Source organism: Salvelinus fontinalis, chromosome 6 (assembly GCF_029448725.1).
Source record: "Salvelinus fontinalis isolate EN_2023a chromosome 6, ASM2944872v1, whole genome shotgun sequence".
In the NCBI taxonomy this organism is placed as follows: Eukaryota; Metazoa; Chordata; class Actinopteri; order Salmoniformes; family Salmonidae; genus Salvelinus; species Salvelinus fontinalis.
This window is the reverse complement of record NC_074670.1, coordinates 52,792,448-52,864,536: the sequence shown is the minus strand read 5'-3', so window position 1 is coordinate 52,864,536 and position 72,089 is coordinate 52,792,448. Positions and strand designations below refer to the sequence as shown.

At 45.2% G+C, this 72,089-nt stretch overlaps 2 protein-coding genes across 2 annotated transcripts; both read left to right on the top strand.

The window, feature by feature from the left end:
- The first annotated feature begins 335 nt into the window (after positions 1-335).
- LOC129858092 (E3 ubiquitin-protein ligase RNF38-like) lies at positions 336-8,500 on the top strand. Its single transcript, XM_055927042.1, has 12 exons — positions 336-685; positions 1,351-1,933; positions 4,608-4,657; positions 4,787-4,998; positions 5,135-5,516; positions 5,654-5,794; positions 5,977-6,165; positions 6,337-6,498; positions 6,659-6,762; positions 6,982-7,185; positions 7,304-7,403; positions 7,590-8,500. Exons 2-12 carry the CDS (start codon positions 1,666-1,668, stop codon positions 7,650-7,652), a joined length of 1,875 nt encoding a protein of 624 aa, XP_055783017.1. The 5' UTR covers positions 336-685; positions 1,351-1,665; the 3' UTR covers positions 7,653-8,500.
- A 21,354-nt stretch (positions 8,501-29,854) lies between these two features.
- Positions 29,855-63,614, top strand: LOC129858091 (neuronal acetylcholine receptor subunit beta-2-like). The gene is made up of 5 exons (XM_055927041.1): positions 29,855-30,846; positions 56,119-56,264; positions 56,434-56,588; positions 59,997-61,011; positions 61,224-63,614. The coding sequence occupies exons 1-5, from the start codon at positions 30,795-30,797 to the stop codon at positions 61,377-61,379; spliced, it is 1,524 nt and encodes a 507-aa protein (XP_055783016.1). The 5' UTR covers positions 29,855-30,794; the 3' UTR covers positions 61,380-63,614.
- The last annotated feature ends 8,475 nt before the right edge of the window (positions 63,615-72,089 follow it).

The window sequence follows — 72,089 nt, the reverse complement described above, 5'->3', positions numbered from 1 at the left end:
TCTGGGAACTCCTACAAGACTGTTGAAAATAATTCCAGGTGAAGCTGGTTGAGAGAATGCGAAGAGTGTGCAAAGCTTGCCATAATATGGTCTTTTGCCACTACATTGTCACAACACAACTGATTGGCTCAAACGCATTAAGAAGGAAAGAAATTCCACAAATTATTGCCTATTTGGCATTTGCCAGAATTGTCAGATGGCCAATCCGCCGCTGATACCAAACCAAATTCCTTAGTACTGAAACAAGACTACTGAATTATTAATTAGGTTGATTCTTCCCCGTCGTTTACCAGACAAAGCGAATCAATGCAGTGATCTTTTGTTAAAGGGGTAATCAACAATATGGCCTGAAAAAGACACCACTGGTTTTAAATAAAACATATGCACTAATAAATATATTCTAGTTGTGGTATGTCTTTGAGGATTTTTGCACAATGTAACAAATGTGTCGTCAGAGATTTATGTACTCGATTAGATCGGTCTGACCAGAGATCTGAAAATCCCAATGATTGATCTCTATTTACGCTCCCCACTGACATCTACAGAGAAAACACCACTAGCTTCAGCCGTGAATGTACATTTCGTGGTGGGGATTTAAATCGTATGAAGACCAGCATTATTTGAAGATCAGGCAAGGCATTCGACCGCGCCTATCTCGGATCAACCAACAACATCGTCTAAAAAGGTTAGCAGCATGCATGCCAATGAGCAGACATTCTTGCTAGCGCTCTGTAAGGCTTGGTAATGTCGGCAGGGAAATGGTTTTCCTCCTGCTAGCTAAGATAGCTTTCATGTTAGCAATAAACTCGTTAACAACGACGGGTTGAGTTAAAATGTTAGTAGTAACAAAGCGTAGTTATTAATGTAGAATCAGTGGTGGGTTACCAAGTGTATAATGTGAGAAATATTACAGGAAGGTTTTATGTAGGAACTTAGCACTTCTGAACCGTGGTTTTGTTAGCTTACGTAAGCTAGTCCGCGACCCAGCTAGCTATAATATGCTAAACAGCAGCAAGCTAAGTTAGTTGGCTAGCTAGCGACAGTTAATATTATTACACAGCCAGCTGTGTGTTAACATGATCAAACTAGCAAATACTCTAACTAGCTAACTGAATGTGAACTCTGGCTAGTTTGCGTGCCATTTCACCAGGAAAAGTAGAAAGCCAGTAACGTTAGTCGCCAAGCTTCATAGCTGATGAGACAATAGAAAGAAACCCGAAGGGGTACAGCCCAGATACATTCACTAAAGCTTTTTGTTATAATGTACCTATCTGTATTGTTTGTTTTGTTTCGATTGCATACGGTGTATTGCAATGACAGAACAAACTAACATACCAAATCGACCTCTAGGGATACAAATAAAGCTGTTTTTGGAGTGTTGACTGACAGTGACGCGCAACACAGGCAGAGGGGAGAGCTGACAGGAAATAACCATCGCTGCTGATGGTGTACGAACGACAGTAGAGAGAGGACTACTCGTACACCCGCCGCTTTCCGTTTTACCTACGCCCCAAACCAAGCTGTTCATGCGAAGGAAGATCCTCTCTAGAACAGGCCGATTACGAACATAGCAAGGAGTGGCGGCCAGGCGAGAGGGAGGCTACGGCAAACCATCTCTCCCAGATATACCTCCATTACGCCCACCTACCACCGCCTCCTTCAGCCATGGATCCGCCGAGGACTCGGTCACGTTCAGGCTTCTTTCATTATGGCATGAACGGTGGTGGAAACGGCAATAACACAATCAACAATGGGAACATGATGAATGCCAGCGGAGGGATCGGGGTGAATTACCCTCAACAGAACAACCCCGGCTGGGTTCCGCACGGAGCGCGCGGTAGCTATTCGGAGAACCAGCACACCCAGGGGAACTACCTGTCCGGTGGGGCGCAACGCCACCCTTCCCACGGAGCACACAGACACCCCGGCACCGGTAAGCTTCAAGGCTCCCTTTCCATACGAGTCTAGATGCATCACACCCCGTGCATAGATTAGTATACCTACATGATTTAGCATGTGCCAGGCTTGACATGTAAACAGTGCAGTCTTCCTCGTCAGTGTTAAGTTCTAGCTGTTTGTCTAAAAAGATAAGATGCCAACAACCAGATTTGAACCTCCAGTGTTGTCTGTAGTCAGGTGGCTATGCAAGGAATGGGCTTTGACTCAGTTAGTAGTTTCCTCACTGCTTATGTGAATGGCCCGTCCATCCAGTCTGCCTGACCTATAAATTGCTTAGATTTCCAAACAACATGAACACATTTCAGTTATTGAAAGATTGCTCATGCCACCTTCTCAGAGCATTTAAGGGATCTTTGAACAAATGGGGAGTGAGTGAGGGAGCTGAACAGGACAGTTGTGGACAGGGTAAATTAGCATATGGAGGTGTGCAGAATATATGTTATGACTTGATAACCTAAATTGTTTTCCGGAAAAGAAAATACTCATGTTTTGTGCTACATAATTTCTATGTTGTAGTAATATACATCTGAGGCAGTAGGCTTGGGCGATATACTGTATACCAGGGTATTTCATAATACAGCTTTGCGTTTATATTTTTGTTCAATGTAAAGTGTTGGTCCCATGTTTTACCCCCAGTGGGTGGGCCTGGCTGCCAAGTGGGTGGGCCTATGTCCTCCCAGGCCCACTCATGGCTGCTCCCCTGCCCAGTCATGTGAAATCCATAGATTAGGGCCTAATGAATATATTTCAATTGACTGATTTCCTTATGAACTCTTAACTCAGCAAAATCTTTGAAATTGTTGCTTGTTGCGTTTTTATATTTTCAGTATAATTATATAAGAAATCTAAGATGTCAAATGATATCCAGCTCAGGGTTCCAGCTATGCATTTAGTTTGCTAGCGAAGTGGCTAGATGTCAAGAGCAAGCTTCTTGGTTACAGCAGAGACATTCAACCACCTCCTGGATCAACATCCCTGTTGCCTAAATTCTTTTGTGCCTGCATTTGCATTTCATTTTTATTCTTAAATGGCTCCCCTTGTGTGCACATTCGGTAATACTGTATACACTGGTGTGGTACAGAAATGGTATGACTGCATGAACATCTGGATATCGCCAACCACTGAGGCGGTAGACGTCAATGAGCTATGAGAATACTGCCCCCTATGGTGGGATGGAACACACACGGAAGAGTTTCCCATGTGAGCCATAATGGCATGTTCAAACAGTGATGGTTACTCTGTCAGTCATGCTTTCAACAGTGACGTCAGTCTGTGTTTACCCAGTAGTCTTTCGTGGCTTCCACTAACCTCTGAAGAAACGGGTTACCATTATAAGAGTGGATTCCCTAGAGGCAGAAAGGCCTATGAATGCAAGCTTTTAATGGAGAGCTTTTGTAATAGCACGTTTGCCATCCAGACCTAAAATAACACTTGCACACTTTTGAACATGCTTGTGCGGCACACACACTCCCTGCTCTAAGCAGCTGCAGATGCCTCTACTTGAATACCCTGTGTGTGATTTACGGTCTGTGTGCTCTGTGAGCAGAGCTCTCAGCATGTCACGCCTCTGAACATCACTTTCAGGGGAATGTGTTAGGACTGGATTTGGAGGTGTTGAAAATATGTCTGTGCATTTTGCCACGGTTTCTCTCCTTCTCTGAGCTCAAACAGATAAACTGTGTGTTTTGGGCTCGTGGAAGAGCAGCTTAGACTAGTGGCTCAATCCTGGAACCAGGGTTGTATGCAGCTGCTGGCTCAAATAGATGCCTTTTCTGTACTGAGGCCCAGATACTAGGACTACGCCTTATAACCTGGCAATCCGCACCCAGCCCAATGTCTGGATCTCTGTCCCTCCCTGTCGGAGCTGAGCGCCAGTCGCCTGGCTGCTCTGTTCTGTTCTGCTGGCGGGGCGTCTTTGAGCTGTCACTCTCCCCTGACTTCACAGAGCAGCAGAGAGGAGCGATGGGATTGCTCTCAGATCTGTTGTTTCTGAAGCGACTGAGGGAGGGAGGGAGGGGGCTAGTTTGGAGATGGGAGGCTGGGGAGGGAGGTGTTTTCAGAGGACTGTTTTAAAGCAAACTCCATCCGCACAGTTCAAGGGCATCTCTGCCTGTTGGAGATTGGAGGTGCTTGTGTCTGTGTAAGGTTGAGGCAGCAGAGGGGGTCGTTTTTATATTTGAGATCAGAGAACAGCGAGATTATTGTTACATCTTAGAGTGGTTCTCCCTCTTGTCAGTGGCAGACACTGTCTGACTGAACCCGGCAATTCAAAGCCCTACACCAGTTTCCCATACTCATCCTCGGGTCCCCGAGGGGTGCACTTTTTGGTTTTTGCCCTATCACTACGCAGCTGATTCAAATGATCAAAACATGTAGATTTGAAGCACCTGTGTAGTGCCAGGGAAAAAACATGAGTTTGGAGAAACCCTGCCCTAGACTGAGCAGACTTTATCCAGCTATAATACGTGCATATTTGTAGACACAATTTGGGCCGCTACTTTCTCTACAGATGGTAATTGTAGACAGGGTTTAAAGGAGCATGAGTACTGGTGTGTACCTGTTAGCCAGGCCCGCCCAAGTCTGAGCTTTGAGGTTTTGTGTGGCCTATAGCCTGGTTTGACCCTCCTGTTATTCTCTGTGGCCTGTAGGTGTCCTGCACTTCCACCCTGATAACATCTGCAGTGATGAGCGGGACAAGGTGAGTATATTAACCTCTCCCTATTGTCCCACACAGCAGTAGGAATGCTATAGCCTTATTTAACACCATGCTGTCTTTCTACTCCCTTATCTCTTTCTGTGGCTGTCTCTCTCTCTGTCTCATCTATAGATGGAGGACAGTCCTAGCCCCAAGCGACAGCGTCTTTCCCAGCAGTCTATGTTAGATCTGAGCTCTGCCCCTCCCTCCACCCCATCCTCTCCCATTCGTCCCTGGGAGCTACCCCACACCCCCACTACCTGGGCCACAACCCCACCCAGTCGCAGGCCACACCCCCACTACCTGCCAGAGCGATGCCACACTCCTGTTCGCAACCGCCGCAGGTATGCGTGTGTCAATGTTACAATGAGTCCACATCAGTGTGTAGTCATTTTTCCTTGGGGCATTATCTGTTGTGATAGGATGAGGACGTTTGGTATAAATGATGATGTAATAATCTCAAGCGTCCTCTTTCCCCAGTCCTCCAATGAGACGCCAGCGTGGCCGCCGTGACCGTCTCACCTCCCACCCTCATCACAACTCTCACCCCCAACATCATCATCACCACTACCACCACCATCACCACAACCCGCACCCGCACCATCATCATTCTCACCCTCACCACGGCCTCTCAGCAGGGCCTCAGGATGAGAACTACCGCCACCCCGTCCCTCCTCAGAGTTACCCCTACAACCAGCAACCTCCCCGGGGGCCAGAGGAGCGCCCCTACCACCCCCCCAACCTATCCCCACGCCCCCTCCACCACCCTCCTAACCTGTCCCCCAGGCTGATGCACCCTGCCGCCCACCCCCAGCACCCCCCTCAGCAGCAGAGCAGTGTGGTGCTGGACCTTCATGACCAGGTCAGTGGGGAAACAAGAAGCCATTTTGTTTGTATAGTTGTCAATCAAACATTTGATTCGAGGCATCTTTATCCTTCTATGTGGGCGTTCGGGTAACGTGGTGGTTTGAATTCTGACCTTTTGACTTCTGCTCCCAGGGTTCTTCTCAGGTGTCGTACCCGCTCTCTCCCCCTGGCGCACCCCCTGGCCTGTCACCCCGCTCTGCCCCCCCGCAGCTCCCAGCATGCTCGGTGGTCTTCAGTGGACAACACTACCCTGTCTGCAGTGTTCCTCCATCGGTGAGTTCAACTACCCTGTCTGTTTGTCTGATATAGTACGCACGGTATGCCTACTTCATATGGGTCTAATTCCCTCCCTGTTTTCCATCAGCATGTATGTTCATGTGTACATAACGCTACATTATCTCTCATCTATATTGTAATAGAATAATGTATTTTAAATGGCTCCCTCTTGGTCTCAGGTTCTGCAGACATGCTCTGTGCAGCACCTGCCCATGCCCTACCCATTCCCCTCCCTGCTGTCCAGTGACCCCACCTTTCTCCTGCCCCCTCCCCACCTGTCCCACCACCCCCCTCACCTCCCCCACCATCCCCCTCACCTCCCCCAGCCTGGACAGTTTGGACCCTACCCCACACAGCAGGCCAGATCGGTGAGTGGCATTAGCAATTTGAACCTCCTTTAGCGACTTAAAGCAGTATTTCAGTTAGTAATTGAAGTTGCAGGTAATCATTTAACTATTTGGGTAGCTCCACTTGCTCTCATGTAATCAACCCACCCCCCCCTATCTCTCTCTTTCTCTCTCTCTCTCTCTCCCTCCTAGCCGTTACAGAGGATAGAGAATGACGTGGAGCTGTTGGGGGAACACCTGTCCTTAGGGGCGGGTCTCCACTACCCCCCCGCAGCCCACCCCGGCCTGCCCCCCCACTCCACACAGCTCCACTTCCTTTCCCATGATCCACTGCCACAGGAGTTCTTTGGAGTGGTGAGTGTCTCTCTCTGCCATTCTCCTCAAACCACCTTTATCACACATCAGGGTGATGGTTGCATCGTTGTCTTTTAAGCCATTTTAAAAGCCTGTGTCGGCTTTATTTTAAAATCTGGTATTGCCAGGGACGTTGATGATGCCACATCTCTTCTCTCAGTCGTATCCCAGCTTCATACCACGACGTATCCCAGGACGACGCTACCGCTCCCAGCAGCCACTGCCACCCTCGCCTTACCACCCCAGTTTCCTGCCTTACTTCCTGTAAGTCCACCATCCGCTTCTAGCTCGACATCATGGGAGTTGTAGTTTAGAGAATCTGGAGAAGCGGCCATATTGTGTGGAAGAAACCTACTCTTGTGGCACAGCATATTTGTGTAAATACTGCTGAGCTTTCATGTACAGCATGTATCTGCCACTCTCAGTTCTAACGCGCTGTGCACACAGTGTCTGTAGGTAAGTGTGTTTCTCTCCCTCTGTCAGCTCCATGCTGCCAGTCCAGCCAACAGGCCCTGCCATCAGCCTGGAGCTAGATGTAGATGACGGAGAGGTGGAGAACTATGAGGCCCTTCTCAACCTGGCTGAGCGTCTGGGAGAGGCCAAACTCAGAGGACTGACCAAGGGAGACATTGAACAGCTGCCTTCCTATAGGTTCAACCCCAACAACCACCAATCAGAACAGACGCTGTGAGTACTTCCCCTATCAGAACTGAATATGAGGATATTAACCTTCGCATTTATCAATCGGATCATACAGTTGGTGTTGGCGTTTCTGTTGTAATAACATTGTACTGTTGATTTGCAGGTGTGTGGTGTGTATGAGTGACTTTGAGTCTCGTCAGCTGCTGCGGGTTCTACCCTGCAGTCATGAGTTCCATGGAAAGTGTGTGGACAAGTGGCTCAGGGTGAGTTTCTCTCGCTCCAGTATTTCACAATTCAGGATCGACTAGTTGGCAAACGTACTGTCCTAGATGCCGTGAAACGTCTTAATTCTTAGTTCCCTCATATCTGGAGTTGTTTCCCTGTAATGATCAAGTCATCCCTGCAGGTTAACTGACATTGTCACTCTCCCTCCCTCTGGTTGTCTCCAGGCTAACAGGACGTGTCCCATCTGTAGGGCTGATGCCTCCGAGGTCCAGCGAGACTCGGAGTGACCAGCAGGGGGGACAACCACGCTGACAGCTGTAGCACTGCCCTCCATCTCTCCTTTAGCGCTCTTGCCCTTCTGTCCTCTCTTTATACTCTAACTCCATTCCCACTGGTCCAGCACACACCCATTTGCATCTCTCTAGCTCTGAATGTCCTTCAGCTGGTGTGTGTGCGCAGGAACGTGTCTCTGTATGATTCCTGGCTTTGAGTGTGTGTGTGTGTGCGCAGGAACGTGTCTATCTGTATGATTCCTGGCTTTGAGTGTGTGTGTGCGCAGGAACGTGTCTATCTGTATGATTCCTGGCGTTGGTATGTACAAGCTTTGAGTGTGTGTGTGTGTATGATACTGTATTTTAGTGTCTCTGATCGTGTGTGTGCTTCGACTTGGGTGTCCACACGGCCCTCTCCATGTAGTTGACACGTGAAGGTCCATGCCACTGCGCTGCCTCTCTGTAGAACTAGTTTCTGTTTGTTTTTGTTTAGTTTCTCTGCCTGGCTGTTTACCTCGTCATTCCTGTTGCTCATTGTTACCACGACAACGCTCTTCACCGTATTCCTCTGAAGTTTCTCTTCTATTTCTCTTTATTTTTGTTCCTTATTAAATATGATCAGTTTGTCTGACTGCAGTGGCACATATATATATATATATATATACTGTATAAATATATGAATATCTGTATACCAAATAAAAGGCTTGATATTAACTTTTTAAAAATCACATTTTGTACAGGTAATTTTTTTTTTTGTATTATGAGCTGTGGTGCAGTTAGGTTTGATTGTGCTCAATTGATTTGTGTTCTGGATGTGTTAGACTTTAGGTGGTGGTTCGTTAATAAAAGACATTATACACTGATCTGTCTGCTGTCTGTTTCATGTCGAGGAAACACACCAGAGTATAGGACGCCCGACCTCAGGCAATCCTATCACCTCTCCACAGAACATGATCCATCAATTTCCTGTCGCTTCTACATGTGTTTGTTAACACCCAGCAGGTGATCGCCAGCACACTGCAGCCACCTGCTGCTTTCAGCCGTTAGTCTTTCCGGTGTGTTTCGTCTCAATTGGTGGCTAGCTTTGTTTATTTGCACCTTAAACTGTAATAACTGCAAACTGCCATGGGGTGGTGTCACAGTTCTTTCTAAGGCATGGTGATTTATTTTAGAGAGGGAGGAATGGGTCTCAGTGTTTCAAAGAGGCTTCCTCTCCTTTATATCCTCATAAGGTTTAGTCCTGGGTACAGATGGAAGCCAGACGGATGCGTTTTACACATAGAGACCAATTCTGATCTTTTGCCCAATTATTGGTCTTTTGACCAACCCGATGTGTTCTTTTGCCATTTGGGAAAAAATATTACAATTGGGCTCCCTGTGTAAACGCAGGCTATAATAATCAGATGACACAACCATCCAGTTCTATCAGATTGTTTAAGGGTAGAGATTAGGGTTTGGTTAAGGACTAGGCACTAGATCAAAATAATAAAAAAATTTACATTTACATTTTAAGTCATTTAGCAGACACTCTTATCCAGAGCGACTTACAAATTGGAAAGTTCATACATATTCATCCTGGTCCCCCCGTGGGGAATGAACCCACAACCCTGGCGTTGCAAGCGCCATGCTCTACCAACTGAGCCACACGAGGACTAAATGAGTCCCAAAAGACAAGAATGAACAGGTTCTACAAGGCAGGATATGTGTTTAACACTTTAACCAACACATTTTTCCACAGTCTGGCCTATGAGATATGCAATGATCAACACATTAACTTGTGTTTACCCTGGCCGGTGACCCACTTACGCTAGTCTGCTCTGTGACCCCATATGGAGCATCGACATAGCCGTACGTCTGGCCTGTTAGTTGCCTAGTGCACGGCTGTTAACTACATCACATGGAGGGAGTTGTCTGTTCATGGTGAGCCTTTCACCAGGCTGTCTCCAGGCAATGTGCCCTCTGACCTGTGTAATGTAACCATACAGGATTACTCACACATTTGACTTCGTATACTCTTTCATTTTATTCTCTTCCACTCTCTCTATTCTCCCTCTTTCGGTCATTCGGTCATTTCCCTTACTCTACCCTTGTTTCCTCTCATTTTGTTTTACTATCCTTTCTTTGATGATTCATGATCACTCACCAGCTAAAGAGAGAGGTTATTATTCCAAGCTGAATGCCCTGGCTCTAAGTAGTCTGATGCATGGAGAGTGAATGAGATCCGTTTGGCATATTGTCCCTTCACGCCACACTGGTGCGTTGGGCCTGTTGTGGAACAGAAGCCTTCCTCTGAGACACCCTGACACTGATCCACACCTCTGTCTGTCACAGACACTGTCAGGAGTCATCTGGTACGCCAGATGCAGACGGATCTGAACACATACACACTGGACACAGGAGACAGTTGCATTTGACTTGTGTGTGTCGTGGGATGTGCAGAAAGAGAGAGGGAGGGAGTGGTAGGTAAAAGAGGGGTAGAGGATGGAGAGAAAAATAGTCAATCGTAACTGCAGGTTTATTTCTAAAAAACGGAGAAATGCAACTCAGCTCTGAGCAGGAGCAGGTCTAAAGATTAATTAGCATTTTAGCAACTATCTTTCATTAACTTTCACCAATTATACAAGGGTATAAGAAACAGTTTTTTACAAAACAGCAAAGGGAGAGAGAGTGTGTGTGACAGCAAGAGAGGCAAAAGGAGAGCGAATCTGAGTTCATGTTTAATTGAATCGGAGGCCTTTTGGCCCCACTTTGATGACTCAGAACAATAAGCAGAGGAGAGGAAACTCTTCCCATGTCCTTCACCCTAAATACCCTTCCATTCCCTCCTTCCTCCGCTGTGACCACTGCCCATCCCTACATCCTCCCGTCCAAACCATCCTCCACCCCTCGCAGAGTAATGAAATGGAAGAGATTTGGGATTTCTGCCTAAGCTGTCTCTCCAGTTAAAGCTGAATGAATTCACTGAGCACTGTTTCACATTCTCTGTGTGTCACTCTCCGCGCTTAGATCTCTGTGTCTCTCAATTCATTTTGAATTTAAGGCAGCTTTATAGGCATGGGAAACATATGTTTACATTGCCAAAGCAAGTGAAATAGATAAACAAAAGTGAAATAAACAATAAAAATTGAACAGTAAACATTACACTCACAAAAGTTCCAAAAGAATAAAGACATTTCAAATGTCATGTTATGTCTATATACAGTGTTGCAATTATGTGCAGAATGTTAAAGTACAAAAGGGAAAATAAATGTAAATATGGGTTGTATTTACGATGGTGTTTGTTCTTCACTGGTTGCCCTTTTCTTGTGGCAACAGATCACAAATCTTGCTGCTGTGATGGCACACTGTGGTATTTCACCCAAATACATATGGGAGTTTATCAAAATTGGATTTGTTTTAATATTCTTTGTGGGTCTGTGTAATCTGAGGGAAATAGGTGTCTCTAATATGGTCATACATTTGGCAGGAGGTTAGAAGTTCAGCTTAGTTTCCACCCCCTTTTGTGGGCAGTGTGCACATAGCCTGTCTTCTCTTGAGAGCCAGTTCTGTCTATGGCGGCCTTTCTCAATCGCAAGGCTATGCTCACTGAGTCTGTACATAGTCAAAGCGTTCCTTAATTTTGGGTCAGTCACAGTGGTCAGGTATTCTGCCCCTGTGTACTCTCTGTTTAGGGTCAATAGCATTCTAGTTTTCTTTGTTTTTTAAAATTCTTTCCAATGTGTCAAGTAATTATCTAATTTTCTTCTGTATGCATTATTTGGTGTTTTACATTGTAAAGGGAGGATATTTTTAGCAGAATTATGCATGCAGAGTCTCAATTTGGTGTTTGTCCCGTTTTGTGAACTCTTGGTTGGTGAGCGGACCCCAGACCTCACATAACCATAAAGGACAATGGGTTCTAGAACTGATTGAAATATTTTTAGCCAGATCCTAATTGGTATGTTGAATTTTATGTTCCTTTTGATGGCATAGAAAGCCCTTCTTGCCTTGTCTCTCCGATCGTTCACAGCTTTGTGGAAGTTATCTGTGGCGCTGATGTTTAGGCCGAGGTATGTACAGTTTTTTGTGTGCTCTAGGGCAACGGTGTCTGGATGGAATTTGTATTTGTGGTCCTGGCAGCTGGACGTTTTTTTGGAACACCATTATTCTTGCCTTACTGAGATTTACTGTCAGGGCCCAGGTCTGACAGAATCTATGCAGAAGATCTAGGTGCTGCTGTAGGCCCTCCTTGGTTGGGGACAGAAGCACTCTCTCTCTGTTACTCAGACGCAGATAAACACATTGACAGACACAGACATGAATAACTGTGCAAAAAGACCAGACCTTCAAACTTTGTCACTTTGTCCTTCAAACTACTGCCCTGTCGCAGCATTATCACAGATACATTATCTCTGTGTTACACATAGAGAAATCAACACTAACATGCAACATGCAGCTTCCAATTACCGATCCTACTCATAAGATTTTGGTTGGTTGGCTCTCCTCAAGCTGTTCACTGATTTGCTGTATGTCCTCTAGCTGTTTCCTGATTGGTGGCATACCATCATTGGCTGTAGGGGGGGAAGGGAGCAGCAGAGTTGTGCTTATCTGAAGACACATGAACGGAACGACCTCGGATTCCTCGGTTAGTCCCTCACACAAACACTTTTCCTGTCGTTCTGTCTATGTCATGTTCTAGATTTGGTTGTGGGTGTAAATATAGGAGTGAATGAGTGTGTGTGTGTGCATCAGTGGAGGCTGCTGAGGGGAGGACAGCTAATAATAATGACCGGAATGGAGAATCAAATACATTTTTTGGGGTTTTCATGTGCTTGATCCCATTCCATTTACTCCATTCCAGCCAATACACTCCATTTTAGCCATTATTATGAGCCGTCCTCCCCTCTGCAGCCTCCACTGGTGTGCATGCGTATGTGTTAATGCGTATGTGTTCATGCGTATGTGTTCATGCGTATGTGTGCATGCGTATGTGTTAATGCGTATGTGTGCATGCGTATGTGTTCATGCGTATGTGTTCATGCATATGTGTTCATGCGCATGTGTGCATGCGTATGTGTGCATGCGTATGTGTTCATGCGTATGTGTTCATGCGTATGTGTTCATGCGTATGTGTGCATGCGTATGTGTGCATGCGTATGTGTTCATGCGTATGTGTTCATGCGTATGTGTTCATGTGTATGTGTGCATGCGTATGTGTTCATGCGTATGTGTGCATGCGTATGTGTTCATGCGTATGTGTTCATGCGTATGTGTTCATGTGTATGTGTGCATGCGTATGTGTTCATGCGTATGTGTGCATGCGTATGTGTTCATGCGTATGTGTGCATGCGTATGTGTTCATGCGTATGTGTTCATGCGTATGTGTTCATGCGTATGTGTGCATGCGTATGTGTTCATGCGTATGTGTTCATGCGTATGTGTTCATGCGTATGTGTGCATGCGTATGTGTTCATGCGTATGTGTGCATGCGTATGTGTTCATGCGTATGTGTTCATGCGTATGTGTTCATGCGTATGTGTTCATGCGTATGTGTTCATGCGTATGTGTTCATGCGTATGTGTTCATGCGTATGTGTTCATGCGTATGTGTTCATGCGTATGTGTTCATGCTTGTGCGCGTGTGCCGCCGTCTTTCCCAAAGAATCTAAATGTTGATTAAAAGTAAATACTGTCACTGATGATGTCATGCTAGATTTATGGGCGTGATGCACGTGGTATGATGTCATAGTATCCTTTAGGGCAGACCCTCTGGCACTGTTAGAGGGGCACTGAGGATGGCATGTCACTGAGTGGGACTATGACTCATGGTTCATGTCACGCTAGACAAACGGATGTGTTCCTCCTCTCTCTCTCTATCCCTCTTACCTCTCTCCATTCAACTCTCTCCATTCAACTCTCTCCATTTAACTCTCTCCATTCAACTCTCTCCATCCTTCTCATTCCGTCTCCCTTCTTCGGTTTTATTCTTCTCCTTTATGCATCCTACTGCCTTCGTGTGTGTGTGTGTGTGTGTGTGTGTGTGTGTGTGTGTGTGTGTGTGTGTGTGTGTGTGTGTGTGTGTGTGTGTGTGTGTGTGTGTGTGTGTGTGTGTGTGTGTGTGTGTGAGTGAGAGCCTTCACAGGAAGGCCAAAAAAATCAACAAGGACGGACAACAACCACCCGAGCCACTGCCTGTTCACCCCGCTATCATCCAGAAGGCGAGGTCAGTAAAGCTGCATCATAACTGGGACCAAAAGACTGAAAAACAGCTTCTATCTCAAGGCCATCAGACTGTTAAATAGCCATCACTAGCACAGAGAGGCTGCTGCCTAGACACAGACTTGAAATCATTGGCCACTTTAATAAATGGAACACTAGTCACTTTAATAATGTCACTTTAATAATGTTTACATATCTTGCATTACTCTTCTCATATGTATATACTGTATTCTATACTATCTATTGCATCTTAGCCTATGTCGCTCTGAAATTGCTCATCCATATATTTACATATTCTTATTCCATTTCTTTACTTAGATGTGTGTGTATTAGGGACTTGTTATGGAATTGTTAGATATTACTTGTTAGATACTGCTGCACTGTCGGAACTAGAAGCACAAGCATTTCGCTACACTCACAATAACATCTGCTAAACATGTGTATGTGACCAATAACATTTTATGTGTTTGCGTGCACGCATGCTTGTAAGTAAATCGGGCAGAGCTTGGCGTTTCCTCTACTTTCTAAAGAGGCAGGATGGAGATTCCCTGTACCCTATCAACCTGGGGCACTGCAGACAGAGGCAGAAAAACACACTCAAGCAAACAAACAAACAAACAAACAAACAAACAAACAAACAAACAAACAAGCACGCACGCACGCACGCACGCACGCACGCACGCACGCACGCACGCACGCACACACACACACACACACACACACACACACACACACACACACACACACACACACACACACACACACACACACACACACACACACACACACACACACACACACACACACACACACACCAGTTTCAGAGTTAACAGTACATCCGTCAGTGGGGCAGGTCTATGGTGCTTCATGGTCTATGGTGCTTCATTCCCTGCCTGTCTTAGCTGTGTGTTCATCTCCCAGAGTGAGGAGTGTAGGACGAGTGTGTGAGTTAGTGTCACAGTGAGTGTGTGTGTATCTCACTGTGTGTTTGGGTGTATGTGCAATATTTCTTTCAGGGGGATTTCCCCCACTGGATGCTCTGTGACTGCTGTCCATGTTCTGAGCTGTCACAAGCCATCACTGTTACCCCCAGGACACGAGGTGAGTATGTGTGTGTGTGTGTTTGTAGAGGGAGCAAGCAGGGAGCAAGAAAGGAGAAGCACAGGGGCTTACGGGAGAAGGAAAGTTGGGAGAAGTCTGCAGCAGAAGAGAGCAAGGTAAAAGAAATATATATAGCACATCACATGGTGCCTGTAGGGGACTGTGGTGGCCTGCGGGGGCCTGTAGGGGACTGTGTTGGCCTGCGGGGGCCTGTAGGGGACTGTGGGGGCCTGTGGGGGGCTGTAGGGGACTGTGGGGGACTGCGGGGGCCTGTAGGGGACTGTGGGGGTTGTAAGGGACTGTGGGGGCCTGCAGGGGACTGTAGGGGACTGTGGGGGCCTGCAGGGGCCTGTAGGGGACTGTAGGGGACTGTGGGGGCCTGCAGGGGACTGTAGGGGACTGTGGGGGCCTGTAGGGGACTGTGGGGGCCTGTAGGCGACTATAGGGGACTGTGGGGGACTGTAGGGGACTATAGGGGACTGTGGGGGCCTGCAGGGGACTGTGTTTTTTAGGTTGTATCCACATAACATTATTATGAAAATTTTACCACAGGATAAGATGTCTCCATTCTCAGGCATGGTATGAATCCTGAACAAACCCAAAGTGGCTGGGTGAGATATTTGTGCTACCTCCACCTCCCCAGAATGAGAAAGAATACAGAGGTATGATGCACCAGCTTCCCCCTGGGATCCACAATGGGCCCAGCTAGGCTTTTGTTTGTTCCTGTTTTGTTTTACTGCTTTGTCTCACCCTTGTTTCAACACTTTAGTCTGTTACTTCTGTGCAAAACAGCAGTAAAATCCCTCTGATGACTGGATGAATCTGTATTTCTAGAGAATGATAACGGTCCTGGGATGGTTTTGTTTCTCTCTCACTCTCTCTCATAATCCTATTCTGCTTTTGTATCGGTGTGCATTTCATGTTTTTGTGAGTGTGGGTGCGTGCGGTTTGTGATTTGTATTTTTTGTTATTCACCATATGCGTTTTTGTGAGGATTCTGCATTGTGTGTGTGTTATTTGTGGCATCTTATCTGTACTCATTGCACACTGTGTTTAAGACTGTATAGAAGTGTATGTTATTATTTCACAGTGTGTTTGTGTTGTCTGTGCCCTTTGCTTCGTGACACTTCCTCTGACAGTGACTGATATGATTGGTCAGCTGGCATACAGGCAATGTCTCGCCTCCGGTGTTTTCTGAGGGAGGGTATTGAAGCCGCGTTCTTAGCTCATCCCACCCTTTTATGATCCCCTCTGCTTCCGTCTTGCCCCCCCCCCCCTGCACCCCTCTGTCCTCCTCTACACCCCCTCCCTCCACAGAGGGTAGAGACAGTTGGGCGACAGCTATTCATCACAACTTTTCATCACTGTATTTCATGTGACACAGTTGGCGAAAATGTGAATTGTATTTGTGTACGTGTGTGTGATAGGGCATTTTGCTAGCTTCGATCATAAGCTGTTATTCCTTTCCTCTGTAGCTGTAGGCTTACCTAAAAGATTTGAGGACAATAAAAAAATGAGGAAATAATTGTATTTATTGATATTATATTTGGAGGCTCCAGAGTATCTGTGATAGGAAATATGTTTAGGTCCAGCTAAGGAGGCTGTTTGTCTTTCTGTAATACAATTGTAGTTGTATTAATATAGTCATCAATACAATGCTAAGAGTTTGCTCCACTTACTGTCAGGGTACACAAGTTCAAGAGGCTATGCATTGGGGACAGGACAATACTTGAGTACCGTGTGTTTTCCCGTTCCCTGTTCACTGTAGTACACATAACACACATACACACACACACATGTACATATGTTGATAGTCACATGCTACAGTGAGGACACCATGAACCATGTCCAACCCTCCCAGCTATTTGGTCGATATTTGGCAGAATGTGTTTGTCCTGGAATAATATCAAACAAGGGCACGCACGCACGCACGCACGCACGCACGCACGCACGCACGCACGCACGCACGCACGCACGCACGCACGCACGCACGCACGCACGCACACACGCACACACACACACACACACACACACACACACACACACACACACACACACACACACACACACACACACACACACACACACACACACACACACACACACACACACACACACACACACAGGAGAGCAGGTGCAGCAGAAGCCAAAAGCATGAGGCCCATCGTCACGTTACACCTCATCTCTGCATGGTCATATGGGGCATGTTTGTGTGTGTGTGTGTGTTTGTGCACTTAGTCATGCTGAATCTCTGCTCAGCCAGAGGGTTTTCATGGTTCAGGCGGTGAAACTGTAAACTGATCAAAGTGACAGAAGGCCATACAGCCCTGCAATCTGCCCCTGACAAACACACACATTTCTCTTCTCTCTATACCAGGTGAACTTCTCAGTCTCTGTCTGTCTGTTTGCTATTCAAATGAAGTGATTTAATGCATCTGCAGTGAACTCATTAACAAGATGTAGTGTCCCATGACTGGAAATGGATTGTCTGAGAACTAATGTGTGTGTGTGAGCCGGTCTGTCTGTCTGTGTGTGGCATGCACATGTGTGAGTGGTGAACTATCTGTCTTTGAATGATTCGCTTTCTGTTTTTCAGTTGACCCCAGGGCATAAGTCTGACGAGGAATTAAAAAACCTCAGTTTTCTTTCTTTCTTTCTTCCTCCCTTTCTCTCCTTCTCTGCTAATGAAGTGCCTATCCAGCTAGCAACAAACGTTCCCAATACTTTAGAAAAAATTGCCTTAAGTCTCATTAGGTCATTACCTAACGTTTTCATGGGAATGTTCCTGTGATGTACAAGGACTGTTTCCAAGAGATGTCAAACAGAACGCCCCCAGCCCCCAGAGTATGATTGCCATGTGCTCATTTAAGATGATAATGTTCTAGACATGTTTCATTGGGAACGTTGCAAGAACGTTGCATTCCATTGTCCAATGATGTTTAAAACAGAGGACATTCTGTTATGGTCCCCTGGTGTTTTTTGTCTAGTTCTCAGCTTGTTCCAGGGACGTCCTTAAAGATGTTTTTAGGACCTTGCCAGACTTTTTAGTTGTTGTTGATATTTTTGTTTTACACACCAACCCGTATTACTGTTACTGAGCCCATAGAAGCCCTGATGAGTGAACCACTGATCCATTCATAGCTCTTTGTCTGTTGGCAATGCCAGGGACTCCCACACACACTAACAGTGCTTTTAACATACAATATTTTCAACTTACATATTTGACACACTTAGACATACGTGATTACATTGTTCATGTTAATGTATACAGTAAATGCTACTCAACATGTCTTCACCTGGGATTTAAACTCACGGCATTCTGATCTTGCTGCTACGCCACCATGTCTGTGTCAGTGATCGGTCAATTTCACTATTTTCAAAACGGATTGGATTTACTTACACTGTATATACAAAAGCATGTGGACACCCATTCAAATTAGTGGATTTGGCTATTTCAGCCACACACATTGCTGACAGGTGTTTAAAATCGAGCACACAGCCATGCAATCTCCATAGACAAACATTGGCAGTAGAATGGCCTTACTGAAGAGCTCTGTGACTTTCAACGTCATAGGATGCCACCTTCAACAAGTCAGTTCGTCAAAATGTCTGCCCTGCTAGATCTACCTCAGTCAACTGTAAGTGCTGTAATTGTGAACTAGAAAGGTTTAGTAGCAACAATGGCTCAGCCGCGAAGTGGTAGGCCTCACAAGCTCACAGAACGGGACTGCTGAGTGTTGAAGCGTGTAACTCGTAAATATCATCAGTCCTCGGTTGCAACGCTCACTACCGAGTTCCGAACTGCCTCTGGAAGCAACGTTTGTCGGGAGCTTAATGAAAAGGATTTGCATGGCCGAGTAGCTCACACAAGCCTAAGATCACCATGCGCAATGCCAAGCGTCGGCTGGAGGGGTGTAAAGTTTGCCGCCATTGGACTCTGGAGCAGTGGAAACGCGTTCTCTGGTGTGATTAATCACGCTTCACCATCTGGCAGTCAGACGAACGAATCTGGGTTTGGCGGATGCCAGGAGAACGCTACCTGCCCCAATGCATAGTGCCAACTGTAAAGTTTGGTGGAGGAGGAATAATTGTCTGGTACTGTTTTTCATGGTTTATGTTAGGCCCCTTAGTTCCAGTTTAAGGAAATCTTAACGCTACAGCATATAATGACATTTTAGACAATTCTGTGCTTCCAACTTTGTGGCAACAGTTTGGGCCCTTTCCTGTTTCAGCATGACAATGCCCCCATGCACAAAGCAAGGTCCATGTGGAAATGGTTTGTCGAGATCGGTTTGGAAGAACTTGACTTGCCTGCACAGAGCCCTGACCTCAACCCTATCGAATACCTTTGGGATGAATTGGAACGCCGACTACGAGTCAGGCCTAATCGCCCAACATCAGTGCCCGACCTCTCTAATGCTCTTGTGGCTGAATAGAAGCAAGTCCCCGCAGCAATGTTCCAACATATTGTGGAAAGCCTTCCCAGAAGAGAAGAGATTGTTATAGCAGCAAAGGGCACACCAACTCGATATTAATGCCCATGATTCTGGAATGAGATGTTCGACGAGCAGGTGTCCACATACTTTTGGTCATGCAGTGTATTTCAGCTATTTTAGGGTTTTCTGTATAGTTGTCTAATGTTGGTGGGGAATATTTATCTGTTTTAATGTCACTCCTTAATCACTGTGATAAATAAAATTGTTTTTCTTGAGGGTAATTTTAACAGACATGACATTTACTTCAAAGTGCAAAGTGTAGCAATACAGGTGAATTCAGTCATTGACACAGACACGGTTGCACAGCAGGAAGATCGTAATGCCGTGATATAAGAGGTTGTGAGTTCAAATCAAATTGTATTTGTCACATTCACAAAATACAACGGGTGTAGACTTTACCGAGAAATGCTTGCTCACGAGCCCTTCCCAACGATGCAGAGTTAAAAAGAATAAATGATGAAAAATACAACACAAGTAACACAAGAGGAATAAAATACACAAGAACGAAGCTATATACAACCAGTACCAGATCAATGTGCAGAAGGACAAGGTATGTACAGAAAGGCTAGGTAAAGTGACTAGGCATCAGAATAAATAATAATAAGAGTAAAATGAAAAACAGCATATGATGATTGTGAAAGTATGTGTGTGTATGTGGCGTCGGTATGTCAGACTTCGGAGGTGCAATTGGTGCAATTGTAACAACATACAGGAACTCAAGTCCTTCTGTTCACCTGACCTAGAATTCCTCACAATCAAATGCCGACCTTATCTCCCAGGAGAATTCTCTTCGGTTATTGTCACAGCCGTGTATATCTCCCCTCAAGCCGATACCACGACGGCCCTCAAGGAACTTCACTGGACTTTATGCAAACTGGAAACCATACATCCTGAGGCTGCATTTATTGTAGCTGGAGTTTAAAAAAAAGCTAATTTGAGAAAAAGGCTACCTAAATTCTATCAGCATACTGATTGTAGCACTGGCATTGGAAAAACACTGGACCATTGTTACTCTAACTTCCGCGATGTATACAAGGCCCTCCCCCGCCCTCCTTTCGGCAAATATGACCACGACTCCATTTTGCTTCTACCTTCCTATAGGCAGAAACTCAAACAGGAATGAGGGGACTAAGCACACACCCGTGAGGGGTCCCTGTGTTGAGGGTCAGCACGGCAGAGGTGTTGTTGCCTACCCTCACCACCTGGGGCTAGCCCATCAGGAAGTCCAGGATACAGTTGCAGAGGGAGGTTTTCAGTCCCAGGGTCTTGAGCTTTGTGATGAGATTGGAGGGGACTAAGGTATTGAATGCTGAGCAGTAGTATGAACAGCATTCTCATATAGTTATTTCCCCTCTTGTTCAGGTGGGAGAGAGCAGTATGAAGTGCAATTGAGATTGCGTCATCTGTGGATCTATTGGGGCGGTATGCGAATTGGAGTGGGTCCAGGGTGTCTGGGATGATGGTGTTGATTTGTGTCATGACCAGTCTTTCAAAGCACTTCATAATTACAGAAGTGAGTGCTGTGGGACAATAGTAATTTAGGCAGGCTACCTTGGAGTTACTGGCAATAGGGATAATGGTGGTGAGTTTGAAATTTGTTGGGATTATAGACTGGGACAAGGAGAGATTGTCCTTGAAGACACTTGCCAGCTGGTCTGCACATGCTCTGAGAACAGGACCTGGTATTTGCGGCCTTGCCAGTGTTAACCTGTTTAAAAGTTTTACTCACTTCGGCCACAGAGAGCGAGATCACACAGTCATCTGGAACAACAGGGGCTTCATGCAAGATTCTGTGTTGTTTTCCTCAACGTGAGGGGGCATCACTGGGCATCTCACAGCGGGGTTTCTTGTATGCGTCCACGTCCATGTGCTTCCTGGTAAGCCGCCTTTAGCCCAGCACAGATGCTGCCTGTAATCCATGGTTTTTGGTTTGGATCCATTCGTATGGTCACTGTGTGGACGACGTCGTCGTCTATGGACTTATTGATGAAGCCGGTGACTGATGTGGTAAACTCCTCAATGTTATTGGGTGAATCCCGGAACATATGCACTAGCACAACAGTCTTGTAGCCTCTCGCCTGCTTCATCGGACCACTTCTGTTTTGAGCGAGTCACTGGTTCTCCCTGCTTGAGATTTAGTTTGTAAACAGGAAGCAGGAGGATAGAGTCATGGTAAGTTTACCCAAATGGATAGCGAGGGAGGGCCTTGTATGCATTTCTGTGGGTATAATAAAAGTAGTCTCGAATTGTAGCGTCCCTTGTGGAGCAGGAGACGTGTTGGTAGAAGACGTAGAACAGGTTTAAGTCTCCCTGCGTTAAAGTCTCCGCCCACAAGAAACGCTGCCTCTGGGTGTGCGGTTTCTTGTCTGTTTATGGCTCCATACAGTTTGTTGAGTGCCAAAGTGGTATTGGCTTGTGGTGGGATGTAGACAGCCGTGATAATTAAGGATGAGGACTCTCTTGGTAGATTAAAAGGTCTGCAGCTTACCATGAGGTATTATATATCAGGTGAGCAAAAGCTAGAGATTTCCTTCACACTGCAAGCAGCATACAGGTTGTTGTTTATGAAGAGGATCACCCCTCCCCCTTTGGACTTGTCTGAGGCAAATCCCAGGTGAGGACATGTTGAATAATAATTATTGTATAAATAAACATACACAATGTCATCATGCGTGTCATAATGTTCTTAAATATATAACTTGAAAACACTGTATGTTGAAAGCACTGTTTGTGTGTGTGGGTGTCCTTAAACTTGCCAACAGGCAAAGAGCTTTGAATGGATGTGTCACGTATACTCCCTCTCCGGCGCTCTAGGTCATCAGGCTGCTCGTTATTACGCACAACTGTCACCATCGTTACACGCACCAGCGCCTCATCAGACTCACCTGGACTTCGTCAGCTTCCTGATTACCTTCTCTATATCTGTCACTACCTTTGGTTCCTTCCCCAGGCATTATTGTTTCTGTTTCTTGTCTGTGCACTGCTCGTGTTTCTTGTTTTGTCCATGTTCATTTAGTTATTAAATACACTCCCTGAACTTGCTTCCCGACTCTCAGCATCTACGTTACAGGATGAGTGGCTCACCAATCAGGACCTTGAAGTACTTGTCAATAGTAACAAGGGGTGATGTGCAATGAAACACATTACATCAGGCGACGTCCTAACAATGTCTTTCTGGACATCCCAGGAACAAGCCGAGAACTAGACAAAAACCTCCCGGGGACCATGGCAGAATGTCCTATGTTTTAAACGTCCTTGGAACAGGAATATTCTTAAAACATGCCAACGAAATGTGTCTAGAACATTTCAATCTTATATTCTGAGAACATGGCAACCATGTTATGTGTAAGTTCTGTTTGACAAGGCAATGTTCTCTTAACTCTAACCCCAAAACATGCTAAATAGGTTCTCAGGAGGTTTATGCTAATGTACATAGAATCTTTCCCAACTAACAGAAAACTGGACACTCACACGTCAGGGGAACATTACGGGTATCATTACAAAAACTTTGTCTCTCCCTAGCTAGAACTGTTACCCGGGTATGCCTTTATGCCCATGTTCACTAATTTGAGTGAAGAACAAATTGGCTTTATCTTTATATCCAACCACTCTCACCCTCTTTCTGGGTATTTGGAATGTTCTGCCAGTGATATCCGTGAGGAGCAGAAGGGTATACCGTAGACAGGGGATGAAGCGAAATCTGTATGTGTGTATGTGTGTGTGTTGGGTTAAAATGCTGATTCACCGGTGTAATCGAGTGTAAATGAAGAGGAGGAGGATGAAGAGTAGAGCCAATCCTTATAACCGGGCTCATCAGCACTGAGCAGATATTCATTGCATAATGACAACATCAAAATAAAGGGGATACCACTTATATAAGTTAAATAACTTTCGACAATGTTGGCTTCCCTCATGTTTTTCCAGACCAACAATATCAATTTATAAAGCTCCTCAACTTGACCTGGGGAATGGAGGCAGATTCTGAAATATTACAGTATAGAATCCCGAATTGCGTAAGGTACATACTGGGAGGATAAACTCAAGTCTATGCAATAGCCAGTAAGCTGAGTGAGTTTATAGGAGATTTAATGGAGGTAATTCTCTCTCTCTCTCTCTCTCTCTCTCTCTCTCTCTCTCTCTCTCTCTCTCTCTCTCTCTCTCTCTCTCTCTCTCTCTCTCTCTCTCTCTCTCTCTCTCTCTCTCTCTCTCTCTCTCTCTCTCTCTCTCTCTCTCTCTCTCTCTCTCTCTCTCAATTCAATTCAATTCAATTCAATTCAATTCAATTCAATTCAATTCAAGCGGCTTTATTGGCATGGGAAACATGTGTTAACATTGCCAAAGCAAGTGAGGTAGACAATACACTCTCTCTCTCTCTCTCTCTCTCTCTCTCTCTCTCTCTCTCTCTCTCTCTCTCTCTCTCTCTCTCTCTCTCTCTCTCTCTCTCTCTCTCAAAGTTTAAACCTTCATCTGTATAACTTTCCCACCATCTCTACTCTCTCCTCCTGAGAATCCCTCGTTTTTCTACCCATCTCACCCCCTCCTCTTTCATCCTTTCACCCCCTTTTCTTTTTCTTATTTTTTTGCTCTGTCTCATTGCTATTGTTCTCTGTGGCTTCATTTCAAGTGTTAATGTGTTTATTTTATGTGCCCTTCCTGCACTCCTATTTCTATGATCTCTGGTTGTTTTCAACATATTGATCAGCATCCGTTTCCTTGTTCTTAATGGGCCTGTGCTGGGAATTGGGCATAGACATATAGACATAGTGTAATCAGACTGGTCCAGTGGGACCAATAATAGTCGAGGTTTAAAAAACTTAAAGCCTTGAGCTTTACTTCTCAACTCGAGTCCAGCAGGGCCATCTCAGACTCAGAGCCAGATAGCCATCATTTTAATTTTAAGGGAAAAAACTTGTATAAACTTATCAATTCTCTTTCACGTTTAAATGAAACTGCTTTAGCCTCCCTCCCAAGTGATCTAATGTTGAAAGGACCAACTTTTTTGTTAGTAATTTCAAATGGTCTTAATTTTAAAAAGAAGCTTCCTGGGTCTCCCAGTAGAGGGATAGAGGAAAGCACACCATCAGAACACAAGCTTGGTGGAACAAGGACAAAGAACACACTGATTATTTTGGCCCTAATCCTAATGTTTGTGAGTGTGTGTTTCTGTCTGTGTGTTTCTGTGTCTATGTGTCTGTCTGTGTACATGTGTGTGTGTGTGTGGATAAGAGAAGGAGGCGGTTGTTGAGAGTAGAGAGGGAGGTGTTCTTGGTAGATGCAGTTGGGTGTATGAAGAGTGACTGTGAAGGTAGGAGCAAAGAGGGAGATTTTCTTGGTAGATGCATTTGGGTGTATGAAGAATGACTGTGAAGGTAGGAGCAAAGAGGGAGATTTTCTTGGTAGATTCAGTTGGGTGTATGAAGAATGACTGTGAAGGTAGGAGCAAAGAGGGAAATGTTCTTGGTAGATGCAGTTGGGTGTATGAAGAATGATTGTGAAGGTAGGAGCAAAGAGGGAGATGTTCTTGGTAGATGCAGTAGGGTGTATGAAGAGTGACTGTGAAGGTAGGAGCAAAGAGGGAGATGTTCTTGGTAGATTCAGTTGGGTGTATGAAGAATGACTGTGAAGGTAGGAGCAAAGAGGGAAATGTTCTTGGTAGATGCAGTTGGGTGTATGAAGAATGATTGTGAAGGTAGGAGCAAAGAGGGAGATATTCTTGGTAGATGCAGTAGGGTGTATGAAGAGTGACTGTGAAGGTAGGAGCAAAGAGGGCGATGTTCTTGGTAGATGCAGTAGGGTGTATGAAGAATGACTGTGAAGGTAGGAGCAAAGTCACAGGATGCAGCCTGGTTTGTCTTTTTGTCCTGTCGGCTTTGATTCGCTCTAATTGGTCAGTTTGATCCCGGCCACAGTAAACAGGCATCTGTGGACGCCAGTGGCCTGTACTGTTCATAGTCTGTTAGAGAGATAAAATGGGAAAATTAATAAATGGAAAAGACGAACGTGAGAAAAGAAAAAGCAGAAATCTCGGAGGAGACCTCAAAAATCATGACCATCTGTGTACTCGTTTGAGAGAGTCTGTAAGGATGTGCCACAGTGTGTGTGTGTGTGTGTATGTGTGTGTGTGTGTGTGTGCGTGTGTGTGTGTGTGTCTGTCTAGCTGCAAATCGGTGTTTGTTGGCGCATTAGAAAGTCTGTTAGAGAAAGCGTGTGTGTTTGTGTTTGTTTGAGATGGTGTTTAAGGACAAGGTTTGTGTGTGTCTGCATGCGCCTGCGTGTGTGCCCATGCATGCGTGTGTTTGTGTGGCGTGTGCATATGTATGTGTGTGTGTGTGTGGATGAAGTGTTGGCGCTGGGCCATGGTGCAGTCTGAGTCAGGTGTGTACTGTCTGGCTGGGGACACAGTACAGTATGAATCATGATGACATAATCCTGCTCCAGACACACAGTCCTCCTTATAGGAGTCATCAACAGACACACAGTCCTCCCTATATGAGTCATCAACAGACACACAGTCCTCCCTATATGAGTCATCAACAGACACACCGTCCTCCCTATAGGAGTCATCAACAGACACACTCCTCCCTATAGGAGTCATCAACAGACACCGCCCTCCCTAAAGGAGTCAACAACAGACACACAGTCCTCCATATAGGAGTGAACAACTGTGTCGTGACTTTACTTTCATTCATCTGGTGACTGTTATTTATCGAATCAACTAACTATGTTTAATTGTTACCCTATTAAATGAATCATGTAACAATTAACTCCTTAGGAATTTGGGGCACCACGAAAAGGTTGTTTAAAGAGTTACCATCTCCCAAATTAAACTCTATAAGGTATATATCTTTTACGTCGATAAGCAGTCATCTTATTAACTTTACCTCTTGTCATATCATCATTCTAAACAGTCGTAACCTTCTGGATCTGCAAAAAACCCAGCCTTACTCATGATTCAGTAATACACAAATCTATTTAATTATTTATTTACTAGCTAACTAAATAATAACACAGAATAAACATACACACTTAAAACATGATAAAAAGTTCCCTAGCGGACTGACACAACATGGCGTCTTTTTACACAACAACATGGAAAGGGAGAGAGAGAAAAATACCCTTTTCTTCTATACATTTCCGAAACTATTCTCACAGTAATCATATACTTGCAAATGAACCGCCGCCCGTTTGGAATAATAAATCATGAATGTATTTACGTGTGAATGTCTTTGTGCATTGTGAAGTCCTGAACAGAACCACGGAGTTCACTCTGTTCCACTCGGTCCTGAACCTGCTTATTTGAAGATAGGCTAGCCTGTTACGCTCGTTGTTGGAATGAGTGTACCAAGGTGCAGCGTGGTAGGCGTACATCTTTTTTTATCCGGTGAACACCGGAAAAAAAAAAAATACAAACGAAACGTAAAGTATAGTAATGCTAAACAGCACAGTACCAAAACAAGATCCCACAAACTACAGGTGGAAAAAGGCTGCCTAAGTATGATCCCCAATCAGAGACAAAGATAGACAGCTGCCTCTGATTGGGAACCATACCCGGCCAATAAAGAAATAGAAAACATAGATTGCCCAGCCTATTCACACCCTGACCTAAACAAATAAAGAATTAAAAGGATCTCTAAGGTCAAGGCGTGACAATACCCCCCCCAAAGGTGTGGACTCCGGCTGCAAACCTGAACCTATAGGGGAGGGTCCGGGTGGGCGTCTACCCTCGGTGGCGGCTCCGGTGCGGGACGCAGACCCCGCTCCGCTCGTGGCTCCGCCAACTTCGGTGGCGCCTCTGGTGCGTGGATTGTCGCCGGAAGCTCCGAACCGTGACTCATCGCCGGAGGAATCGAACCATGGATCATCGCCGGGGACTCTGGACTGTAGATCGTCGCCGGGGACTCCGGACCGTAGATCGTCGCAGAAGGCTCCGGACTGGGAACCCCCACTGGAGGCTCCGGACTGGGAACCGTCGCTGGAGGCTCCGGACTGGGAACCGTCGCTGGAATACTGGAGGGGGAGAGGAAGTCCCTTTCTCCTGTAATTTATGACAGGGTGTGAACTGTCAACCCTCTGTGGGTGAGAGAGGGCCTGGTTATTGTCATTCATTGCCAAGCTGATCTGATGCATTTAGATTCTCACAGGACAGTCAACTGTGTGTCTGTTGTTGACTCCTACAGGTAGGACGGTGTGTCTGTTGTTGTGTGTGTCTATTGTTGAATCCTATAGGGAGGACTGTGTCTGTTGTTGACTCCTATAGGGAGGAGGTGTAGGGAGGACTAGAGAAGAGGGCAAGGGGGAGATATACAGAGGAGAGAGAGAGGGGGGAAGGGAGATGGAGAGATGGAGAAGAGAGAGAGAGGGATATAATAAAATAAGGGGAGAGAGAAAGGAGGAGAGGGAGGGAGGCGAACAATAGTAGAGGATCTGTCAGGGAAGGGAGACTGACAGTATGAGGTCCCGTCCAGAGACTGAGCCATCAGGGTGAGTTGTAGTCATCAGAGTAGGACCGTGCCTGGTTGTGACAGACCACCATTCTGGAATTAGGGAAATCCCTGTCCCTGCCTATCATATGGGAGCACAAATGTCCCACAGTCATATGAACTGATTATATTACACTTTCACCAACTGAATTTCAATGGGAAATGCCTCCTACATAATGGCATGGTCGATGAGCACTTGAAGGTAAAGAAACAGGACTCAAACCTACAAGCAAGCCAACAGTGTGACAAAGGAATGAGTAGAGAAGCATGGGACAGAAGGAGAATGGAGTCTGGGGAGAAAAGAGTGATCTGAAGCTAGGAGAGGTGTGTGAGTTAGGGGGTTAGGAGTGTGGCAAGAGACAGGAAGGTAGATATTGCCAGGGTAGGTTGGTGGGGAATGTGTTGACGAGGCTGAGGAGAGTGTTGGCGTTGGTGTTGAAATACTACTTTAGGCGGTGTGTGGATAAGTAGTCATTAAACTGTCCTTGCCACACGTCGGGGAGAAAAGTCCTCGTTTCCATCCTGTGTCATTAATGTCGGTGTTTGGAGAGAGGACAGAGTGCTATGGATATTCCATTTTCTTTTGCTTGCTTGTTTGCTTGCTGTCGGAGGTTGCTCGTCTCAGGGGCCTGGTCTCAGTCTCTCTTGGCACAGCCGTCAGTGAGCTCTAAGTAGCTCTGATTAGATTTATGCTGTTTCCACTCTCCCTCCACCCTCCACTCTCGGCCCTCCACACCACAGCTTTTACAACCAGGCCTACTGGTCTGAGGGGTGGGATGAGCAGGGCCAAGGGGGGCGCGTATGGGGTGATGGATGTTAATTTGATTAGGTCATCAGCAGAGATGTAGCTCTGTTATGGCATACCCACTTTAACGGGCAAGGTGGAACTGAGATATCCTGCTGTTAAGGTAACTGGATATCTATACTGTTATCCTGTGAATGTGTGTGTTATGTTGGCAAGTGTGGAGTTAGGGTTGGAGTTGATGAGAGGAGAGTGGGTAGCTGCGTCTCTTCTCTCTCATCCCTCTCCTCCTCTCTCTATTCACCGCCTCCTTTCTCTAGCCTTCCTCCTCTTCCTTCGACTCCATCCCTCCAAACCCACCATCCCTCCATCCTCTTCCCTTCTGTCAACTTTACAGAAGTATCCCCGGGTAGTTAGCATGGGTCTCAGAGTGTAGCGCATTGGGGGGTGGTTGAACCGTTAATTAAGTTCACACAGAGTTAATTGCTCAATCTCCCTCTGTAATTATTACGGAGCCCATGATTACCAGCTGAGGCCGCCACGCGAGGCTGAAGTAGTTGTGTTTATTCTCAGGTAATGAAATGAATCACCTTGCATGGTTCCAGCATTGACCTATTTCCTTATTTCCCTATCCAGCATACTGCATACTCATACAGTCAGAGCCATGCATGGGCCTGAGCTTCGTGTTATAGAGGTGTTCACTACACCCATAATTGGCTTGAGTCAAGTGTGCCTGCTCTTTCGGTGTAAAATGATATATTGCATATGTATGTGTCACTGTAGGCCTATGCTCAGTGCTAAGGGCCACATTCACTTTTGGGATATGCTACAATACAGACCTTGTCCAGAGTAAGGGTTGACCTTCAACCAGAGTGGGGGTTGACCTTTCAACCAGACTGGGACCAGAACACAGTGAGTCAACTTTTCAACAAGGACTCTAAATGGCCCCGTTTTGGGCCCTTGAATATCCACCTCAGTGAAGCGCCCATAAACGTTTCACCTCTGGTGTAAATACTGTATATTATCCTGCTCATTTTTCTTAGATAACCATTCATTTATCAGACATCTCTGTTATGGGTTAAAGATTATTCCACACCCAAAGCCCTGCCCCATGATGCACACCTCTCCCTAACTCTCTTCAGGCTAGAGGGATGGGACTGCTCCATGTGGTGCACCCGGGTCTAATGTGTTTAATGCTGATAACTATGATATCAGGCATCATGGCGCCCGCATGGTTATTCTGCATGGGCTATCAATCTCTCTCTACATAGATCTTTAAGGGCACGCAGTGTTTTTCTCTGCCATGATCATGTGTTATGGTGATGACTGCTTGTGAAGCCTGAAAATTACAAGTTTATTATTTTATTTTTCACATTAAAAGCGTTTATTTTGTTTCGTTTTTTTGAGTGGCGACCCATGGGGTTTTACTTTAAACCAAAATGTGTTTTTCCAAGGATTAATCCCCATTCAATTAAAATAAGTAAATGCAGTCTATTAGAATAGCCGATCGCCTCGGGGAACTCTACTGTAATTGCTTTCTATTTGTTGTCACAAATAGCAACTGTGTAGGCTAGATCAAAACTGAGCGATAGAGACCGGAACCTTCCGCCGCCCGACGGAGAGCGCACCAGACTGGCAAGCGCAAAGTGTGGACGACCGCTTTAATATTTTATCTACAGTAGGCAATGGCTGGACAGTCTACCATCAACGGGATTACCTTATCTCCCGTAACTCGCCATCCATCTTCATAGCCGCCAAATTTTGGGAAAAATAACATTTTAATACTCAAGTGGAATAAGGGACTCCGTTTCTGCACCCCCGGTTTGCCGTGCACTGGCAGTTCCATGCCTGGCGGGGATTGGACACGTAGCCCCACTCAGACGCACCTCATCTGCGAAGACTCAACAACCCTCGCCTCGTAACGAGATTTGAAGCCTCCCCCTTTATCAAACTAACGGGATCGTCGGAAACCAACGACTTAAAATGACATCTTAAGTTACCCTCTTATTACGCGCTGGTGTGTGCGGTCTCTGGTATTATTTTTAATTTTCACAGTGGAAGCGAAAGAGGGGGGAAACAGGAAACTCGTCCATCTCCAAGTTTTTCGGATCTCAGGGGCGCAGTAGAGGGAGTGAGCGGCGATGGCAGCCCGGATGACAGCAGCGTTCGCTCTCCTGGTTCTCACGGTGGCAAGTGGGTAATCCTATACTTAGACAGGCCCATATAGCAATAGCCTACCATGGCTTCTCGATGTTGTAATTTGGCCGCGACACACCCTGCATGTCCATGATGCTTACAGTTGGAGAGTGAATCATACTTGCTTGTGAATTTCAAGACCTAGAGGATACATAATGACAAATATTGTCATTCCTGTCTGGATATAGGCTATGCGTAACGGGGATTATGTGTATAATTGTTTCTATGATACTGTTGGAAGTGATTGTGATGTTTTAATTGTTGCCCTGGTTTCAACGGGACATTATAGTCCAGTGGGGAAAGTAGTTTTCCGTGCGTCAGATTGTGTTAAGCACGTGATTTTTAACATGCCTCGATTAACTAACGTGCATTATTTTACACAACTAATACACGCTGTCTGTTATGCACTACGCATAAATGTGTCATATACATACACAGGCTCAGAGAGAAGTCTCCGAATTTCACACAGGAGGCCTACAGTAGGCCTAGCCAACTTTAATAGGCTAATGTTGGAAGCTTTTGGCCGAATTTATTAAATGATAAAACTGACTCACATCACGTGTCTTTGAAATCTTGTGACATTATATACATTTTATGACAGCTTTTTAACCGACAGGGAATTTCCATTTTGTGTCTAATTGAATTCACACAATGCCAATTAAACATGCTTGATTAGGCTATTATGATTTCATTATGGCTAATTATGCGTAATGGTTTGGTTTGCGCAAAGCCCACTGCTGCTGATGATTAGGAAGGACATCAAGTTGCCATTCCATCCAGGATTTGGAACAATAGCCTCAGTTGAATTTGACTCAAACCCAAAGAGGAATGCTTTTAGTTTATTTTGAGTTCTCTACAACATAGATATGTACATATGTGCGTCAGTGTGTCACCTTTTTAGTTTCCTTATTGGCCCTAGGCCTTCTTTATCAAGCCCTTTCATTCTGCATATGTCAGTCACGAGCTGGTCAGCTACTGTATAGCAACCAAGCTGTGCCAAAAGCCCTGGTCTGCCCTTGACTGACGCTATCCATGGTGCTGAATTAGGGCCCCCTTGACCGACACTATCCATGATGCTGAATTATGGTCCCCTTGACTGATGCTGTCCATGCTGCTGAACTAGGGCCCCTTTGACAGATGCTGTCCACGGTGCTGAATTAGAGCCCCTTGACTGACGCTGTCCACGGTGCTGAATTAGGGCCTCTTCACCAACGCTTACCATGGTGCTGAATTAGGATACATTTCAGTATAGTCACGCTCTTCAGCTCAGTCTACTCTATGCTGTTGGTGAACATTGGGGTGGATTGTACCAACATGGTTTAAATTAATCTAGGATTAGAGCTAATCTAGGTTTTGTAAATCTAGGTTTGTAATAAATCAGAGATGTGTTGCACCAATTCATTTTAAATCTTGAACAGTAAATCGATGACTAACGGTTTTAAACTGTGATTAGTGACTTGTTACACAAATTTATGAGGTATTTCATGAGTTGAAATGAAGTAGCTAGCCTAATTGACAAATGAGGCCACAAAGTTTCTGTTCCTTGATAAAATAATAACAATGTAACGTTTTAACTACTTCAACTCCACCGTGAAAGGTTCTCGCCAGTACTAGACAGAAAACTAATTTGTTAGCTAACGTAGCTAGCTAGCTTATAAACCAAGCTAGCTAGCATACAATATTGTTTATTATTGTCGTTACTTAAAGTTATTTAGCAACTGTATTATTTGTCCGCTAGCCACCTGATCATTGCACGTCAAAGAAGTAAAAATTTCTCAGAGCTGATGGAGATGTACTGGAGGATAAAAAGACAGACAACACGACTGTCAAAAATGAAGGAAGACACCTGGGCCATTTTTTGCGACAAATTTAATAGATCGACACGGATTAAAGAGAAGAGGGACCCAAATCGGATGGGAAAAACTTAAAAGCCAAAGCCAAAAAGGATGCTGCAGAGGAGAGGCGGGGGCTATTTCAGACGGGAGCCTCTGTCCAAGGGAATTCATCCTATCACCCAAAATATATGCGATATGATTCTCCAGCAGTTTGCCCCTCTTCAAAACCCCTATGATGACGACGGACAATTTGACCCACCAATATTTAGTAAGCATAAATAATTGGTAAATATCAATGCCTATGATGTGTTAATGCTAACGTTACTTCACTACAATGTTACCGTTATCAGGCCCGTTACAGCATGTTGCATAATAATTATTCTCTGAGGAACTCGTTTTGGTCTCTCCACAGTAGATATGCTGCTATTTTATCAGTTAAACCACCTCAAGTGGCAGTTTAGAATTAATCTCCATTCTAAATGTATATATTTCTTTTAATTCATTGAGCAACAGGATTAACTTTAATCTGTGTTCAACGTGAAAACTAAACTTAGATTAGTGGAAGGATTTCATTTAATTAACTAGGATTTATTTAAACTAGGTTTAAAATTTGGTGCAACAAGATTAATAGATAAACCTTGATTTAACCCAGTTTCAGAGTTAATCCATGTTGGGTGCAACCCAACCCTGGGGCTTTTAAAAGATACTATTTCAAATCAAATTTTATTTGATTAGTGTATTTGGACCATGTTAGTTTGTTGGTGATGTGGACACCAAGGAACTTGAAACTCTCAACCTGCTCCACTACAGCTGTCACGTTCCTGACCTATTTCTGTTAGTTTGTTGTATGTGTTAGTTGGTCAGGACGTGAGTTTGGGTGGGCATTCTATGTTGTCTGTTTCTATGTTGGTTTAGGGTTGCCTGGTATGGCTCTTAATTAGAGGCAGGTGTTTGGCGTTTCTCTAATTGAGAGTCATATTTAGGTAGGTTGTTTCACAGTGTTCGTGGTGGGTGGTTGTCTCCTGTGTCAGTGTTTGTCGCACCATACGGGACTGTTCGGTTTGTTTGTTCATCGTCATTTACGTGTAGTCTATTTTCCCTGAACGTGCGTTCTTCGTGTTTTATTGTAAGTTCGTATGTCCAGGTTTGTCTACTCCGTTTTGTTATTTTGTTAATTAGTCAAGTGTATTTCGTTTTCGTGTTTCCCGTCTTTACTTTAATAAATATCATGTCTTCACAATCCGCTGCATTTTGGTTCAATCCCTGCTCCTCCTCTTCGGATGAAGAGGAGGAGGACAACCGTTACAGAACCACCCACCGATCCAGAACCAAGCGGCGTGAATTCGAGCAGTGGCCTGCTACACAGGAATCATGGACTTGGGAGGAAGTATTGGAGGGAAAAGGACACTGGGCTCACATTGGGGAATATCGCCGCGCTCGTGAGGAGATGGAGGCAGCGAGAGCCCAAGAGCGGTGGTATGAGGAGGCAGCAAGGAGACGTGGCTGGAAGCCCGAGAAGAGACCCCAAAAATTTCTTGGGGGGGGGCTAAGAGGTAGTGGGCCGAGGGCAGGTGGGAGACCTGCGCCCACTTCCCAGGCTTACCGTGGAGAGCGGGAGTACGGGCAGACATCGTGTTACGCAGTAGAGCGCATGGTGTCTCCTGTACGTGTGCATAGCCCGGTGCGGGTTATTCCACCTACCCGCACTGGGAGGGCTAGATGGGGCATTGAGCCAGGTGTCATGAGGCCGGCTCAACGCATCTGGTCACCAGTGCGTCTCCTCGGGCCGGCTTACATGGCACCAGCCTTACGCATGGTGTCCCCGGTTCGCCTACATAGCCCGGTGCGGGTTATTCCACCTCCCCGCACTGGTCGGGCGACGGGGAGCATTCAACCAGGTAAGGTTGGGCAGGCTCAATGCTCAAGGGAGCCAGTACGCTTGCACGGTCCGGTTTTTCCGGCGCTACCTCCCCGCCCCAGCCCAGTACTACCAGTGCCTACACTACGCACCAGGCTTCCAGTGCGTTTTCAGAGCCCTGTTCCTCCTCCACGCACTCTCCCTATGGTGCGTGTCTCCAGCCCAGTGCCTCCAGTTCTGGCACCACGCACTAAGCCTCCTGTGCGTCTCCAGAGCCCTGTACACACTGTTGCTTCTCCCCGTACTCGTCCTGATGTGCGTGCACTCAGCCCGGTGCCACCAGTGCCGGTACCACGCACCAGGCCTATAGTGCGCTTCGAGAGGTCAGTGTGCCCTGTCCCTGCTCCCCGCACTAGGCTTGAAGTGCGTGTCTCCAGTCCGGTGCCTCCAGTTCCGGCACCACGCACCAGGCCTATAGTGCGTCTCAGCCGGCCAGAGTCTGTCGTCTGCCCAACGGCGCCTGAACTGTCCGTCTGCCAAGCGCCGCATGAACTGCCCGTCTGCCATGAGCCTACAGAGCCTTCCGCCAGACAGGAGCAGCCAAAGCCATCCGCCAGACAGGATCAGTCTGAGCCATCCGTCTCCGCAGCGCCATCTGAGCCATCCGTCTCCGCAGCGCCATCTGAGCCATCCGTCTCCTCAGCGCCATCTGAGCCATCCGTCTCCCCAGCGCCCCTTGTGTCGATGTTACCTAAAGGATTTAGTGGGTGTAAGATGAGGGTGGTCATTTGTAGGGGGAGATGCAAGCTGGGATTGACTATGGTGGGGTGGGGACCTCGCCCTGAGCCTGAGCCACCACCGTGGTCAGATGCCCACCCAGACCCTCCCCTAGACTTTGTGCTGGTGCGCCCGGAGTTCGCACCTTATGGGGGGGGTTATGTCACGTTCCTGACCTATTTCTGTTAGTTTGTTGTATGTGTTAGTTGGTCAGGACGTGAGTTTGGGTGGGCATTCTATGTTGTCTGTTTCTATGTTGGTTTAGGGTTGCCTGGTATGGCTCTTAATTAGAGGCAGGTGTTTGGCGTTCCTCTAATTGAGAGTCATATTTAGGTAGGTTGTTTCACAGTGTTCGTGGTGGGTGGTTGTCTCCTGTGTCAGTGTTTGTCGCACCATACGGGACTGTTCGGTTTGTTTGTTCATCGTCATTTACGTGTAGTTTATTTTCCCTGAACGTGCGTTCTTCGTGTTTTATTGTAAGTTCGTATGTCCAGGTTTGTCTACTCCGTTTTGTTATTTTGTTAATTAGTCAAGTGTATTTCGTTTTCGTGTTTCCCGTCTTTACTTTAATAAATATCATGTCTTCACAATCCGCTGCATTTTGGTTCAATCCCTGCTCCTCCTCTTCGGATGAAGAGGAGGAGGACAACCGTTACAACAGCCCCGTCGATGAGAATGGGGGCGTGCTCGGTCCTCTTTTTCCTGGGCACAGGGACTATGGTGGTCTGCTTGAAACATGTTGGTATTACAGACTCAGTCAGGGACAGGTTGAAAATGTCAGTGAAGACAATTGCCAGTTGGTCAGGGCATGCTCAGAGTACACGTCCTGGTAATCCATCTGGGCCTTGTGTATGTTGACCTCTTTAATGGTCTTACTCACTTCGACTACGAAGAGCGTAATCACAGAGTCGTCCGGAACATCTGATGGTCTCATGCATGTTTCAGTGTTACTTGCCTCGAAGCGAGCATAGAAGTAATTTAGCTCATCTGGTAGGCTCGTGTCACTGGACAGCTCATGGCTGTGCTTCCCTTTGTAGTCTGTAATAGTTTGCAAGCCCTGCTACATCCGACGAGCATTGGAGCCGGTGTAGTACGATTCAGTCTTAGTCCTGTATTGACGCTTTACCTGTTTGATGGTTTGTCAGAGGGCATAGCGGGATTTCTTTTAAGCTACCGGGTTAGAGTCCCGCTCCTTGAAAGTGGCCGCTCTACCCTTTAGCTCAGTGTGGATGTTGCCTGTACTCCATGGCTTCTGGTTGGGAAATGTATGTACGGTCACTGTGGGGACGACATCATCAATGGGCTTATTGATGAAGCCAGTGACTGATGTGGTGTACTCCTCAATGCCGTCAGAAAAATCCCTGAACATATTCCAGTCTGTGCTAGTAAAACAGTTCTGTAGCTTAGCATCTGCTTCATCTGACCACTTTGTTATTGACCGAGTCACTGGTGCTTCCTGCTTTAGTTTTTGCTTGTAAACAGGAATCAGGAGGATGTAATTATGGTCAGATTTGTCAAATGGAGGGCGAGGGAGAGCTTTGTACTCATCTCTGTGTGTGGAGTAAAGGTGGTCTAGAGTTTTTTCCCCCTCTGGTTTCACATTTAACATGCTGGTAGAAATTAAGTGAAGCGGATTTAAGTTTCTCTGCATTAAAGTCCCTGGCCACTAGGAGCGCTGCCTCTGGATGAGCGTTTTCCTGGCTGTATACAGCTCATTGAGTGTGGTCTTAGTGCGAACATCGGTTTGTGGTCGTAAATAGACAGCTACGAAGAATATAGATGAAATCTCTCTTGCTAAACAGCTTATCATGAGATACTCTACCTCAGGCGAGCAAAACCTCAAGACTTCCTTAGGGCTAGGCGTCCCACCAGTGGGACACCTGTCGACATCTTCTGGTGAATTTGGAGGGCGCGCAATTCAAATAAATAATCATAAAAATTATGGATATTAAACATTTAGGTACATACAAGTGTCTTATATCAGTCAAAAGCTTAAAGTCTTGTTCATCTAACTGCATTGTCTGATTTACAATAGGCTTTACAGCGAAAGCATGCCATGCGATTGTTTGAGAATGGTGCCCCACATCAAAATATTTTTCAACCAGCACAGGCTTCATAAAATCACAAATAGTGATTAAATATTCACTTACTTTTTGAAAATTTTCCTCTGATTTGCAATCCAAAGGGTCCCAGCTACAACATGCATGGTCGTTTTGTTAGATAAAATCCTTCTTTATATCTCAAAAAGTCAGTTTAGTTGGCGCCATCGATTTGAGTAATCCATTCGTTCAACATGCAGAGAAAGAAATCCAAAAAGCTACTGCTAAACTTTGTTATAACAAGTCAAAATACCTGCTATTTAATCCTCAGGTACCCTAAAATGTAATTAAACTATAATATTTCATACGGAAAGAAGTATGTTCAATAGAAAAGCAAAATTAGCAGGTGCGTGTCCTCTTCGTCGTGCGCGCACAAACTGATTTCCAACTCTGACTCCCAGTGCTAAAACTCAAAATTCGTCCTCGTTTGGGAAGAAACAAGCCTGAAACATTGATCAAAGACTGTTGACATCTAGTGGAAGCCATAGGAATTGCAATCTGGGAGCTGGAATTACATATGCCCCATAGCTTTCCATTGTAAGAACATGGGATCTCAAGAAAAGAAAATTCTGGTTGGTTTCTCTTTGGATTTTTCTACCATATCAATTGTGTTATAGTCTCATACATCATTTTAACATTTCTACAAACTTCAAAGTTCTCTATCCAATGGTACCAATTATATGCATATCCTGGCTTCTGGGCCTGAGTAACAGGTAGTTTACTTTGGGCACATCAGTCAGGCGGAAACTGAGAAAAATAGTCCCTAGCCTCAAGAAATATTGTGCACCAGCTGTTGTTTACAAATATACATAGACCGTCACCCCTTGTCTTAGAGGCCGTTGTTCTATACTGCCGAAAAATCTTAAAACCCACCAGATGTATGTTATTCATGTCGTCGTTCAGCCACGACTCGGTGAAACATAAGATATTACAGTTTTTAATGTCCTGTTGGTAGGATATACGTGATCGTAGTTTGTCTTTTTATTTTCCATTGATTGTACGTTGGCTAATAGGACCGATGGTAAAGGGAGATTACCCGCTCGCCATCGGATCCTTACAAGGCACCAAAACCTTCGTCCCTGATATCTCTGTCTCTTTCTCATGCGAATGACGGGGATGAGGGCCTTGTCGGACGTCTGAAGTAAATCCTTCCCGTCCGACACGATAAAGAAAAAGTTTTTCTCCAGTATGGGGTGAGTAATTGCTGTCCTGATATCTAGAAGCTCTTTTTGGTCATAAGACACGGTGACAGAAACATTATGTACAATATAAGTTACGAATAACACAAAAAACACACACAATAGCACAATTGGTTAGGGGATCGTTAAACGTCAGCCATCTCCTCCGGCACCAGATGGTCACACCAAAAGCATATGTCTAGTCTCCCAAGACTAGATACTTGGATTCTCAGGTAGGCCTAAAGAATGGTCGTCATGTCCGGTCAGGTGAGGTTGCATTGAAAAGTTGGTTTGTAACTCTTAAAATGACATAAACATAAACTCTCATGACACATGGTGTCATTTTATGGTGGGCTGGTAACTCATGGTTGATATGATGTAAAATGTCTAACTTCCAGTGCAGTAGGCTGCTTAATGTGTTTTTCTAACATGGCTTATCTTCCTCCTGCGGACATGTAGGGAGCACCTGTAGACTAGACACTCTGCCTGTCCTCTGAGAGCTCTAGGAAGACAACATAGCGTGACTGTGTCACTGTCACCTCTCGTCTCACTCTGTCTGGAAACAGCTAAATCTGACAACTGCCTCACTGGAGTTTAGCTTAATGTTCTCACTGTCTGGCACTCTGTCTAGATCTCTTGCTTTTTATCTGGCTGCTCAATGTTGGGCTGCTCAATGCTGGGCTGCTCAATGCTGGGCTGCTCAATGCTGGGGCTGCTCAATGCTGGGCTGCTCAATGCTGGGCTGCTCAATGCTGGGGCTGCTCAATGCTGGGCTGCTCAATAACCAGGAGTGCAGGAAGGGCAATCACATACTAGCAGTCTTTAGCTTGCTGCACGTATGCAAATCACCATCTTGAATAAGCATGCCCCATTCAAGAAATTTAGAACCAAGAACAGATATAGCCCTTGGTTCTCTCCTGACCTGACTGCCCTTAACCAACAGAAAAACATCCTATGGCGTTCTGCATTAGCATCGAACAGCCCCCGTGATATGCAACTTTTCAGGGAAGCTAGAAACCAGTATACACAGGCAGTTAGAAAAGCCAAGGCTAGCTTTTTCAAGCAGAAATTTGCTTCCTGCAACACAAACTCAAAAAAGTTCTGGGACACTGTAAAGTCCATGGAGAATAAGAACACCTCCTCCCAGCTTCCAACTGCACTGAAGATAGGAAATACTGTCACCACCGACAAATCCATAATAATTGAGAATTTCAATAAGCATTTTTCTACGGCTGGCCATGCTTTCCACCTGGCTACCCCTACCCCGGTCAACAGCACTGCCCTCCCCTCTGCTACTCGCCCAAGCCTTCCCCATTTCTCTTTCTCCCAAATACAGTCAGCTGATGTTCTGAAAGAGCTGCAAAATCTGGACCCTTACAAATCAGCCGGGCTAGATAATCTGGACCCTTTCTTTCTAAAACTATCTGCTGAAATTGTTGCCACCCCTATTACCAGCCTTTTCAACCTCTCTTTCGTGTCGTCTGAGATTCCCAAAGATTGGAAAGCAGCTGCGGTTATCCCCCTCTTCAAAGGGGGAGACACTCTAGACCCAAACTGCTACAGACCTATATCTATCCTACCCTGCCTTTCTAAGGTCTTCGAAAGCCAAGTCAACAAACAGATTACCGACCATGTCGAATCCCACCATACCTTCCCTGCTATGCAATCTGGTTTCAGAGCTGGTCATGGGTGCACCTCAGCCACGCTCAAGGTCATAAACGATATCTTAACCGCTATCGATAGGAAACAGTACTGTGCAGCCATATTCATTGACCTGGCCAAGGCTTTTGACTCTGTCAATCACCACATCCTCATCGGCAGACTCGACAGCCTTGGTTTCTCTAATGATTGCCTCGCCTGGTTCACCAACTACTTCTCTGATCGAGTTCAGTGTGTCAAATCGGAGGGTCTGTTGTCCGGACCTCTGGCAGTCTCTATGGGGGTGCCACAGGGTTCAATTCTTGGACCGACTCTCTTCTCTGTATACATCAATGATGTCGCTCTTGCTGCTGGTGAGTCTCTGATCCACCTCTACGCAGACGACACTATTCTGTACACTTCTGGCCCTTCTCTTGACACTGTGTTAACAACCCTCCAGGCGAGCTTCAATGCCATACAACTCTCCTTCCGTGGCCTCCAATTGCTCTTAAATACAAGTAAAACTAAATGCATGCTCTTCAACCGATCGCTGCCTGCACCTGCCCGCCTGTCCAGCATCACTACTCTGGACGGCTCTGACTTAGAATATGTGGACAACTACAAATACCTAGGTGTCTGGTTAGACTGTAAACTCTCCTTCCAGACTCACATCAAGCATCTCCAATCCAAAGTTAAATCTAGAATCGGCTTCCTATTCCGCAACAAAGCATCCTTCACTCATGCTGCCAAACATACCCTTGTAAAACTGACCATCCTACCAATCCTCAACTTCGGTGATGTCATTTACAAAATAGCCTCCAAAACCCTACTCAATAAATTGGATGCAGTCTATCACAGTGCCATCCGTTTTGTCACCAAAGCCCCATATACTACCCACCACTGCGACCTGTACGCTCTCGTTGGCTGGCCCTCGCTTCACACTCGTCGCCAAACCCACTGGCTCCAGGTCATCTACAAGACCCTGCTAGGTAAAGTCCCCCCTTATCTCAGCTCGCTGGTCACCATAGCAACGCCCACCCGTAGCACGCGCTCCAGCAGGTATATCTCTCTGGTCACCCCCAAAACCAATTCTTCCTTTGGCCGCCTCTCCTTCCAGTTCTCTGCTGCCAATGACTGGAACGAACTACAAAAATCTCTGAAACTGGAAACACTTATCTCCCTCACTAACTTTAAGCACCAGCTGTCAGAGCAGCTCATAGATTACTGCACCTGTACATAGCCCATCTATAATTTAGCCCAAACAACTACCTCTTTACCTACTGTATTTATTTATTTTGCTCCTTTGCACCCCATTCTTTCTATCTCTACTTTGCACCTTCATTCACTGCAAACCAACCATTCCAGTGTTATTTTTTTACTTGCTATATTGTATTTACTTCGCCACCATGGCCTTTTTATATTTTTATTTATTTATATATATATTTTGTTTGCCTTCACCTCCCTTATCTCACCTCACTTGCTCATATTGTATATAGACTTATTTTTCACTGTATTATTGACTGTATGTTTGTTTTACTCCATGTGTAACTATGTGTTGTTGTATGTGTCGAACTGCTTTGCTTTATCTTGGCCAGGTCGCAATTGTAAATGAGAACGTGTTCTCAATTTGCCTACCTGGTTAAATAAAGGTGAAATAAAAATAAATAAATAAAAAATCCAGTCACATTTTATTCGTCACATGTGCTGAATACAACTGATGTAGACTTAACAGTGAAATCTTTGCTTATGAGCCCTTCCCAACAATGCAGAGTTTTAAAATAATAATGACAATAAAATAGTAACACAAGAAGAATAAAATAAAATACACAAGGATGGAGCTCTATACAGGATGTACCAGTGCCAGATCAATGTGGAGCTCTATACAGGACGTACCAGTGCCAGATCAATGTGGAGCTCTATACAGGATGTACCAGTGCCAGATCAATTTTTTATTTTATTTTTTTATTTCACCTTTATTTAACCAGGTAGGCTAGTTGAGAACAAGTTCTCATTTGCAACTGCGACCTGGCCAAGATAAAGCATAGCAGTGTGAACAGACAACAACACAGAGTTACACATGGAGTAAACAATAAACAAGTCAATAACATGGTAGAAAGAAGAGAATCTATATACAATGTGTGCAAAAGGCATGAGGTAGGCAATAAATCGAATAATTACAATTTAGCAGATTAACACTGGAGTGATAAATCATCAGATGATCATGTGCAAGAAGAGATACTGGTGTGCAAAAGAGCAGAAAAGTAAATAAATAAAAGCAGTATGGGGGTGAGGTAGGTCAATTGGGTGGGTAGTTTACAGATGGACTATGTACAGCTGCAGCGATCGGTTAGCTGCTCGGATAGCAGATTTTTAAAGTTGTTGAGGGAGATAAAAGTCTCCAACTTCAGAGATTTTTGCAATTCGTTCCAGTCGCAGGCAGCAGAGAACTGGAAGGAAAGGCGTCCAAATGAGGTTTTGGCTTTAGGGATGATCAGTGAGATACACCTGCTGGAGCGCGTGCTACGGGTGGGTGTAGCCATCGTGACCAGTGAACTGAGATAAGGCGGCACTTTACCTAGCATAGCCTTGTAGATGACCTGGAGCCAGTGGGTCTGACGAACATGTAGCGAGGGCCAGCCGACTAGGGCATACAGGTCGCAGTGGTGGGTCGTATAAGGTGCTTTAGTAACAAAACGGATGGCACTGTGATAAACTGCATCCAGTTTGCTGAGTAGAGTATTGGAAGCTATTTTGTAGATGACATCGCCGAAGTCGAGGATCGGTAGGATAGTCAGTTTTACTAGGGTAAGTTTGGCGGCGTGAGTGAAGGAGGCTTTGTTCCGGAATAGAAAGCCGACTCTAGATTTGATTTTGGATTGGAGATGTTTGATATGAGTCTGGAAGGAGAGTTTGCAGTCTAGCCAGACACCTAGGTACTTATAGATGTCCACATATTCTAGGTCGGAACCGTCCAGGGTGGTAATGCTAGTCGGGCGTGCGGGTGCAGGCAGCGAACGGTTGAAAAGCATGCATTTGGTTTTACTAGCGTTTAAGAGCAGTTGGAGGCCACGGAAGGAGTGTTGTATGGCATTGAAGCTCGTTTGGAGGTTAGATAGCATAGTGTCCAGGGAAGGGCCGGAAGTATACAGAATGGTGTCGTCTGCGTAGAGGTGGATCAGGGAATCGCCCGCAGCAAGAGCAACATCATTGATGTATACAGAGAAAAGAGTCGGCCCGAGAATTGAACCCTGTGGTACCCCCATAGAGACTGCCAGAGGACCGGACAACATGCCCTCCGATTTGACACACTGAACTCTGTCTGCAAAGTAGTTGGTGAACCAGGCAAGGCAGTCATTAGAAAAACCGAGGCTATTGAGTTTGCCGATAAGAATATGGTGATTGACAGAGTCGAAAGCCTTGGCCAGGTCGATGAAGACGGCTGCACAGTAATGTCTTTTATCGATGGCGGTTATGATATCGTTTAGTACCTTGAGCGTGGCTGAGGTGCACCCGTGACCGGCTCGGAAACCGGATTGCACAGCGGAGAAGGTACGGTGGGATTCGAGATGGTCAGTGATCTGTTTGTTGACTTGGCTTTCGAAGACCTTAGCTAGGCAGGGCAGGATGGATATAGGTCTGTAACAGTTTGGGTCCAGGGTGTCTCCCCCTTTGAAGAGGGGGATGACAGCGGCAGCTTTCCAATCCTTGGGGATCTCAGAAGATACGAAGGAGAGGTTGAACAGGCTGGTAATAGGCGGTGCGACAATGGCGGCGGACAGTTTCAGAAATAGGGGGTCCAGATTGTCAAGCCCAGCTGATTTGTATGGGTCCAGGTTTTCCAGCTCTTTCAGAACATCTGCTATCTGGATATGGGTAAAGGAGAAGCTGGGGAGGCTTGGGCGAGTAGCAGCGGGGGGGGCGGGGCTGTTGGCCAAGGTTGGAGTCGCCAGGTGGAAGGCATGGCCAGCCATTGAGAAATGTTTGTTGAAGTTTTCGATTATCACGGACTTATCAGTGGTGACAATGTGGAGCTCTATACAGGATGTACCAGTGCCAGATCAATGTGGAGCTCTATACAGGACGTACCAGTACCAGATCAATGTGCAGAGTTACGAGATATTTGAGGTAGACTTGAAGACAGGGTAAAGTGACTAGGCATCAGGATAGAAAATAATAAGAGTAAAATAAAGAACAGAGTAGCAGCAGCAAATTATGAGTGTAGAAGTGTGTGTGTGAGAGTGTGAGAGTGTGCGTATGTGTGTGTTTGTGTTGTGTCGCTATGCGTATGTGTGTGTTTGTGTGTGTTCATATGTAGTGTACAGTATGTGAATGTCTGTGGGTTTTGAGTGGAAGTGTCAATGTAGTGTGCATAGGGTAAGCGCAAGATAGAGTCAGCAGAGATACTTTGCGTAGCATTAATTGACTATTTCGCAGTCTGCACCCCCACAACCACTCACCCTCCCCGACATCCCGCCAGGCTATGGAAATCACCTCTCTCTCGTGTTAAAAACATAGTTTGTGGGCCTTTGGAGCTGCGTAAGGCTTTGTTGTGTGTTTGTACCATTACGTGTGGCTATTATTATGTTGATGTTTTCCACTTGACAAAGTTTACAGTGTAGACGTGCATACTCACTGACAGGCAATGCTAGTGATTCAATGAACATTGTAGGTGTCCTACAGTATCACTTGTTTGAACGTGTTACTTTTTGTATGCGAATCGTTAGTGCATCACTGTGGTCTCGATCCTGTCCATTCCTGAGGTGATATTTTAAATATTTCAGAAACACTGTTTAGGAAAGAATTGGCAGAGTACCTCGGCGAATAATCTGGAGACCATATTCAGAGAGCAGAAGAAAATGTGATAGAGAGACCGAGAGGGAGAAAAAGGGGAGAAAGAGAGAGAGAGAGAGAGAAAGTGAGAGATTATACCCCTTTCAGACAGAACATTTTGGTATATTACCGGTAAAAAATATAATTCAATGTTTACATGACCCCCTTTCAAACAGCCCCTTATTTACATATCCATTGGTAACTGGAAAATTGGGAGGGGTTGGGGGGTGTTGTTAAACCATGGGGGCTGAATGCATTTAAAATGAGGGATGTGTTAAACAATGGCAGTATTAATGAATTTACCTGCAAAAAAGTAGCGAACCAGTCACACAGACCCGATACCTGTATTTTGGTTACAGGATCTGTGAAAATGCAGGAATCATGACCAGGTCTTCAGGTGGCTTTTAATTTACAATGTTTTTTTTTACCGCCTACCCCTTTAAGATACACCAAAAAGCTGGTATAATAAAATCAGGCATGGTAAATTATTGGGATTTTGGTCTCTTTATGAAAGGGATAGACAGAAAGATAGAAAGAGAGAAAAGGAAAGGGAGAGAGAAGTCGAGGGGTCTCTTATGTAGATGACGTTCTGTGAGAGCCAGCAGCAGGAGTTGAATCAGTTGGTTTTAGAAACCAGGCTCCGCTCCCTCTCCTGCTCCAGGCCACATTGGTTGATGTGAGAATGACACACGGGGAGAAGAGAACAGGAGAAAACCAGTCTCCCTCTCCTGCCTTCGCTCCGCTCGACCTGCACTTGTAACCTGTTACTGTCGCTGGAGAGGAGAGCAGAGCAGGGGAGGGAAAGGGAAGAGGAGAGGAAACAAGAGGAGATGAGAGCAAGTGAAGAGAAGATATGTGGGAGGAGAGTAAAGGAAGGGAGGTGGAGTAGAGGAGAGGAGAGCAGAGGAAGGCAATGGAGGAGTGGAAAGGGGAGAAGAGAGCAAGGGGATAAAGGAGATGAGGGATGAGAGAGCAAGGGAATAAAGTAGATGAGGGATGAGAGAGCAAGAGAAGAGAGGAGAGGAGGGCAAAGGGGAGAGGAGAGGGGGAGGAGAGCAAGGGAAGAGAGGAGGAGGAGGAGGGGGGGTGAGGGGAAGAGAGGAGATGAGTAGGCTGGAGGAGGGCTGATGTGAGGGTATAGTTATTCTCAGCGTGGGAGTGTAATGTCGTCTGCAACACAAGTGCTACTGTCACAGCTGAGACCACCACCACCACCACCACCACCACCACCACCACCACCACCACCACCAACAACACCACCAACAACAACAGTTCTAACACAACCTACCACAGCCTAGGACTGCCAGCGCAGGAAATTTACAAACTGCATAGTTATGGCAATGATACCAGTCAACACAATTAGCACCTTCACAAGAATCATAGTCAGAGCAGACAAATCACACCCACAACACAAGGTTAACAGTCAGATCAGTCAAATCACAATGTCAACAGTCAGAGCAGCCAAAACACACCTAAAAAACAAGGTTAACGGTCAGATCAGACAAAACACACCCACAAAACAAGGTTAACAGTCAGAGCAGCCAAAACACACCCACAACACAAGGTTAACAGTCAGAGCAGCCAAAACACACCCACAACACAAGGTTAACAGTCAGAGCAGCCAAAACACACCCACAACACAAGGTTAACAGTCGGAGCAGCCAAAACACACCCACAACACAAGGTTAACAGTCAGAGCAGCCAAATCACACCCACAACACAAGGTTAACAGTCAGAGCAGATAAAACACACCCACAACACAAGGTTAACAGTCAGAGCAGCCAAAACACACCCACAACACAAGGTTAACAGTCAGAGCAGCCAAAACACACCCACAACACAAGGTTAACAGTCAGAGCAGATAAAACACACCCACAACACAAGGTTAACAGTCAGAGCAGATAAAACACACCCACAACACAAGGTTAACAGACAGAGCAGATAAAACACACCCACAACACAAGGTTAACAGTCAGAGCAGCCAAAACACACCCACAACACAAGGTTAACAGTCAGAGCAGATAAAACACACCCACAACACAAGGTTAACAGTCAGAGCAGATAAAACACACCCACAACACAAGGTTAACAGTCAGAGCAGATAAAACACACCCACAACACAAGGTTAACCAACATAGACCACCATAGGCAGCTACAGCTATAATATCTGAGCTATCATAACCAAACCCATTTACAGAAAAAAAAATATATATATATCTATTGTTTGTATATTATATATACAGAACCAGTCAAAGGTTTGGACACACCTACTCAAGGGTTTTTCTTTATTGTTTACTATTTCCTACATTGTAGAATAATAGTGAAATCATCAGAACTATGAAATAACACATATAGAATCATGTAGTATCCAAAAAAGTGTTAAACAAATCTAAATATATTTTATATTTGAGATTCTTCAAAGTAGCCACACTTTACCTTGATGGCAGCTTTGCACACTCTTGGCATTCTCTCAACCAGCTTCATAAGGTAGTCACCTGAAACGCATTTCAATTAAAAGGTATGCATTATTAAAAGTTAATTTGTGGAATTTATTTCCTTCTTATTGCGTTTTAGCCAATCAGTTGTGTTGTGACAAGGTAGGGGTGGTATACAGAACATTGCCCTATTTGGTAAAAGACCAAGTCCATATTATGGCAAGAACAGCTCAAATAAGCGAAACGACAGTCCATCATTACTTTAAGACATAAAGGTCAGTCAATCCGGAAAAGTTTCTTAAAGCGCAGATGCAAAAACCATCAAGCACTATGATGAAACTGGCTCTCATGAGGACCGCCACAGGAAAGGAAAACACAGAGTTACCTATGCTGCAGAGGATAAGTTCATTAGAATTACCAGCCTCAGACTGCAGGCCTCAATAAATGCTTCAAAGAGTTCAAGCAACAGACACATGTCAACATCAGGCCTTCATTATCACGACTCAGGATATGACCCAGACACAGGAGGTTGATGGTTAAGTACTCAGATAATTTATTATAACACGGGGGGCAGGCAAAGGGCAGGTCGAGGACAGGCAGAGGTTCGTAACCAGGTCAGTGTCCGACAGGTGCAGGACGGCAGGCAGGCTCAGGGCAGGCTGGAAACAGGAGACAAAGGAATGTGAGACAGAGGTTTGATCCTAGACACATGAAAAGTGGGATGTATACGGAGGGTGTGGGGCAACAGAAGACAAACAGCAAGGGGCTAAGAATCTTGGAGATGGGGAAAGTTTACGGGACTCCACCCAGAGGGGCAGATCCCGAGTGGACAGGCATACCCTCTGCCTGAGACTATAGCGGGGAGCAGGGGTCCCGTGGCGGCTCGTCTGTTGCCGATAACTGGAGGTGGTCTTTGGAAGGGCGTACCGGGCTCTCTTCCAGGTACGGCGACAGTGGCGGACGAACATCTGGGCCGAGGGTATGCTGATCTCTTCCTCTTGTTAGGAAAGAGTGGAGGCTGATATCCCAAGGAACACTCGAAAGGCGAGAGACCAGTGGCCGATCAGGGATGGGTGTTGCGAGCTTATTCCACCCATACGAGTTGCTGGCTCCAGGTGGTGGGGTTAGCGGAGACGAGGCAGCAAAGAGCCGTCTCCAAGATTGGCTCGCTCTGACTGGCCATTGGACTGGGGTTGACGGCCCAATGAGGGTGCAGAATGCCTTCCAGAACCGGGACGAGAACTGAGGACCGCGATCAGAGACCATGTCCACCGGAAGACGTGCTGCACCATGAGCTGGGCCGTCTCCTTGGCTGACGGTAACTTGGGAAGGGGAATGATATGGACGGCCTTGGAAAACCTATCCACCACCGTAAGGATAGTGGTGTTGCCGTCTGATGGAGGGAGAGCAGTGATGAAGTCCAGGGATATATGGGACCAGGGGTGGTGAGGAACAGGGAGTAGTTGAAGGAAGCCAGCCGGAGCTTGCCGCAGGGTTGAATTCTGAGCACACACAATGCAGGCGGCAACAAATGCGGAGACATCAGGAACCATGGTGTACCACCAGGATGGCAGGCCAGTCTGGAGGAATGAGCCCATTTCAGGATCGGGGAACGGGCAGAGTCCGGGACAAACGTTGGGTTAGCCGGGCACCCCCCAGGGTCCAGATGGGAATGCTGTGCCTCACGGACCTGGTTCTCTACACCCCAGTTGAGTGCAGCCGCAAGACAAGAGATAGGGAGGATGGTCTTGGGGTCCAACGGTGTAGCAGCGGGGCTATAGAGGTGTGAGAGCGCATCAGGCTTCACATTCTTGGACCCCAGGTGGTAGGAGATAGTAAAGTTGAACCGAGTGAATAGGAGGGCCCATCGAGCTTGCCTAGAGTTGAGGTGCTTGGCAGTGCACAGACATTCCAGGTTTTTGTGATATGACCACACTATGAATGGATGTTCCACCTCCTCTAACCAGTGCCTCCACTCCTCCAACGCCATCTTCACTGCGAGTAGTTCTCGATTGCCCATGTCGTAGTTCCTCTCAGCGGGGTTAAGATGATGGGAAAGGAAAGCAAAGAGATGCAGCTTTTCAGAGTGCATCGGAATATTTCCAGCAGCAATGACGTACCCTAGGAAGGAGATGGTGGAGCGATGGAATTCACACTTTTCTGCTTTAACAAAAAGCTGGTTCCCCGGGAGACGTCGAATGATCTGTCGGACGTGAAGGACGTGCTCTTGAGCTGACCGGGAAAAAACGAGGATGTCGTCAAGGTAGGCAAACACGAACCGTTTCAACATGTCACGGAGCACATCGTTACCAGGGCCCGGAACACTGCGGGAGTGCTGGTCATCGCAATGGCATAACAAGGTACTCGTAGTGCCCACTAGCCGTGTTAAAAATTGTCTTCCATTTGTCTCCTTCCCATATCCGAATCAGATGGGAGGCGTTCCAAAGGTCCAACTTTGAGAAGATCGTTGCCCTCTGGAGAAGCTCGAAAGCCGAGGAGATGAGTGGTAGTGTGACAAAACTGCACATTTTAAAGTGGCCTTTTGTTGTCCCCAGCAGAAGGTGCACCTGTGTAATGATCATGCTGTTTATTCAGCTCCTTGATATACCACACCTGTCACGTGGATGGATTATATTGGCAAATGAGAAAGTCTCACTAACAGGTCTGTAAACAAATAAGCTTTTTGTGCATTTTCTGGGATCTTTTAATTCAGCTCATGGAACATGGGACCAACACTTTACATGTTGCGTTTATATTTCTGTTCAGTGTATATAGAGAGATGTCAATATATGGCTCTGGTCATAACTAAGACATACTGCTGCTGCAGTACGTAGCTAAACCAGTTGAATGCTAGGAGATATAGGGGCAGGGCAGAGGCAGACGCAGCGGAAGTAGTTGGCCATGACAAGGCAAGGCCACCATACTGTAGATGGTGGGTCATTAAATAATTTACTGACTGGATACTTCTGCCCATGAAGAAGTAGAATATGTGTTAGATGGTGTCTTTTCCCACAAGAAACCAAAATATGTTGCTCTGAGCATTTGTCTGAAGTCTAATCAAGTGTGTTTGTGCGGAAGATACTGTTGTTGTTTTGCCCGGTTGGAAATAAAAGCGTCAGAGTATAACCTTTGATTGTGTTTCAGGCTTTCTGCATGTGAGATGATGCTGTTTTTATTTGAGTTCAGATTCATTATTGATGCAGTTAGAGTGCAGTGGGTGGGAGGAAGAGGAGGAAGAGGAAGAGAGGGATATTATGCATTGGTCTGAAACAAAGTCCTCAATGCTCTTTGTCTGTCTCTGTTTCTCCTTTGCCACGCCGCTGCCTCTCAAAGTGAAGACTTACCGTGTAAATCTTACTTACTCCCACTTCTGTCAATCATTTTGTAAGCCAGTAGATCTTTGAAGTAGAGTCAAGAGCGCCCATAGGATTATAAGAATGATCAGTGTTAGAGAGCAGTGTGACCTGTTCTGTGTTAGAGAGCATTGTGTCCTGTTCTGTGTTAGAGAGCAGTGTGTCCTGTTCTGGGTTAGAGAGCTGTGTGTCCTGTTCTGGGTTAGAGAGCAGTGTGTCCTGTTCTGTGTTAGAGAGCAGTGTGTCCTGTTCTGGGTTAGAGAGCAGTGTGTCCTGTTCTGGGTTATAGGGCTGTGTGTCCTGTTCTGTGTTAGAGATCTGTGTGTCCTGTTCTGGGTTAGAGAGCAGTGTGTCCTGTTTAGAGGTAGAGTACAGACCTATATGTGTGTAAGAGTCAAGGATTTGATGTGTGGTCTGGATAAGAGGTGGGCTGCATCTCAAATGGCACCTGATCGATCCCTATGGGCCCTGGTCAAAAGAAGTGCACTATATAGGGAATAGGGTGCCACTTTGGGACGTAATAGTGGTGCGGGTGTGTGGGTTCATCAGTGGGGCATCTGAGGTGCCTGACCTTCAGGTGACATTCTTCCTGAGAATAGCTAACCAGCCAGACAACCTACTTCACTCCTTGAAGGTCTATAGTATGTGTGTTACTAACCACCACCACTCACTTCTCTAAATGGATACAAGCTTAGTTTTTATCCTGAATGATGTTCCTGGAAAGAGACTTTGTAAACAAAGACCTGATAATGCAACTCATACCATGGCATTGTTGAATACCTGTTTCTGATTAGCTTTAAGGGCGTTCAAGAGAGTGCATTATTTCCCGATAATGTACGTTATATTTGCACATTACAATTCAATGGCTATAGTTCATTCTTGCATGTTCTATGTTTGAACTGCTTTTGAACGCAAAAGTCGAAATGAAAACATTATTGGCAATGTTGAATTCGATTTTCATAATTGCAAGTTAGGACTGATGGTTTGGTTAGCTAAACTAGCAAGTTTGTTTGTTTGGTTACCACAGCAACTACTGTAGCTATCTAGTAAACTTGCTAGCTACTTCAGCGGGAGTTGAACACATTTTTACCAGCAAAATTATAATAGATACAGTGCATTCGGAAAGTGTTCAGACCCCTTGACTTTTTCCTCATTTTGTTACATTACAGCCTTATTCTAAAATTCATTAAATTGTTTGTTTCCCTCATCAAAATACACACAATACCCCAAAATGACTAATCAAAAATAGGCTTTTAGAAGTGTTTGTACATGTATTTATAAAAAAAAAAGATCACGTCACATTTACATAAGTATTCAGACCCTTTACTTAGTACTTTGTTGAAGCACCTTTGGTAGCGATTACAGCCTCAAGCCTTCTTGGGTATGACGCTACAAGCTTGGCACATGTATTGGGGAGTTTCTCCCATTCTTCTCTATTTTCAGGTCTCTCCAGAGATGTTCGAGCGGGTTCAATTCCGGGCTCTGGCTCGGCCACTCAAGGAAATTCAGAGATTTATCCCGAAGCAACTCCTGCGTTGTCTTGGCTGAGGTCCTGAGCACTCTGAAGCAAGTTTTCATCAAGGATCTCTCTGTACATTGCTCCTTTCATCTTTCCCTCGATCCTGACTAGTCTCCCAGTCCCTGCCGCTGAAGAACATCCCCATAGCATGATGCTGCCACCACCATGCTTTACCATATGGCGCTGTTTCATCAGACCAGAGAATCTTGTTTCTCATGGTCTGGGAGTCTTTAGGTGCCTTTTGGCAAACTCCAAGTGGGCCGTCATGTCCCTTTTACTGAGGAGTGGCTTCTGTCTGGCCAATACCATAAAGGCCTGATTGTTGGAGTGCTGCAGAGATGGTTGTCCTTCTGGAAGGTTCTCCCATCTCCACAGAGGAACTCTGGAGCTCTGTCAGAGTGACCATCGGGTTCTTGGTCACCTCCCTGACCAAGGCCCTTCTCTCCCGATTGCTCAGTTTGGCCGGGCAGCCAGCTCTAGGAAGAGTCTTGGTGGTTCCAAACATCTTCCATTTAAGAATGATGGAGGACACTGCGTTTTTGTGGACCTTTAATGCCGCAGAAATATTCTGTTACCCTTCCCCTGATCTGTGCCTCGACACAATCCTGTCTCTGAGCTCTATGGACAATTCCTTTGACCTCATGGCTTGGTTTTTGCTCTGACACTCACTGTCAACTGTGGGACCTTATATAGACAGGCGTGTGCCTTTCCAAACCATGTCCAATCAATTGAATTTACCACAGGTGGACTCCAATCAAGTTGTAGAAACATCTCAAGGATGATGAATGGAAACAGGATGCACCTGAGATCAATTTCGAGTCTCATAGGAAAGGTTCAGAATACTTATGTAAATAACGTATGTCTGTTTTTAATTTAACATTTCTAAAAACCTGTTTCACTTTGTCATTGTGGATTATTGTGTGCAGATTGACGAGGACAGTTCTTTATTTAAATCCATTTTAGAATAAGACTGTAACGTAGCAAAATGTCTGAATACTTTCTGATAGCACTGTATAGGCTACTAACACATTGCCTTTCTTGCACTAACACTCACACTTGTCTTTTCTTAGTAGCACTGACTTTGCTAATAGCTGCTTTATTTGAGGACAAATGTGCTTCCTATGACTGTGATGTGTGTTTGTCTGTAAGTCACTCTGGATAATAGTGTCTGCTACAGTGGAGGCTCTGAAAGCCATTCAGTTAACCCCTGGTGCCATCGTTTGGAGTGCATTACATGGGTGAGAACATCCTAATGGAAGGGAATGTGTGAGTGGTACAATGAGCTGATCTGAACCATGTGACTAATCCAGTTAACTGAAGATAATCATCCCATCAGCTCCCTGTCATACAGTAGCCCCTGGACTGTGGGGCTTTAGACTGTGTGTGTGTGAGTAAATGTGTACAGTGTGTGTATACAGTATAAACATACAGTACGTTAATCTCGGGCCGGCAAACCATGCCAATATATCCTCCAAACACCGGTTTCGAGGGCATTATCACATACAACGGGTTACCAACATATTCAAACAACGATTGACATGTTTTCATTGAAAACGTTATTTGGATTAATTTATTCATACTATTTCATCCTTCCACAATATATAGTTCCGACACAAATCTAGGGTTTCTACCCAAGCCGACTGGTCGTTCGTTCTATCGGTTCGGTTGCCATGATGGCTGCAACGTTCTCATCCCTTGCTTGTTAGCTAGCCAACTTCGGCTAACACAGTCCCTTCAACCAGTGCAGCCAGAATAACAGCAAAGTAGCTGCATTTGCTTTTGTTTAAGCTGTTTTTTTGGTGATTGTTTTTTAGATACATCCATAACAATGAACTAATGATGCATGATTTCCAGGACACTGTTCAGAGGAGCTAGCCAACTACACAGCTAACACAATAACTTCAAACAGAAGCTGGAATGACAGCAATTGATTCATGATTCATGATTTCGACTGGTTGAGAAAAGCTGCCAGCGTGTCTGTCTCATCCTGACTCCCGACACGTTCATTATGGAACATCTGGAGATCAAATTTCAATATTGAAACAATGTTGCAAATGTCGGAAAGACAGACAGCAAGGTTTATACAAATCTCCACCATTTGAAAACCAAATGCTAGTCTAAACAAAATGGGATATAACGTGTAAATTAGTTTTACAGTGGAGATCAAGTTTATAAATTGCCTGGCTGGGCTGATGAGACAGTGGATTGCGCAGTCAGATGGATCACTGAATAGTCATTTTAACATCATAGCCTTGGTGACTGGTGGTGGTGGCTGGTGGTAACTTGTGGAATAGACACCGGCTGGAACACGGTTTTAACTAACCAGCCTCCAGGATTACTAGCTACTAGCTAGAGACAGCCACAGTAGCTGCCTTGGTAACCAAACAAACAGACGTACTATCTTAGCTAACCAAACCATCATTCTAGCTTGCTATTTTGAAAATCAAATTCAACAATGTCAATAATGTTGTCAATTCGACTTTTGCTTTCAAAAGCAGCTAAAAAATAGAACATATAAGAATGAACTTCATAGCCATTGAATTATACAGTGCAATTATACTGAGCGTTATAGTGAAATAATGCACGCACTAGAATTCCCTTCAAGCCAATCAAAAATGAATATTCAACAATGCCATGGTATAAGTATGTAAATACTGTATGTGTGTGTGGACGGGTGTATTGGACCTTCAGTAAAGACACAAAGACACAACACACATCACAACTGTTTGCCAGATCAGAGACTATATAATGTTCGCACACACCCACACATTCTATCTGGAGAGATGTTGCACATTGCATTCTCACTGCAGCGGCAACAGCCGATGAGAACATCCCACGACCCTGCAGTCCAAATTAGAAGGACCTTCGCTCAGCACGAGATTTAAACCTCGCTCCGCTAAACACTGCCCTCTGTGTGTGTGTGTGTGTAAATACACGTGTGTGTGTGTGTCCACTAATCAACCTTTCAATTATGCTAATCAAGAAGCAGTTAGTTCATAATGATCCCCATTAAAAGCAATGCGCTGAGTCAGCTGTGGTCTGAAAGGTCTGATGTTGGTCTGATGTGCCTCACTGGCTCTGCTACATGACAGTCCTTTATAATGGATGGCTTACACACGCTCTGTTATGCTGTGTTATGTAAATATATGCACAGTGAGGATGATACCAGGGCATGATGAATACGGCCGTGGTGATATGAAATGGAAGGGTAATTGTAGAGTACAGTGTGTACTAGATAAGAGTGTTTGAAGTTCAATATAAATATAAGTGATGAGTATGAATACGAACTAGAAGGGTTAATTTGAGTTCAATATGAATATATACTGAAACGGTGATGAGACTTTAGTATGAATAGAGGGGTGATTAGTTCTATATGAATATGTACCAGAAGGGTCATAGAGCAGATTGCACACATACCCACTGTACTGCGATGATGACATTAGGCCAGTCTGAATATGTACTATCAGGGTGGTTGTGGTTGCTCCTGTTTACGTATTTGGCTTGGAGTCCACTTTGAAAGGTCACACAGCGGTCACAGACTAGTACACATGAATCGCTGAGGATCAAATGCGGCTGTGGGGCAACATGGCATGTTGTCTTGAAAGTTAGTTTAAAACTCCTTTTGGGGATGTTTTTTGTGTATGTATGCCTTTTCTGCCAGTTACACAACTGTATCCCTCTCCTTCTGTGTGTGTGTGTGTGTTTGTGCCTATGTGTGTGTGTGTGTGTGTATGTGTTTGTGTGCAGCTGCCTTGGGCGCGGAGATAGAGGAGCGACTGGTGACCTACCTGCTGTCTCCAGAGCGCTACAACAAACTGATCAGACCTGCTGTCAACAAGAGCCAACAGGTCACCATCCATATACAGGTGTCCCTGGCCCAGCTCATTAGTGTGGTGAGCACACACACACACACACACACACACACACACACACACACACACACACACACACACACACACACACACACACACACACACACACACACACACACACACACACACACACACACACACACACTCTCTCATGCTTCTCTCTCTCTGTCTGTCTGTCTGTCTGTTGCAGAATGAGAGAGAACAGATCATGACCACCAACTGCTGGCTGACTCAGGTATGGAATGACTACAGGTTGATGTGGGACCCAGAGGAGTATGAGGGCATTAAGAAGGTCCGCCTCCCATCTCAACACATCTGGCTGCCTGACATCGTCCTCTACAACAAGTGAGTGAGCTGTGTTTGTGTGTGTGTGTGTTATGTGTAATTATAAACTGGGTGGTTCAAGCCCTGAATGCTGATTGGCTGAAAGCTGTGGTATGTATTTGTGTGTATACCACGTGTATGACAAAACATTTATTTTACTCTTCTAATTACGTTGGTAACCAGTTTTTAAAGCAATAAGGCACCTCTGGGGTTTGTGGTATGTGGACAATATACGATGGCTAAGGGCTGTATCCAGGCACTCCGTGTTGCGGAGAACAGGCCTTAGCCGTGGTCTATTGACCACACACCACACACCCTCGAGCCTTATTGCCAAAATATAATCCATATTTATATATCAGACACTATGTGTTATAAATGTATGCAGTAAAAAGTACATACTTTTCTTTAAGAATGTAGTGAAGTAAAAGTAAAAGTAGTCAAAAAATATATATAGTAAAGTAGATTTTTAGTTAAGTACTTTACACCACTGAAATACTGTATGTTGACTGTGTAAATTCCCCTGTCTGTATTCTGTCTGTACATTTGTCTATTGCTGGCAGCACTAATTAACAGGTTGCCATTTATTGTCATGAATCTTGCCCTGTAGGCAGCTCTGCAGAGTGGTCCCTAGCTGGCAAAGCCACAAAGTCATAAAGTCATCGACCTAACCCTAAGCTTAACCCTAAACTTAACCACACTGCTAACCATAATGCCTAACCCTAACCGTAAATGAAGACTAAAAAGCTTGTACTTGTTTTCATGAATTTTTACAACACAGCCAATTATGACTTTGTAGCTGGCCCATCTAGTGGAAATCGCTAAGTCAAATTCTGGGTACGTGTCAATGTACTTGGCAACTAATAGTGATTCTGGTTCTAATCTGAGCCTCAGCTAAGCCAAGGTCTTCAGGACAGGAGGGAGGGCTGAAGTCAAGATGTGATTACTGTAATAATTTGGAGGGAGGGAACAGGAGACAGAGGTGAGGGCTTAGAGAGAGGGGGGATAGATGAGCACTGTTAAATCTGCAGAGAGGAGATTTGGATTATGAAACTCCTGTGTGATGTGTGTAATCAGAGGCCAGGGTCAGGTGGCTGTGTGATGTGTGTAATCAGAGGCCAGGGTCAGGTGGCTGTGTGATGTGTGTAATCAGAGGCCAGGTCAGGTGGCTGTGTGATGTGTGTAATCAGAGGCCAGGTCAGGTGGCTGTGTGATGTGTGTAATCAGAGGCCAGGTCAGTTGGCTGTGTGTGTGTATGACAGAAAGGCTCTCGCCCTCACCTGTTTCACACTCCATGTACTCAACACCACCAGCATGGGAGTTCTGTCCTGATCTAGTCTTTCTGGACTTTAGCTTTTAAAGTGGAAATAAAGCAAATGATTTTAGTTGTGAAGAATCATGTGAAATATGGAAGTGCAATATAATTTCTATTTGATTATATTGGGTTGACTTGTCAAAGTGTGACATGATGAGGTTGGAACCAGGTGCAGAGAAGAGACCAGATGAGGAATCAGTGGTTAAGGATAAACATAAATACTTTACTGCGAAACAGTAGCTGCAGAATCACAGTACACTGGGAAAACCAACAAACACTAAGTCTCAAAAACTCACTCATGAAATAACCGCAAATGGTAAACAATTCAAGCTATTGCAAAGGACCACAGAAACACACCTCTTTTAACAGGGACACAATCATAAATTAATAAGACACACCTGAGTTCAATAAAAGTCTCTAGGGCGGTCTCTGCCGCCCTCTAGTGCCAGGAGGAACCATGACACAAAGTGAAAATAAATTATTTAATTTTTCATGCCTGAATGTGTTAGGTTGACAGATGATTGACTATGAAGTTAATATATTTATTTAGATATTGAGTAATAGTTGTTTGTGTATAGAGCTATAGTTGTTTGTGTATAGAGCTATAGTTGTTTGTGTATTGAGCTATAGTTGTTTGTGTATAGAGCTATAGTTGTTTGGGTATAGAGCTATAGTTGTTTGGGTATAGAGCTATAGTTGTTTGGGTATAGAGCTATAGTTGTTTGGGTATAGAGCTATAGTTGTTTGGGTATAGAGCTATAGTTGCTTGGGTATAGAGCTATAGTTGTTTGGGTATAGAGCTATAGTTGTTTGGGTATAGAGCTATAGTTGTTTGGGTATAGAGCTATAGTTGTTTGGGTATAGAGCTATAGTTGTTTGGGTATAGAGCTATAGTTGTTTGGGTATAGAGCTATAGTTGTTTGGGTATGGAGGTAGTTGTTTGTGAATGGAGGTAGTTGTTTGTGTATAGAGCTATAGTTGTTTGTGTATAGAGCTATAGTTGTTTGGGTATAGAGCTATAGTTGTTTGAGTATGGAGGTAGTTGTTTGTGTATAGAGCTATAGTTGTTTGGGTATAGAGCTATAGTTGTTTGGGTATAGAGCTATAATTGTTTGGGTATGGAGCTATAGTTGTTTGGGTATAGAGCTATTGTTGTTTGGGTATAGAGCTATAGTTGTTTGGGTATGGAGGTAGTTATTTGGGTATAGAGCTATAGTTGTTTGGGTATAGAGCTATAGTTGTTTGGGTATGGAGGTAGTTGTTTGGGTATAGAGCTGTAAAGAGACTTTTAACCAGCTGCATATTTAGAACAGGAGTAGATTTATTGCATAGAGCAGTGTGTCTGTGTGTGTGTGTTTGTGCTTAGGAGCAGAGCAGTGTGATGGCTGGATTCCTCCTGACCTGCTCTATAATTGATAACACTTTTATGTATAATGTATAACACCTGCGGCCTGGTGAGAATCTAAAATCGAAATCTCAGCAGATTCAGGCATGTCCTGTGACAGGGGTGTCTGATGTAGTTTGCCCTGTCGCTGTCCCTTGTCCCCAAGCACAACAACCCAAATGCCCAGTCAACAACACCACCTACCATTTCTTCCTCTGTCTTCTCTTCACCTAATGCTAACAGCCACCTCTCACCAATTTCTCACCCCTGTGTGTTTATTTGTATGTATTTATCTTCTTCTTCTATGTGTTTCTCTTCTTCTATGTATTTCTCTTCTTCTTTTATGCATTTATCTTCTCCTATGTATTGATTTTCTTCTATATATTGACCTTCTATGCATTTCTCTTCTTCTTTTATGCATTTCTCTTCTTCGTTGTATTGATATTCTGTGTTTATCTTCTTCTATTTATTTATCTTCTATGTATTTATATCCTTCTCCTATGTATTTATCTTCTTATTCTATGTATTTATCTGTGTGGTATCTCTGACCCCCCCCCCTCTCTCTCTCTCTCCCCCCATGGTAACCTGTCTCTCCCCCCCCCCCCTCTCTCTCTCTCCCCCCATGGTAACCTGTCTCTCAATGCCGATAGATACATATTAGAAGGAGACCTCATAGTTCCTATCTGTTAATGTGTGCTGGTTCTGACTCCTTTCTGTCTTCTCTTCACCTCAGTGCGGATGGGAACTATGAGGTGTCATTCTACTCCAACACGGTTGTCTCCAACAATGGAGAGGTGAACTGGCTGCCCCCCGCCATCTACAAGTCGGCCTGCAAGATCGAGGTCCGCGACTTTCCCTTTGACCAGCAGAACTGCACACTCAAGTTCCGATCCTGGACCTACGACCACACCGAAATCGACCTGATCCTGCTCAGCGATTTCGCCAGCCGTGACGACTTCAAGCCCAGCGGTGAGTGGGACATCGTGTCTCTGCCGGGACGCAAGAACGAAGACCCCTCTGACATCACCTACCTGGACATCACCTATGACTTCATCATCAAGCGCAAGCCACTATTCTACACCATCAACCTCATCATCCCCTGTGTCCTCATCACCTCTCTGGCCATCCTGGTCTTCTACCTGCCGTCTGACTGTGGGGAGAAGATGACTCTGTGTATCTCAGTCCTCCTGGCCCTCACTGTGTTCCTGCTGCTGATCTCTAAGATCGTCCCACCTACGTCTCTAGCTGTCCCTCTCATAGGGAAGTATCTGATGTTTGCCATGGTGCTGGTCACCTTCTCCATCGTCACCAGTGTCTGTGTGCTCAACGTGCACCACCGCACGCCCTCCACACACACCATGCCCCCCTGGGTCAAACGTCTCTTCCTGCACCGCCTCCCCTCCTTCCTGTTCATGCGTCGGCCGGGCAGCTCCAACATCCGAGAGAGGTTCCGCCAGAAGCACCAGCGGCGCTCCTACTCCGACCTGAAGCTGAGAGACGGGGCGGTGGCAGTGGCCCCGGCCGCGGGGGGAATGGGGGTGGCAGAGGGGTCTGGGATAGGCAGGGCCGACTCCTTCTATGTGAACGAGGAGTCGGCCAAGCGGTACGGCTGGAGGATCAGCGACCTGTCGGAGAACACAGAGTTCAGGAAGAGGATGACAGTGAAGTGTCACGCAGACGTTGAGGAGGCTGTGGACGGGGTGCGCTACGTTGCCGAGAAGATGAAGAGTGAGGACAACGATGAGGGGGTGAGTGTGTGTGTTTGTGTGTGGTGGAAGGATAGCCTTGAGATGATATGAGCAGAAACCACATACACAACCGATACATCACATTTTCAGTTTCTTACAGTTTCTATGTCTTTTCACTCAGAGCCCTTTCAATAGTTTTGAGCCGACAGTATTGTGCTTCTATTGTCAAAATATTATTAATCGTGTATCGCTCTTTTTGTATCCTGCCACAGGTCATTGAGGACTGGAAGTATGTTGCCATGGTGATTGACCGGCTCTTCCTGTGGATATTTGTGTTTGTGTGCATTACTGGGACTTTGGGGCTGTTCATGCAGCCCCTCTTCCAGAGCTACAACACACCCACGGCAGACGACCTGGAGCAGAACTGACCTATGACCCGAAACCTGACCCTAACGCCCCCCAACACCCCCACGAGGAACACCCGCCGCGAGTAAAACAGCTACTTACCAACACCTTGAAACAGAACTGTGTTATTTTGACACACTCACATACTGTACGCACACAGCACACCGGCCGCCACCACACCAACCAATGCCCCTCAACCTCCCCTCTTAACATCTTATATGGAACAGAGCAACCCCACCAACCCCAGAAAAAGGGTCTGTTATTTTTCATTTTATTTCTGCATTTGAAAAGGGGAACCAATCTTTTCTGCACAGTTCCAGAATAATTTGCTGAGCCCAAAGATCCACACACACACACACACACACACACCCACAACGGGGCGACCCTGGCCAGAAGACGACAACAGAGCCGCTAGTCTCTGCTACAGAGAAGGACAGCTCCTCCGTGTGTCCTCGTCCAGTGAAGCACAGACAGACACACGGACATAACTCTTGCCTTCAGACGGAGAGGGTGAGGCGCATTTCTTTAGACAGGAATGCCAGCAGGCTTGTTATTTTGCTGTGAAACGGGAAGCTTTGACTGTCTCCCCTCACGCCACAGTATGTTGACTGAGTACTACTGTACAGTATTTGGGACTGCTTCTGGCCCCAGGTGGTCAGTCACCTGATGGGCTTTCAATGCGTTAACATTAGCTTTTTAGCCTACTGGGTCATGTGTGTAATTTTACGTTCAAATGGTTGTTCTTATGTGTTCAAAGAGGGTGGGACCAACGGGAAGCTAGTTGTTAAGTAAATACAAAAATTACCATCAAACTGTTGTCACTCGCCTTTGCTTCTCTTAAAGGTGCAGTACGCCGGAGTAAGAAGTGTTCATTCTCACAACGTTTTCCAGGTAACCAGCAGCTGTACAGAATTTTATACACACAAACCCCATACGCAAACCGGTCAAACTGAACAGCGTTTGGCTCTGCACTAGCAATCTTCCAGGCGGTATTAACATTGCTTAGTATTTTTTCAGAAATCTTTAACCCAAGTCTGTGTTCAACTTATTTATTGTCACTGTCATATATGCACTCTGTCACTGCTATAAATGCTAGCCAAGGGAAGGAATACTGTACACAATTCAAGTGAAGAGTTTTGTTCTAATCTCATGTATTTATTTTTATCAGTGTAAAGAAGGAGACATGTGTTTTTCTTCCGCTGGCCAGTTAGGTGACCTGTTTTGGTTTGTCGTCCTGGACTGATGTATTCTGGGTAGCGCTCAGAATTACAGGAAGTAGCAATGCTGATGTCATGTCAAAGAAGTCAATAAAAGGGAACAACAAGGGGATGAGGTTCTGGAATGTGGTCCTTTGTGGCTCAGGAGCGTGGGCTTGATTCCCACCAATACAAAAACACATACATGCATGATTATGAGTTTGGCTAAAAGCGTCTGCTAAATGGCGGATATTATTCGGTGTTACATAAGACATACTCCTGTTGATTCATAATGTTGTGTAAAAAACCCTGGTGAGAAAAGAATCAAGATATAGGGTTAGTGTGTTAACATGCATCGGACCCTGCATTGTACCCTCATTATAGGAGCTGCCTGACCATATGACAAACCATATCCTCAAGCTCTTTCTTCTTCCGAAATGAACCTCACAGATTGTTCACTACGCTTTGTTTCCGGGTAATGATGACTCACGGAATTAAGCAGATTCTCCTAGCGGTTGGAGTCTTTGTTACCGTCGGACGGAAGGCAAGACGTTTCTGGAATGCGTAGCTGTGGGCGGTTTTGTGTCTCATCTGAATTGTCTGGCGCTCAGGCTAAATGTTAGTCAGCTGATGAAGAGTTCATTAGAAAGCGCTCTGAAGTCAGAACCCTTCATGTTCGGTTAAGATGACAGAGATGAGACGCTCTGCCTAACTCATGCTGATACACATACACGTGCGTGCCCACAAAACGAAACTGCACACACGCTGGTCTGGAAGTAGCAAAATGAGGAGAGGCTGCTGGTATAACATCAGCTTTTATCAACTTGGATCTGTCTATGTTTATCTGTTCTGAAGAGGAAGTCTTAAATCATAACCTAACTTATTCAGTGTTTAACATTATAGATGACATTTGTATGTGGGCCTGTATATGTCTCTGTATGAAGTTTGTCTGGTACCATCAACATAGCCTTTATGGTTGGGTTATGTGGATAAACAGACAGTTTGAGATCCCCCACTCATCTCCATATGCATATTGGTATGATCCATTTATTAAATATAGGGACTTCTACGTCAATTTCCATAAACAGAGGGGGGGGGGGGGGGGGGGGGTGTTCGGGAGGGTTGATTACATATTTTTTATATATCCTTCTCCAAATTTTTGAATCAGTTATTTTGTGCATTAGCTTACAGTAAGTCTGCCATTTTAAAACCTGAACCTATTCAAAACTATATATACAATATATCAGAATTTGAATAATCAATTCAGTTCCTCGTTATCTAGTTATAGTGCTAGCAAAAGGATGGGTTATACACACACACATATATATATGCACGCAGACACACGCACGCACACACACTTTATGGCCTTGAGCTTAGAGATGAGCAGACAGTGTGGAGGCTGAGATAAGAGGAGTCATATAGAGTCAGATATGAATGATGAATCTCAGTCATAAAGACCAGACGCCCTTGGCCCACTGCATCTCCAATCAACCTGACTCGCTGAACTTCACAGGCCATTTCACTCTGCTCAGAGATCAATACCCACATCTCTAGTTCCATAAACACACATGCACACATTTTATAAGCCACACTCTTATTCTATGGTACAGTATTTTATTTGGTTCTGTCCATTCTATTTGTGCAGACAGTTCTCTTATTTTGTCGCCAAAGTGCCCTGTCTTGAACTCTGTAAAGAGTAAGTCAGAGCCACCATGATGAGCCCCCATAACCCCAGTTGCACTCCGCATCCTCTGCTAGACATGATTGGAGAATTTATATCCACCATTCCGTCTCTCCAGTCGATATTTATGAAGTACATTACTGCATGTGTAACTGCTGAGTGGCTGGGACCATAGCGCATCACTCTACCTCTGCCTTCCTGCCACCTCCCATCACAGTGAGACCTGGGGAGAGAGGGAGAGAGTGATGGACCCATGGCCTCAGACACAAAGACCTTTTTATTGCTGGTAAGGCTCGTTCTATTAAATCATACAGCACTCATAAAATATATATATAGGGTGCTCTTTGATTTTGTGTGAGATTGAACATCTACTACTGCCAACTAGTGGTCACATCAGTCATGACATAATCCCGGAGGTGAGACTGGAGGACACTAAGAGGACACACAACACACCATGAGAGAAGAGACGAGCCATGGAGGGACAAGTAAACACAGGCTGGAGGAGATGTTGTCCTGTGTGGCTCAGTTGGTAGAAAAAGAGAGAGGCAACCGAAAGAGGAAGCAGAAAGGAGAAAGGAGCGAGGGAAGTGCAGAAGGGTTGTGTGTGAGAAAGGAGAGAAAAACGCAGTTTAATTAGCAGTGATGGCTTTAATCAGATAACTCTGGTTTGAGCAGCCAGGGACTTTAATTGGTTGCTGGCGGCAACAGGCAGGCCACATGGCAGCATGACTAATCTTCAAAAGCATTATAACTGGGGAGTAAGCATCGGTCTCTGGTCTGCATGTGAGTGACAGGCTGCCTGGGCTGTGGGGTGGCAGGGGAGGCCAGGGGGAGGGAAGGAGAGGAGGAGGAGAAGATGGAGGAGGGGGAGAGTGGTTAGGGGAGGTTAAGAAGGTTGTGGAGAAAAGCTGTGTGTGATTGAACCAATATCCATACTATCTTACTACAGAATACAAAAATATAAAGAGGAAAATTGCACCATTCGAGAGTTAGCAGTGTGTTATGTGAGGGTAGATACTGTGCAGCCTCTCTTTTAGTCTATTCAGAGAGTAAGTAATATGTTGTGTGAGGGTTGTTGACTGCGACAAACTATGCCCCCAAACTGTCCCACAAACATGGGAATGCGCTGTCCTTTCAGCACCGCGGAGTGACTACCTGTCAGACTAACGCTGTCCATTCAGTGGTCCTGATGGTTCCTTATGAACTCGCGCTAGAACATCATCTGTACTTCCTCATTTTGCCATTGTTTGGTCGGTTTGCTTTGTTTGCGATGCGTCCTAGTTGAATGTAACCAACATCATACCTGATTTATGCCTTCTATTTCAATGCATTCTGTTGATTTATCTGTCATCGCTTGCATTTACTGGTCAGCTGTTTAGTGTACCGATTGCTTTCATTTTGAAGTCGGCCTTTTTGTAACAGGATGGCCTTTTTACTTTACTGGCTTTAATACATGTACATAGCGTCTTTGGAGTGTGATTAGAGCAAATCCCAGCTGGATCCCAGCAGCACTAGGGTGTAGATATTAGCAATGTCCTAGCAGGCTGTAGATAGTTACAACGTTCCAGAGATCGAGGGGTATTTTTGGAGAGAAGCGACCTGGAAACGTATCTCCGGGCAACTAGCTTCCCCCCCCCCCCAGTTACCGCCTCATTTAGGGATGAGTCTAAGTTTAGCCGACGCTGGGCTTGGAGGTGAGGCAGGACCAGAAGGAAAGTGTGTGTGTATTTGTATGTGCAGCTGGAAATAGAAAATAATACCCATTCAAGATTATAGGAAAAGTTTGAACATTTCAGCTGCAGTGGAATACAACTACCCCCTCTTCTTACCACCGTCTATCGCTAACATCTTCTCATTTGTATTCTCTGCCCTCCTTCTTTCTATTCTTGTTTGCTCCACTCATCCATCTCTTTGTTGTCCTCTCATTGTGTATAATAAAGTAATGAGTTTTGAGGTTCCCTGTTGTCTCCTTCTGTTGTCTTTTTACTTCTAGGGTTGTGACCCCGGGGGAACTGCAGTGGGGTCGCCAAAATGTATTTTATATATATATACTGTATATTAAAAAATGAAGAGTACATATTAATTTATGGGACAATATTCAGCGTTTTAGAGAAAGATAATTAGAAATATAAAATGTTGTTGAGTAAATGTTTTTATTGTTTTTTTTCCCATTTTGATAAGAGAAGAATTCAAGGTTATTTGTTGATGTAAAAATCTATATTTACCGATTTTTAGGTTGCGTCATTAGATTTGTGTTGGAATTGCAAGAAATTCTTGGGGGAACAAATGTGGGTCCCCAGAAATTGTGGCAGAAAAATACTAGCTGAAGAAATGTGAATAGCACTGTTCTAGAGGATAAACATGGAGACTATTGTCCTGTGTAGGACAGGGATGTCCCAAAACCTCAGACAGAGAGAGGGATAGAGACAAAGAGAGATAGGGGGATACGAAAAAGCATTCAAATATATGCACTTATGCTAAATAACAAAAATGTAAATGTAAAAAACAGAGAGCCGAGAGAGAGAGTAAGAGAGAGAACGAAAGAAAGGAGACACAATAGAGAAAGAATAGAGAAAGCAGCACAGATAGAGAGAAGCAAAAAGAGAAAGTAGGAGAGGTAGAGAGAGCGAGACAAAGCTTGAGAGTGTGGTGCTGATGTGTTTCAGTCAGCAAAGTCCTGTCTGAGTCCCCTTGCTCTAAATGCCTTTGCCCTTTTCCTCTCCCTCCGTCTCTGCCTACTCTCGCCCTCGGGGTCCATCTGCTGTGTCTGAGCTGTCTAAGTGGATGCCTGCTGTTTTTAAATAGCAGTGGAGTCTGGGCGCCGGCTGTGTGTGCAAAAGGGAGATATAGAGAGTGTGTTTTTCCAGGAGAGTGTGTTTTTCCCGGCTACACTGTATGAATAATAGCAGGATGGGGATGGCCCGTCGCATTGCACAGTGTCCTGGCACCACCTGACCCAAATGGACACTACACTGTAGAAACATACATTCTCTATGGAAGGTCTCACTCCTGCTCTGCTAACCTAACTGACCCATGTCCCTTCATGTGTACTTTTCCAACTCACTAAACTCTCCTTCCTGATCTCTGTGTGTGTCTGTCTCTTTCGCCTGGTCGGAGCGCTGAGTAGTACTTTAGCTGAAGGTTAAACACAGGCTGTCCCTTACCTTAGAAAGACAGAGCAATCTGATGTTGGCCCGCAAACACACACACACACACACACACATTTATTCTGTTCATCGCCAATGACCATAAGTTCACGAGGCATTTGGCGGGCAGTGATGCGAGAGGACATTTCTATGGTTGATCAACCCATAATGGAAATGAAACGGTTAAAATTCATTAAGCAGAACATGAGAGAACAGATTCAGGTCTCATCCTCACCAGACTGGAATACAGGGCCTAAAACCTTAATGTTGGGTTCTAATTGACTGGAATACAGGCCCTAAAACCTTAATGTTGGGTTCTAATTGACTGGAATACAGGGCCTAAAACCTTAATGTTGGGTTCTAATTGACTGGAATACAGGGCCTAAAACCTTAATGTTGGGTTCTAATTGACTGGAATACAGGCCCTAAAACCTTAATGTTGGGATCTAATTGACTGACATACAGGCCCTAAAACCTTCATGTTAGGTTCTAATGACTGAAATACAGGCCCTAAAACCTTAATGTTGGGTTCTAATGACTGAAATACAGGCCCTAAAACCTTAATGTTGGGTTCTAATGACAGGCTCTAAAACCTTAATGTTAAGTTCTAATTGACTGGAATACAGGCCCTAAAACCTTAATGTTGGATTCTAATTGAAACCTTCTGAGAGATTTTGAAGAAAATAATTGAAGAAATGAGACCCTTCCGTTATATTCTACCTGGTGACTGTGTTCATCAAGGAGATGAAACAGAAATGGGACACCTGTGTGGGATCCCTTAATGACAAGGGTCTATTGATGCAGCCGTGCATCAATCTAAATAACATAATAAATCCCCATCAAAATCCGTCAGTTTAAGATAGAGATCTCTTTTTTTGCATGGGCTGTGTCTCAATCCACCGCATCCGCCTATGTCGGCCATCCGCATCTGTGGTGGAAGGTGACAAAGCTACACAGCGGAGTTTGTCAGAACATGAGACAGCCCGAAAATCGGTCTTCTCAAGAATACGTCTATAGATGAGACTCTCATGAACACGATGGTGTCCTCCGTTTTTCAAGGGACCTGTCTGAAGGTAAAAATATTTATGGCAGTTGAGGTAGTTGTGTCGACAACAAAAAAAAGAGGTCCAAAAGACAAAAATATGTCCATAGCTTTCTTATGTCTCCTAGATATAGGACAGACACTTCAAAACCTTACTCCTTATGATGTAGTTTTTGACTGTCTGTTTTGCCATTTCTGAATGTGTTATTCAATGTGTTTATATGGGCTATAGGCCAAATTCAATATTTAATCAAATAATTTTAAAGAAACATTCCTAAATCGAATAGCTAAATGATTCATGGTATGACCATCTTAAAATAATTCCATACACAGTAGAACCCTCGTGTGACAGAATAGTGAGCGGTAGAGAAAGAGAGTGACAGAGAGAGGGTGCAAAATGGAGAGGGGTTGTGTGATAGATAAAGCATGAGGGAGAGAAAGAGAGGTAGGGAAAGAGAGTGACAGAGAGAGGGTGCAAAATGGAGTGTGGTTGTGTGATAGATAAAGCATGAGGGAGAGAAAGAGAGGTAGGGAAAGAGAGATGACAGTGTTTATCCTCAACTAGAGTGCCCATGGGAGAGAGACGCCTCAGTGTTACCCTGAGTCTGCCTGAATACAAGGAAACTCTCCACAAACAAGATGTTTTTCTTCTCTTGTTCTGGAGCTGTAGTCTATTCTGAACCGTTTTAACATTTATGGTGGGCTCTCTCTCTCTCTCACACACACACACACACACACACACACACACACACACACACACACACACACACACACACACACACACACACACACACACACACACACACAACGCCCAAGAATGAACCTAGTTGAGCTCAAAGAGTGAACACCTAATCCGTCTTTAAGCCCAGGCGCATCAACTATATATGACTTCTACATTTCTACCTATAGCACCAGTAAGTAAATAAGCATATGTCTCTGATCATTACCTGCCAAAAGCATCAGTCATCCTTCATGTTATTTATGTGAAATGTGTTTACTCTGAAGTGTAATAGTAAACAACAGCAGACGGCCAGCGAGAGGCGAGCTGACAGAGGCTGACAAAGTGTGCTTGCTAAATGACACACAGGACCCCAGGCCCTCTTCAGACCACAGAGAGATGGAGAGAAGGAGGAGGAGGAGAGGGATGATAGAGGGGTGCGTCCCTAACGGCAACTTGTTCCCTATGTAGTGCACTACTTCTATAGGAAATAGGTTGTCATTTGGGACGAAAACATGAGCTAAGGAGGCAGTTGTAAGCTATTACGTCTAATCTCACCGTAAGTGATAAGGGGGGGAAGTCTGTGCCCTTACCAGGAGTCAGCTATACTGTACAATGAATTCAAAACTGGGTGTATTGACTTGAAGTGCACCTAATGCATTCCAGCAACGTCTCAACCCTTTTCTCTGGAGCCCCTGACTGACTGGGGTCAATTGTTCAGAAGGAAGCCCTGCTCTGTACCCATTGTATAACACCACATCCACCACATCACATGGGGCCAGAACACCCACTCTAGCACAGGTCAGAGATAAAGCTCTTTATTAGGGTTAGGGTGAGGACTGTTATCCTGTATTGTTATTCGAATCAATAATTCTTTCCTTGATGTTTATAGAGCAAAACCAAGGCATGAGGTCGAAGGAATTGTCCGTAAAGCTACGATACAGAATTGTGTTGAGTCATAAATGTGGGAAAGGGTACCAAAAAATGTCTGCAGAATTGAAGGTCCCCAAGAACACAGTGCCCTCCATCATTCTTAAAATGGAAGAAGTTTGGAACCACCAAGACTCTTCCTAGAGCAGTTGGGGGAGAAGGGCCTTGGTCAGGGAGGTCACTCTGACAGAGCTCCAGAGTTCCTTTGTGGAGATGGGAGAACCTTCCAGAAGGAAAACTATATCCGCAGCACTCCACCAATCAGGCCTTTATGGTAGAGTGGCCAGATGGAAGCCACTCCTCAGTAAAAAGGCACATGGACAGCCTTCTTGGAGTTTGCCAAAAGGCATATAAAGAACTCTCAGACCACGAGAAACAAGAATTTCTGGTCTGATGAAACCAAGATTGAACTCTGGCGTGAATGCCAAGTGTCACTTCTGGAGGAAACCTGGCCCAACCGATTGTGTTTTTTTCTTTGTTTATCTGCGTTGTTTGTAACTTATTTGTATACTCTTTTTGTACATAATGTTGCCGCTACCGTCTCTTATGACCGAAAATAACTTCTAGACATCAGTACTGCGATTACTCACCACGGACTAACAGAATCCTTTTTCTCCTTTCACGACTCTGACGAGCCCGAGGCGGAGGATATACGGCTCCCTCGGGAACAGGCCCCAACCCCAGTGATCTGCGTGAAGAGGAGGAGGAGAAAGTGAGGCCGGAGAGCAGGCTGCCTTCTGAGAAGTCAGAGGCGATTGAATAAACCCCCACAACCCTCAATTCTGCTAGCAAACGTAATTTTGGACAATAAAATGGACGAGTAACTGGGAAGCTTAAACTACCAACGGGACATTAAAAACTGTGACATCTTATGCTTCACGGAGTCGTGGCTGAACGACGACAATATCATCATACAGCTGGCTGGTTATACGATGAACAGGCAGGAAAGAACAGCGGCGTCTGGTAAGACAAAGGGCGGCAGTCTATGTATTTTTATAAACAACAGCTGGTGCACGATATCTAAGGAAGTCTCGAGTTATTGCTCGCATAAGGTAAAGTTTCTCATGATACGCTGCAGACCACACTACCTACCGAGAGAGTTTATCTATATTCTTTGTAGCTGTTTACAAACCACCACATTCAGAGGCTGGCCCTAAGATAGCATTGAATGAGCTATTTTCCGCCATAAGCAAACAAGAAAACGTTCACCCAGAGGCGGCGCTCCTTGTAGCCGAGGACTTTAATGCAGGGAAAATTAAATCAGTTTTACCAAATTTCTATCAGCATGTTAAATGTGCAAACAGAGGGAAAATAACTCTGGACCACCTTTACTCCACACACAGTGTCACGACTTCCACCGAAGGTGATTCCTCTCCTTGTTCGGGTGGTGCTCGGCGGTCGGCGTCGCCAGCCTACTAACCATCACCGATCCATTTTTCCTTTTCCGTTGGTTTTGTCTTTGGTTCATTCACACCTGGTTTTCATTTGCTTTAGTTTCTGTGTGTATATTTACCCCTGTCCCCCCCGCTTAGGTTTGTGCGGGGTTATTTTTCATGTTGCTCGTTGAGGTTTGTTCCTCAGTTTATTCACATTTGTACCGTGTGTTAAGTATAGTAAGGAGCGTTGTTTTCCTCCTTCCGTGAGTACTGTGTGTTCTATTTGTCTTGGGCATTTATGGACATTGTACCTGTACCGTTTTGGGACCTGCCTATTAAAGATGCTACATTGACATCTCTGTTCTCCTGCGCCTGACTCCTTACCTACCTTCAGTACGATTACTCAACACACAGAGATGCATACAAAGCTCTCCCTCTCCCTAAATTTGGCAAATTTGAACATAATTCCATCCGCCTGATTTCTGCTTCCAAGCAAAAATTAAAGCAGGAAGCACCAGTGACTAGATCAATAAAAAAGTGGTCAGATGAAGCAGATGCTAAGCTACAGGACTGTTTTGCTACCACAGACTGGAATATGTTGCGGGATTCCTCCAATGGCATTGATGAGTACACCACATCTGTCA

Bases quoted from the DNA above. Each gene is read 5' to 3' on its own strand.
- LOC129858091 (XM_055927041.1), top strand. From the start codon at position 30,795: ATGGCAGCCCGGATGACAGCAGCGTTCGCTCTCCTGGTTCTCACGGTG. The intron at 56,589-59,996 runs GTGAGTGAGCTG...TCTTCACCTCAG, and splicing joins GACATCGTCCTCTACAACAA to TGCGGATGGGAACTATGAGG. The intron at 61,012-61,223 runs GTGAGTGTGTGT...ATCCTGCCACAG, and splicing joins GTGAGGACAACGATGAGGGG to GTCATTGAGGACTGGAAGTA.
- LOC129858092 (XM_055927042.1), top strand. From the start codon at position 1,666: ATGGATCCGCCGAGGACTCGGTCACGTTCAGGCTTCTTTCATTATGGC. The intron at 5,795-5,976 runs GTGAGTTCAACT...TCTTGGTCTCAG, and splicing joins TCTGCAGTGTTCCTCCATCG to GTTCTGCAGACATGCTCTGT. The intron at 6,166-6,336 runs GTGAGTGGCATT...TCTCCCTCCTAG, and splicing joins CCACACAGCAGGCCAGATCG to CCGTTACAGAGGATAGAGAA.